The following is a 72,089-nucleotide window of genomic DNA, read 5'->3' on the forward strand; positions in this document are numbered from 1 at the left end:
TTCAGTCGAATGCAGCAGCAAGAGCAAACCGCTTTCCAAATAGCTTTCCATCTGCTAGATGGAGGTACAGGATCAGCTGATGATGGGTTGTGATCAGTCGGCTCTTCACTTGGAAATATAATTCCATCGTATTCTTCTTCTGGGATAGAATCAAGATCCTCATCCAAGTTTGATGGTACTTGTGGAGCAGAAGACGAAGATGGAATTGAAGATGGATCGGGATCGCCTTCGTTGATGGTGGATGATGATTCTACCACGTCTTCGCATGTGTTTGATTCCGAGTCATTAATTCCAACGGAGGAGCTTTCATACAACTGATCACTAGGTGGGTCTGAGTAATAAATAATATTTTCTAGCTCTGGATCTTCAATGCTCCCAATATCGCTTTCAGACGAGCTTTCATATATATAATCATTAAGAAGGTCTACCTCATCCTGTGAATCTGTTAAGATATCATTCAAGTCGAACTCTGATATACTTTCACATGAGCTTTCGTAGATATATTGACCTTCATTTAGTTCCTCTTCTGACTCATAGATGACATCAAGATCTGACTCGGCTACACTTTCCTCATCACTATCTGAACTTTCGTATACATCAGCGCTAAAGTCAAAGTCCAAAGGAGTTTCCTCATCGTAATAAAAAATGATACGACCCTGCATTCTTCCAATCGATTGACACCATATAAACTCAACTATGCAGTAAGACATGAAGATGGTCCCAGATGTTACAATTCTCTCTTTCAATAGAAAAATCCAAAATGGACTGTTGTTTGCGATCCCAATTATTTCCGTACATTCTCTTTCGGTTGCTGTTATACTTGAGTCCCAAGAACCACAGCGTGGCCTAATGTTATAGTCCCTTAGAAAGGAAGCCATTTGTGAACTTTTTATTCGCTTTATATTTTAAATGTCTCGCGCTTAGAAAAATTTCGTTCCTCTTTGATTAATTCACCTCGCTACACTGAAGATTTCTATCTTTTCCAGGAAACGCAAAACAATATTCAACAATAATGTGATTTTTAATATATAATCTACCCATAGCAACAAATATGAATAAAATGCCAAATATTATAATTATTAATTAATTATTCATTATATATGTACATATATAATTGAAGAAAACGAACAAAAATTATATAAATATTATAAGGTACAAATTCACGTTTTAAAGATGGTTTAACACTTTAAGTCATATTATTATTACTCTTCAGTAATGAAATATGTTAACTAAGCTAAAATACTCGAATCGAAATAGGAGCTTCCTCGAGGGTAACGTACGCGCCTTTAGCTTGGGAGACCTGGGTTCAATTTCCGGCTGGAGTTCACGTGGTTCAGATCCCATATAGCCTCACTGTTGAAAGAAAAGCTAAAATCGAATTAATCAAATAAACAAAAAAAAAAAATCGAAATGAAATGATAAGAACACAGCTCGACACAAATGCTAACCTTATTAACAGTCCTTTCATACACACGTTCTTTGTAAGTGTATCGCATGCGTGGAAATTTAGAATCTACCATTCTTTTCAAGTTTCCAGTGATTACAATTTCCTTTTATATTTTCACTTGTAATGACAATTGAGGTACAATATTGAACATTTAAGGGCTGCCAGACGAACGGAAACAATTTACAAGTCCACTAAAACTTTATTTTTGGTTAGTGAAGTGTCAATACGCTGCGTAGCTATCTATATAAATGGGGTCTACTAGTCCTCGTTTATAGGTAATGCACTCTTATAACACGGAGGGAAGTTCGGAATAATTTAGGGTAGGTTGTATCATGCATTTATAAGATGTATTATACACCACTTTGTAATAAGTAAATAGACATTCGTAGGCAACACGGTTTCTTGGAAACACCGAACGATTGCGAACAACTGTGCAGTTTGATGTTATGTGGTTGTCTGAGCATTCAGCACAACAAGCTGTAATTTGACGCACGGACATGGCTGTGGGTAGCAGCAGAAGGAGTTTAACCGACGTCGTATAATTGGGCATTGAGATGGTAGTACAAGTTAGCACATCATCCATGTTGCGATATGTACTATTAGTAAGTATTAACACGATCGTAGCAGGCTTAAAAGGAGATGAAAAGATATGAGTAGACCCAAGACCCAAGAACAAAGCGGCATTTCGTATGTGCGGTCTTCTAAAGGACAAGGTATAAAAACATCCAAATCTCCCACTGACATCCCAGCCGAAATTGACAAATCCGCACGAACCGGGCAGCGGTATTTGCATTGCGCCTGAATGTAGTCAATACGTCACTAGAAAATAAGTCTTTGTTTACAAAGACCAGAAATGACACGGAGATGCAATTTGACCAGTACCACATGAAATAAGCCACAATTTTGGAATCCGATTTTCCGATGGTAGTAGATTTTGGTAATTCCTGGATAGCCGCCCGACAGTGTTTGTGGAATGGACAGACTGCAATTCACTAAAATTCCATAATCCTATGTAGAATTTAGGTTGCGTAAGTGTCAGGTATTGAGTACCTTTTCGAAAAGTGATGGTAATAACATAATAATAATAATAATAATAATAATAATAATAATTATTATTATTATTATTATTATTATTATTATTATTATCATTATTATTATTATTATTATTATTATTATTATTATTATTATTATTATTATTATTATTATTATTATTATTATTATTATTATGTAATGGACACAGTGCTGCAAAATGTTTCAAGGTATTGCAAGATGAATTGCTGCCCTTCTTTGAAATACAATGTGCTGCGTGGTGTCATACAATTCATGGATAACTGGGTATCAAACCATGAGACAAAATTGATTACCTAGTGCAAGAGATAAAATGGATTCTGCCGTGCCTCGTAAAATCTATAGAGAATGATTAGCGTCCGCTAAAAGTAAAATACAAACCCACGAACGAACGATATATTACTTGAGAGACGCTCTGTGATGAATAATATCATCTGATCCAGAATGCCATTAAGAACTTTTCTGTATAATTCTGGGTTGAATCTTACGCGCTTCCAAAAGGGAGCTACACGCAGTATCTGCAATGGTTCTTTCTGCGTACTTCGTAGCAAAATGGCTACAGGGTTATTTTTCAGGTCTATTTACTTGCATCTCGGTAGTGTATTTTAAGTATTAAGTATGAAGTTGTAAAATGGAAGCAACGTACGTACAATATATTGTAAGCTACATTAAAGATGTATATGGGGAAAATTGCGTTGTGATATGTACGGTACATTAGTAATAAAGTAATACATAGTTGGTTAAGGTATGTTTTATTTATCTTCCAAGGACGACGAAATAACGTACTGGAATAGTAAAGATAAGAACAGATAATTTAACTAGTATATTTCGATATTCTACATACTGTACATACCAATAGTAAAGAAACAAAAATGTTTTTAAGACTACATAATATTGTCCTAATTCTTGTTATGCAGTATTTTAAACGCAAGTTGTTCCACTTTTAGTAGTACTAAACTCCCTGAAGCAGTCCATGAAAGGACAGGCTGGCCAGACGGCGCACATTCAACAGGTGATATGTGTTCAGAATATTGGTTCCCAATCTCAATATATCTGGCTTTTCATTCTTAGGTCACCGTGTCTCTGTATTCATGTCTTCCCTATCACCTTAACAACGCTGGGTCAACACTCAAACCTCTGAGTCAATAACTAGAACCACTCATAAACTAAAAATACCAATTGCCGGTTAACTAGCTCCTTGAGAGGATCTGCATCACTTGTAACTAATTTCTTATATTATTATCCTTTTTTGTTAGAAAGTTTACTTGCACTTTTTACACTACACTGTTAGACAAAATACAAGTAGCTTTATTAATCAACCAATAGACTTTCAAAATTTTCATGATACATTGTTGCTATTTCATGGCGCTGAGTACCTACGCTATCTCTACTTTTTCAAGTTCATTTAAGTATGAGAAAATATTCACTTTAGTTTATTTAAGTATGAGGAAATATTCACTTTAGTTTATTTAAGTATGAGAAAATATTCACTTCAGTTCATTTAAGTACAAGGAAATATTCACCAGTTTATTTATGAGGAAATATTCATTTCAGTTCATTTAAGTATAAGGAAATATTCATTTCTGTTCATTTAAATATAAGGAAATATTCACTTCAGTTCATATAAGTATGAGGAAATATTCACTTCAGTTCATTTAGGTGTGAAGAAATATTAACTTAAGTTCATTTATGTGTAACTTTTTAAATGTGAGGAAATATATTTTTCTGTTTTCTTTGAAATGAGCTGGAATTTAACTGATGTGATGTACTACCATATTGTGTTTAAATTTTAGTGCTCTTCCACCGATAATCGAACCTGAGAGTTCCGTGCCTCAAATGCGTCTGCGGTAGCTACTAGATCAACGGGTAGGGCTTTCACGAAGTAAGGGGACATTTGTTAATAAGTAAATTTGTAGAAGATATCAGTAAAATCTAACTATTAAAATTCCAGCTTTTTAAAAAAAAAATAAAACAGAAAAAAATCCCTATGTACGAATGAACTGGGAGAAAAAAAAGAGAAGTATTCAAAATTATTACAAAAAGCAAAATTATCTGAAAGAGATAACTTTAGGTACAGAAAAAAAAATCCATAGAACTATTTCACAAAATTCATACTTCTTTGGTAAATGTGGCAAAAGTACTTTTATAACAATATCACTAATTACACCTTTTTTCCCCCCTTTTGTTTCACCATGCACGTAAAGACTGATGATGGTGTATCTGTTGCGCCACCGTTACTGGCTGCTGAGCAGCAACGTCAATTCCTGAAGACGCCACTGAATAGTTCTGTCCAGATGCAACCATCTGTTGTGGCGTTGTTGTACTCTCCTGAGGTCTTGCGTAACCATTTTGGTGATGATATTGCGCTGGATACGCTGGCGGAGGCATGTTGTAGTGGTTTGGCGTTGTGTACGTCGTCGGCGTGAGTGGTTGCGACGTAGAACAAGGTTTGCCATCACGCACTAGCACTGGCACTGACACACGACGTGGAGTTTGTAGTCCTGATGCACTCAGTTGCAGTGTTTTGTCCTGGCGCTGGCGTTTACATTTGTATCGGCGATTTTGAAACCAGATTTTTACTTGTGTTGACGTCAATTTCAGCATTTGTGCAAGATGTTCTCTTTCTGGTGCCGACAGATAGCGCTGCTGTTTGAATCTTCGTTCGAGTTCGTATACTTGAGCCTTAATAGACAAAAAAAAAAAAAAATAAATAAATAAATAAATAAATAAATGTTAATACAGAAATTGTAGGAAAAAATAATTAACGTTATAATGTGAACAAAAACACGTATAAAAATACGAGGGCAAGTCAAGAAAGACTTGGACTGATTTTTTTCCCGGCAGTTCTGTTAACGCTGGAGCTTCATAGTTTGGCATACAAGTAGGGTGGGTCTTGCTGTGCATATATATAAAATGTTGTTAAGGAATCATTGCATGTTTGGTAACCACGACTTTTTATTGCAGGTGATGTTCTGCGCCGCCTCTAGAAGTCGCCTGTAGAAGAAATGGAGTCATTACGAGATGAACAATTTGCAGCTATACGGTTCTGCTATCGCCTGGGGAAAAGTGCAACAGAAACTCTAGGAATGTTGAGAGCAGCCTACAAAGATGACGCTCTGCCACGAAGTACCGTGTTCTGGTGCTTCAAAGAGTTTAAAGAGGGCCGAATGACAATCACGAAAGCTGGTGGACCAGGTGTATCAGCGTCAGCTGTTACTGAGGTGAACATTAACACGGCAGCAGTCATTGTTAGAGAAGATCGCCGCATCAGTATCGACGATCTGGCAGCCGCACTACGCATATCTCATGGCAGTGCCTTCAAAATTTTGCATGACCACCTCCACATGAGCCGAGTGTGTGCGCGATGGATTCCGCGACTCCTGACACCAGAGCAGAAGGCCGTTTGAGTGGAGACTTGCAGGGAGCTGTTGCAAAGGTTTGAGGATGGTGGAGACGCCTACCGCACCGTGCGACTTTTTTCTATTCCTTGCCCTAAAATCCAGACTGCGTGGACGCCGCTTCTCCGATAATTCCGAGGTTCTGAAGGCATCGGAGGCGGTTTTGAAGGACCTCTCAAAGAATGGCCTGCGACACGTGTTTGAGGACTGGAAGACTCGAATGAAAAAGTGCATTCAAATGGGCGGGGACTACTTTGAAAAGGATCATGTGCCTGTTGCTGAGTAATAATAAATTGCCTAAAAAAAAAATCAGTCCAAGTCTTTCTTGACTAGCCCTCGTACTTAAGTTTACAAATAATGACTGAGACTGAACATGACACTAAATTTTTAATGAACGTTCTAATTCTTACATCACTGGCTAAGAAGTCGGTATAATTTATTGAACGTCTATATCTGATGGGAATTGAAGTACAAAAGCAAAATAAGTATAATAATAATAATAATAATAATAATAATAATAATAATCACTAATCAGACCCTGGACAACTTAACACTTCTCACTGACGAATCCACGGAGAGGGCAGTGAGAACAAACGTCCCCGCAAAGGCTACCTTGTTATTGGTTTATATAGAGGGTGGCTCAAAAGTAGATATACACCCGTGCATTGATCAAGTATAACATTCTAGTTTATGGGTTTATTTGCTTCGACTCTTCCGAGCTTAGAACGTAAGTAAAAATACATTAAGAACAAGTAATAAAGAAACTAAGTCTACCTGATGGATAATAATAAATAATGATATAAAATGCAACGCGCTGATCAGTATGGTACTGTACACCTACTTTTGGGCCACCCTGTATAAATTATTGCACTATTCTATCTTGATTAGCAGTAAAACTCTATTCCAGGCCTATTATCTTCCAAAAGGAGATCTGCCTCTTCAAGCGACTCTACTGGATCCGCCATTTCTAAAGATCCCTCTACCGACGATAGAGCTACGTTGTGAACCGATAATCCTTTCTCTATTTCACTCCCAAAAATATTGTCCATATCTATTTTCATATACATTTATGATATTACTGTTTGACATTCAAAAACAACAACCTGCAGACTAAAAAGTGGCGAATTTCTGTCAGATTTTGGGCTGTCGACAACGTTTGGGAGGTGATTTCTGACACCAAGATACAACAAAAAGTATAGACCACCATGGGTGCACAAATGCTTATTTTTGGAGTTATAGGCTGCCGAAAACATGAAAAAATGAACTTTAAAAATCCATAGCTCCAAAACTATGGGGCATACCATAGTCCAGTCAAGCCCTCACTTAGGAACTAGTATGTGCCCTATCCAAATATCCGTGTTTCAGAATCTTGCGATACTTCCGTAACAATGTTTATAGCGGTAGTTGGTGAGTACTTCTTATTATATGCAAATAGCAAAGCTACCTCTATTTAAAAAATGCTCAGTGAGTACCTTAGGACTCTGAAACATATATTTTTTGGATAGCGTACGTATTAGTTCGTAAGTGAAGTATTGACCCGACTACGGTAGGGCCCATAGTTTTGAAGTTATGGACCTTTAAAGTTCAATTTTTCATGTTCTCGGACGCCTATAACTCCGGAAGGAAGCATTTGTGCACACAAGTTGGTCTATACTTTTCGTCTTATCTTGGTGTCAGGAATCACTTCTCAAACGTTGTCGGTATTATTTTGAAACACGCTGTATATTTAAGAGAAAATGACTTCGTCTACAGTTCTTTAATAAAAGAAAATCCAACAAATAAATGATAAAATGAGAAGGAATATGTGTTAGCAAGTGCAACCAAGACTCAACTGATTATTGACTACAGTACCGCCGTCAAAACAGAAGTGACGCACCCAGAAAACAATTGTGACAAGCGTGGCAAATTTGAAAATGTGTTCCGAAAGCTATGCCGAAAATCTGAAAGAACCGGATTATCGATAGAAAGATTTTTGAAGGACAACCTGTACTACTTTCGCTGCTGTCAGGCCAATTTATATCAATGATATCTTAAGATAATTTATTATCATGACAGACGTCAGAATGGGAGAAAATGACTATTCTCAGACTGACACGAGACAGGTATTAATGAAATAAAACTGGGAAAAAGACAGCTGTCACAACCATCAAATCAAATCTCGCTTTAAACTTGAGATTGTAATCTATTTCCAGTTTTTCAGATTGTAATCTACTTCCAGTTTTGTAATACCGCATAGTAGCATACATGTGTAAAATGTCGTCCAATTCCGAATAATTATTGTTTCTATTTGTAAAGATATTAAGACAAATTGTTTTAAAACTTAATGATTACATTTAAGAAGGCGAATACTCATCTTTATATGAAATGAATTAGCTAGGGTCGTTCAAGGTTGACCTGGACTTTTATTTCTTCAGAGGAAACAGATAGCACAAGAAGCACCAAACTGTCAGCTTTTCAAAGTATTCTCCGTGCGCGTCGAGGCACCCTTGCCATCGTTGTGGCAGCTCCATGATTCCTTTGGCGTAGAAAGAACTCGCTGGTCGTCGTAGCCACTGGAGAACATTGTTCCGCATTGCTTCATATGGCTTGAATTTCTTCCCTCCCAGATGGTCATTAAGGGGTACAAACAAATGATAATCACTGAGGGCTAAATCTGGACTGTAGGGGGATGGGGCAGAACTTCCCAGCGCATTTCGGCCAGAGTGTTTGTTGTCACATTGGCCGTGTGAGGGCGGGCATTGTCATGGAGAAGAATGACATTTCCAGACAACATCTCAGGTCTTTTCTTGCGAATAGACTTTCGTACAGCACCACTCAACAATGTGGAGTAATACTGGGCATTAATTGTGCTCCCCTTAACCAGAAAATCCACATGGATAACACCCTTCATGACCCAGAAGACACTTGCCATGATCTTTCCAGCGGAAGGCTGCGTTTTGCTTTTCTTGGGCGGTGGGGAACCTTTATGCCGTTTGTTCACCATACAGTGCTTACAATCCTCTGAAAATCTCAGCTGGTTTAACTTTCTCCTTCAAAAGAAATTTGATTACACACCGATGCTCCACAGCCACAGACACACTGCTTGCCACCATATTCGCTGCAATTGCTGCGCATGCGCCAAATACGTCATATCGGGCGCTAGTTACTCGGGAAGGAATACATTACGTCACCCGCAAGTTTCATCATGATCCGGCTATTCATCGATTATTTACGTACGAAAATCCCCGTCAACCTTGAACGACCCTTGTATTAGTATTACAGTTCAATGTCAATATAACAATGCTGTCATATCAGCATATTTTTTGATTACTTGTATAAGTCTTTTTTTCTCCTTGAAATATGTTTAAATACAATAAACTTCATATTATGAACTGTTCCTTATTATTTGAGCGGAGTTACTAATTACTATATATATTTATTTTGAAATACAGTAGAGTACCGAAAACTCAGTCTAATGTGGACCGAAGGGTGGCTGAGTTACGGGGAATGAAGTTTAAAAAAAAATAAAGAATAAGTACGAGTGTTTTCTCAGAAAATACAGTACTGTATTTGTATGTATTGGTTGCTTGAGAGTACAACAAAGAATAATTAGCTCAAATACCCTTAAACAAATTAAAAGTACGTACTTTATGAAGGCGTAGAGCCTTTACTATACACGAAAATGAAAATTAATGAATACACACTGCACAGTAATTTACCTAATAAGACAGATCTCAGAAAAATATCCGGCAATAACCTTGAACGGATCTGTGCGCGGGTTTTATTCGCCTTGCCAGTGTGTAGCCGAGATATCTGCACTGCCGGGCTTTAGGGACTCTATTACCAATTTAGGTACATACTATGTGAATCTTTTCATCTGTTTACCACGTGGGTGGTATGATGCCACAAAAAACATGAGTGTGTGAGAGTTTTATTTTCACTTAAATCCCTGTGAACGAACGGCCTTTCGTTTTCAAACATCCTGAGTTCGATTTCTGATGCAGGTATTATTTCTTTTGGCGTTTATTTGGTGTTACCTAAATTCCATCACGCTCTTGTTGATTTAATGTAGTTAATGAATATCTCCAGATTGTTTCTGAAGTATTTTATCATCATTATAACTTGGTTGATATAATCTGTGTCGTAATTATGTTGTAGTGGTACACATTTTATTTACTTACGTATAATATACGCAAAATTTAAAATCACTAATTTTTACCTTCATCTGCAATTAAAATTTGAAATAGCATTGTGTTAATTTTGTGTTTAGATTCTACGTTACTTAACAGCATTTCGTATTCTAGCATCATAAATATACTGTAGATAAGATGTTATATAGATAAATATAGCAAATTCATTCAAAATAAATTTGCTATATTGCGGAAAGTGAATTTTAAGTCAACTCCAAAACATGAGTCAATAATCCTGTAATTCTGATTCGATAGCCACAAATAGTACCACCTTTTCTTTCAAATTTGAGATCTTAGCATAAAAGATTATTGGGTATTCTCCTTGCATTATAGTATTCAATAGTCTACAACACTAAGTGTCAATTACACGAGGAGAAAATTAGAAACATATTTCGTAACAGGCAAATCAAAAATAAAACGGTAGACCTTAATAAAACTGAACATTCAATTATGGCAGTTCGTAAGATGAAAGGTAAGGGGAAAAAACAAGAAATGTCCATGTATGTGCTTTTTTGGATGCTTTGACCTATCTGTTGGTGACTCTTGATACTATTTGACTGTATATGCCATGCATGCGTAGATGCAGAAATGCCCATGTAAAAATGGGCAAACGATTTAACTAACCCTATTCTTTTTACGTGGTTTTCAATATTAAAACGCCGCTTTCTTGAAAATGCAATTTTGTGACATTCCTTCTTTTTTCCCCTTACCCTTTCTATGTTGTTATTATTCAAATATTAAAACAAAAGTGTTCAGGACGTGGTAAAAGATTAGCAATTGGTTTTAATAAGAACAATGAAGTTAAGACACTTTTTTTTAAAAGAGTTTGAAGGAAATAATACATACTAAATGTTTATTTTCGGGCCACACGAAACTACTCGTGAGTCATATACAACCTGTGGGCCATTGTTTGGTAATCATAACTCTCACTCTATATTTAATAGGTTTTACTTGTTAAAGTGGCATACTTTTGCCAACTTGTAACTATGTTACTGACTATAGTAGTGAAAGCATGGAAGGACCCGGGACATATCCCTAGTCAAATCGAGCAATTATTCGAAATTTTAACTGAGATTCAAACATAAATTCAAAAAGTCCTATCTATGAAATAGACTTCATAGAATACAAATACTTATTAATTGGATGGAAACTCCTGAAAAGAAAAGTGCAACTTACCAGATTAATATGGTGATGGATCACCTTTCGCTCTCAAGACAACTCTGATGCGACGTGGAATGGAGTGATGGAGATCGTGAATAGTAGGAAGTGGAATATTACATCATTGAATCGCTCAATTCTGTGAGAGAGAAGATGGAGGCGAAAATCTGCGCAAGATCCGTGTGTGCAAGCTGTTCAAATATGTTCTACTCTGTTTAGACCTGGAGATTGAGCAGGCCAATGGAGGTGTTCAATTTCATCCCAATTTTCCGTAAGTTACGTCATCATAAATCGAGACGTGTGAATGGGTGCATTGTCATCCTGGAATACTACGTTAATACCCGGAAAGACCTCGACCATGAAATGCATATGCCCACCCCTAAAATAGCAACATAATCATGAGCAGTGATGCAACCGGTAAGTATCAGCACATAATCCACTGAAAACTAAGATTGTGGCCTACAGCATCACAGAGCCGCTGCCATATCTTCCAGTTGAGTAGAAACGTTGCACTACTTTGCGCTCTGTCAAACATAAACACGGTCCGTGGTTTCAAATAAAGCGAACGATGATTTATCCTACTATATCGTACGTTTTCAGTCACCAGTGGTCCATGTTGCACTATTGGCGTCGTGCTAAAGTCTTACAGTTCCTTCTCAATGCGGCATACAGGCATCTAACCTCACATGTCCTTATCATGTAACTCGTGGTGGACTGTGAAGTCGATACAGGCTGTGAGATGTGTTGCATGATTTCTTACATCACTTGCACCACAGTCACACGAAGGTTCAGAGAGACAATCAGTTTTAATGCTTGGGGGTACTGATCTGTCCCTTTTACAGTGAGTTTATTCGCCGTCATCAAATGGCGTTACACAACACAGTTGTCACGTTTGTCATGCTTGCATCACATAACTGAGCGCTAACGATTTCCTCTCTTTCGAAATCAGAGATATTTCCCGTTTTACACCATCACCGTCTGCTCAGTTCACTAGTCACTGCCGTTCTACTGCTCCTCGCGTAGTACGAAGTTTGCCTTAACACACCACTACAAACGGCCCGGCGCTGCCAACCCAGACATTTGACGTGTTTCCAACTCCAGATATTTCCATCAAATTAATAAGTTACTAATAAATTAATTATACAAGCTTATTCAATAACTTCAGGAGTCAATTATAAGAGACGAAACGAACTTACTTGTGAAAACAGAACTCTTGGCTTTCTCTTGGTTCTCTGCCGCTGTCCGTCTTGTTGACCCTTTTTACTAGCGTCTGTCTTCCCGGAAGGCGGACTCCCTATTATGAAAATAGAACATGTCACATCCTATTAGTGCAACAGAATGAGCAACACAAACTACAAATATATATAAATTCTAATAAAAAATATCTAAATTACTGATTTCATAATTCTATTTTTTTTAACCGAAAATTTAGTTACTGTTTTATCTACTGTGTGTTCAAGGTGAAAAAATCCATCAGAGCTGTTAAAACTATACTAAAAACATAAGTGGTCTCTAGCCCACAAAGCATTATACCTTTAAAAAAAAATCAATAACGTGAAGCTTAAAGAGAATGTATTGCCAGTAGATCTGAATTCAGAATATTTAACCATTAAATCTCAATCTCATCATAATGTATATCTGAAGTATGTAAGTATTTAGTGTATCTCAACGAATATATTTTAAATGTGGATGTACTAGTTTATTTCAGGGGTTGTCCACCTTCTCCACTGACGTAGTATTATTTATAATAATTATGGAAAATATTAATGTACCAGAAGTCAGTGTTATTGTGGATAAGCATGATATATTTGCTGGATAGGTAAAATTAGTCACCTATTGACTTATTTTGTAACTAAAAACTAAATTTTAGTTTTCTAATGTATATTTGCCAACACGAGAACATTTTACAATACGCAGACGACTTTTGCGTCATCCTATATATATATATATATCCTATATATATATATATATATATATATCCTATATATATAGGATGGCACAAAAGTCGTCACCGTATTGTAAAATGCACTCATGTGGGCAACACATTAATTTATTTTTATTCTTCACAGACCTACGATACACATGGATGAACCATGGGTCGCTATACTCCCTAGGTCTGGGGAATAATAGTGTCAATGTTTGTGAGAAGCAATTTTGGCTCAGCGTGAATTTCTTCGCCGATTTCATGGGCTTTGGGCACCAATTGGCCAAACGCTGCGACATCTATCTGCTCACCTCTTGGAAACTGGCTTAACGCGGGACAGTAGGAGAAATAGCCGGCTCTGTCTGTAGCATCCGCACGGTCGACAACATCGCTGCTATGTTTGTTAATGTGCAACAGGATACTCAAACATCATCCAGACTTCGGGCCATGCAATCAACAGAAGACCATTACAGCAAATTTTGGTACAATGTTTCTACACAAAGTGCAAACAACAAACTAGTTATTGCGTGCAGACCTCCAGGCACGTGTGCAGTTTAGCGAAGCCGTCCTAAACCTCGGTCGCGAAAATGAGAATGAGATTGTATATAAACACTGAGTGTGGTCACTTGGGTATTATTATCTTTTCGACTTAATGACTTAAAATGTAAACGTCTTAACAGATGTTATAGAGAGAGAAAAAAAAAGAACTGAGTTATCTTTTTTCATTTTCGAACAAATTTACAAACTTCGGATATTGAAAAATTAGTTTTTCTTTGTATCTACTGAGTGGATAGTTCATTAAAATATCATTTTTAACATAATTAAAATAAAGTTAAGTAAAGAATCATATTTCTGATTATGGTCCTTTAGTTCCGAAATAAATTTACAGTCGAGATAAACTATGAATGAACATGTTTCTAATTGACTTAATTAAGTTGTTAAGTCAACTTAATTAAGTGTTAAGTTCGGTTCAATACTCAACTTGTTCTGTGATATATAAATGAAAGAAAAAAATCATATTCTCGAAGATAAATAGTAGCAAACATCAATGGAAATATTACAGCTTTTTCTGAGATCGTTGAATATTCCTTCCTCTTTACTAACCAGAAAACTGTTCTATTCATCCAGTTTTGTACTTTCGCTGCAGACTTTGTTCTCATGAAATCTCAAATCGCTCATATTTCTCAGGAAGGATAAGCGTTTCTGGTAAAATATCTTCAATAGGTTCTGAAGCAAAAATTTTCAAGGAAGTTATTCTCCACATTGTGTGATTACACCACCAAGATGGTCCTTTATGTTCACTGTCAGCTCAATGCGAAAAATAATTTAATTCTCGGTTAAGAAAGTACTTACGTATACCGCACAACTTTGCAGAAATCATGCGTGCCACAGGTTGAGAAACCATGGTTTATTAGAGTGGTTCCCAACCAGTGTGACGAAATTTTAGAATTTAGAAATCGTAAGGCATTTAAAGATTAAGTTAAAATCAATTTTGAGACTTACTGTACTAGTGAACGCCTCATGTTAGAGCAATAATGCTTATTACTGCATAGACACTTACTTCACAAAAACTTACAGTCTCGCGTTATAATTTATTTTATAATTAATTTTAAAAAAATCAAGAAAATGTGTAGCGATATCGTAAGCGTTCAGAAATATGTGTCAATAGTCAAAAGAAGTTGGAAATCATTGGTTTATTCTATACTGTTGCTGTATTAGGCTTAAAGCAGTGGCGCATTTTGTGGGCTACCGGGCCTACCGGCGCTAGGCTTAGAATATTACAAAATAAAGTTATTATAATTTACTAAATTATATTGACAATTTTATACTTTAGTATCTTCTTTCAATGATACAAGTTTCTGAGAATTGTATGTATTTAGAAAGATCCACTAAATTTTTTGTACGCAGTCTGTCTCGCTAACTTAACAGGTCCTCGATATGACAACGCAGCAGTAACCACTCTCTAGCTACTACAGCAAGAATCGTATGAACGCATTCCTTTTTGCTCCACCTCTGCCCACAGCGTAGAACGGGCTGTCATTAACAGCAGTTGCCTCTAGAAAAATCGGTTTCTTGGGCCTGAGCGAAGAGAAAAGGGAAATTACACGAGCAATAACAAGGCATTTTGGAGGACTCTGGGAGTTGTGTTGGACATCTTGAGCTTCGTTCCGTAATGGTTTGCGTCAACGCATCGAAAATTTTGTTTTATAGTATTTTACAATAGTTGGCGTCGCCGTTATAAATACTTGTTTCATTATTTGCGTTTCGTTGCGAAGGCTCTTACAGACTGAGACTCCTTCGTTGGCTAATCGTCTATTTCATTGTTTTTCAGTATTTGGACAGCTTCGATTCACTCTGGTGAGTAGGGTTACGTCCTATCCAAAGCAAAATGTAGGGTTACTTCATGGAACAAATAAAGGCACAAATGTACGATCGGTTTTCCCTAATACTAAGAAGATAAGTCTTGCTAGTGAAGAAAAAAAATCATATTTATCTACTTGATAAAAGGAAAGTGTTTTGTAAGTTTTTCTTATTTTGAAGAATGTATAATGACGGGGAAACTAAACTCTAATAATAATAATAATAATAATAATAATAATAATAATAATAATAATAATAATAATAATAATAATAATGTACAGGTGCCATAAAGGTTAGTGGTAGCCCAAGCCATCAAACCAGTATACGCCACTGGCTTAAAGCGAGGTGCATAGAGTAAGGAGTCCTGACTAGCCATTTGAACTTTAAATAACAGTCACCTAACTGTATTTCGATCTACTCTTACGACCTTCCTCACACACAGAGCCATGTTATATTTACAAGTAGATAAGTATGCGCGTCACTGATAGGAGTATGTAAGCCTATGTCGCTATTATGAGTATGTTTGTCACTGTTAGTAGTATATAAGTCCCTGTTAGGATGTTTGTCACTGTTAGAATTATGTGTCTTACTATTAGGAGCATGTGTATCACTATTAGAAGTACATGTCTCACTATTAGAAGTATGTGTATCACTATTAGGAGTGATTGTCACTGTTAGAAGTCTATCATTATTAGGAGTATGTGTATGCCACTATTAGGAGTATGTATATCGCTATTGGGCGTATTTGTACCACTGTTAGGAGCATATGTGTTACTGTTAGGGATATGTATATCGCTATATGGAGTATGTGTCACTGTTAATAGTATGTGTATCACTATCAGGAGTGTGTGTCACTATTAGAAGTACGTATGTCGCTATTAGGAGTAAGTGTGTCATCTGTTAGTAGCATCTGTATAACTGTTAGGAGTATGTGCATCACTATTAAGAGTGTATGTGTCACTAATATGTAATGTGTGTCATCGTCAGAAGACAAACAATAATATACGCAATCTGCTACTTAATAGTTTACGTAAACAAATGGAAATCTGTTCAAGGAAAATGAAAATTACCAAAGTTTCTCGATCTCTCGATCAGTATTCTCCTTGAATCATTTTATTATTTTTTTTTTTTCAGTTAGACGTGACCTATTGATCGGCATAAATGTCTTTTCTCCGTACGGTACTATAGACTTAATGATAATAATCAAAAACTTAATAATAATTTTGAGGCATATCTCATTAACCACATACTCTATATTGTCATCTTGTTTGGGTTATAATGAGAAAGCATGATAAGGGTTTTCTTTAGAATAAGGCTGTCAAATGACCCGTATTTTACCGGTTGACCGTTATTTTGGTCAGGCTTAACTATATATTTCAAGGTTCAAAACATAATTAGTTTCCATCTATTCTGATTGTGAGGGTTATGAGCGGTTGCTGGTAATGTTATTTTTCCGTGTTATTGTAGAGGATCAATTTTTTAAGCTTTTTTTTTTTTTCCACGGAAACCACTTGTTTGGATTTACATTCACCGATATCATATTGTTCAGTTCAGCTTGGTAAAATGTATCAATTGCTATGTGTCTCATGTTTGGATATATTTTTTTCTTCATTAAACGTGTAATATCCTCTCTTTCTGGAGTGCTTATATTTATTGGCTGATGATATGTTAGATCACCACAAAGTGATTGGCTTCATCATCAGTAAGCATCGGACTGTAGATTGCAGATACGTTGCAACACACAGGAAAGCCACACCAGGAGAAGAAACATTGTAACACATCAGGAATACTTGTAGTTGCAATTATATTAAAGATGGAAATAAAATAGTTAAACCAATTTACAATAAAAACAAATTACTCTTTATTTAGCTCCAATTAAGTTAAGGAAGAAAGCAGTTTCTGATGCGACTTATGATTAAATAATAACAGGTGAGGCACTTAACATACACTTAAGAAAATACATGACGTACAGTCCGCAGCAAAAAACCTTCAACATGAGCATGTAAGTTTATTGTGAAACTACGCCTAACAGCGCAGGAAATCAACATAACGTCTAAGTGGCATGAATCACGCCAGGAGAAACCTCGGAGTCCCCCCCCCCCTGCACACTTATTTTGGAGCAAAAGATTTCGTCTTTTCACAATAAACTTACATACTCACGTTGCAGATTTTTTGCTGCGGACTGTACAACTCATGTTTACATTCGTCATTAGCCATCAAGTGCTAAGGAGAATCATCTTGTTACATACTCATTAATTATCATAACTATATCATTCCATATCTTTATTCACTGATTCACTTCATTAAATATTTATATCAATTATAATTAATACTATTCGTCGTGGAATATATATATATATCACAGATTATATCCGTTAACATGAAACACATCAGACTATGAGATACGAAATGACATCAATTTAAAGCCAACACATTAAACAACAGAATCAGTACCTGAACATCAACATTAAAACTGCATCTACTATCGCTATATGTTTGAGCTAATATAGAATTAAATAACAAGTTGTCTGATATGACATGCATCAAATGTTAGAATAAGACGAAAGGGATATATTCCGTTCACGGGATCCTTATTCCGGACGTTTAAATTTAGCTGGACCTTATTTATGCTATTTCACATCCAGAAACAATATACAAAATTACCACTTCACAAGAAAATGTGTATATCACAAACACATTTAACACATTTCAATCACCTATCTTTATATACAGGGTATATATATATAAAATATATAAAATATAGAGAATCTGTCCATATATATCTTCATCCTATTAAATCAATGAAGCCAAAAAAAAAAAAAAAAAACAACTGAGCATCAGCACGTCTGATTGTCTATTTTCGTTTCCGCCATGATTGTTGCCTCAAAACATTGCGATCTTGTTGGGCGGAGTAGGCAGAGTACGGGTGGCGAAACTGTGACGTATGGCTTTAAGATTTTGTTGTAAAGGCAGATCCTATATTTTATAACATCCTTGTTTTCTTCTAACATACAAAGATCAAACATTAACTGTGATGCAAAGAAGAAGAATAAAGACAGGCATTAATTTCACTATCAATTTCGCCAGCATTTCAATGGTGCAGATAAATTTTATGTCATCTTTTACTGTGAAGGTTAGATTGGTATAACTGATTGCTCAACCTGAACATTAACAATAATCAATAACATATAAAATTGGTTAATATGAAGAATAATTGCGCACACAGATGAAATCTCATAAAATGCTGTAATGGGTCAAACAGGTCCATTACAAACGCTAATTAATATTGTAGAATTTATTTACTAAAATAAAATTTAAGCTGTTGGGAATGAGGCTTGTGTGTGGAATGAGGCTACACGGATACGGACTCGTATTGTTAAGGAATTGTGGCACATACCTATATTTTGATTATGTGTTCCTAGGTCAGATTCTGTGCAAACAGTTCATGTTACCTTGCAGTCGGATCAAGATGGTTTGTTAAATTTGGAATATATTATCTTCTCTCATAATTTGAAATCCATATGTCAAATTAGGTTAATATTACTTATATGAGGATTAGTTTCTAGCACTATTTGGTATTGGGACTCGGATCTTCTTCTTGTTCACCCCAACCATAGGCTGGTGGGCAACAAGAAAATTTTAAAACTTTTCTCTCCCTTGGGAGAGCTGTTTTATACTGTACGTCGATAAGGTCTCTTCTTCATAACTGCATCTAAATATTCTATCCTTGATATTCCTCTTCCTGGTTTCCCTTCTGTCTTTCCTTCTATCAACACAGTGGTCCAATCAGAGTGCCAAATAAGATGGCCAAGCATGCTGTTTCTTCTTTTCCCTATTATCTTCATGATTGTTTTCCTTCATTAGTTTCCTATTGGTACGTCTTCATTCCTCTTTCTTTCGGTCCACGATATACGTAGAATTCTACGATAACACCACATTTTAAATGCTTCCAGCTTGGATATTTCAGGTTTTTCAATGTCTACGTCTCTGGCCCGTAAATAGCCACGCTCCATAAATCGTTTACGAACATCCAACGACACATTTCTTGATGTTAGCACAACTTTTTTCTTATTGAATGCTTGTTGCTTGTTTAGCCGGTGCTATTCTGGAACTTACGTTTTCTTCACTTCTTCCATTCGAGGATATTATACTTCCTATATAGAGGAACATCTTAACTTTTTCGATATTCTCTCCCTTTAGCCATACGTTTGCTCCATCCTGTCCTGCTCTTGTGCCACTTTGGTTTCCTTCTTATTGATCACTAGCAGCGTTCACCCCGCTTCGCTGCGGTCACCCCGGAACGCAATAAACTTTGTTACTTAGATAATTTTTACTTTTTCGCTTTCAAATTGCAGTAAATGTTAAAATTATAGCGCCTGTCATTTATGTTAACCCGCCGAGTCACATGGTCATGCGGGTTGCATATAAATACGTTTATTTTTACCTATGATGAACTAATAACAAAGGATTTGTACGTATGGACACTTGAATGGTCAATTATCTCAAGACACTGGTAATTAAAAATTAAAGTGATATGATAAAAACCATCTAGGGTCCAAATCCTAACAACCCCCCAAAAATGAAAGAAATTGGTTCAGCCGTATTAGCGTGATGAGTTCACAAAGGATTTGTGCGTTCTCTTTTATATATATAGATTTTGCATGTTTTTTTCCAGTTGGTCGTTCAAGTTTAAAAGTGCTTCCTGCAAGTCCTTTTCGTTCTCCGCTATCAGTGCTGAAAACTTAGCATCAGCAAACCTTATTGAGCTGAAAACTAGGCCATTTACGTTTACGCCTTTCTCGTTTTTATCAAAGAATTCTTTCATAGCCTCTTCTATATAGACGTTGAACAGGAGATGTGAGATGATTATGTTGGATTTGTACAGAGGCTTAAGCCTAATTAAGAGCAATGGTACGTTTTCAAATAAATGTGGAGTTATTTAGTTGTTGATAATAGTTATGGATGGTTCTCGGCATAGATTTGGTTTAAGCGTACCACATTCACTCACTCAATAAACAATAAATCAAAAAGAAATACCTCTATTATATTATTATTATTATTATTATTATTATTATTATTATTATTATTATTATTATTATTATTATTATTATTATTATTATTATTATTATTATTATTATTATTATTATATTTTCTTATAAAACCATTTTGTTTCACATTGGAGACAGTGAAGAATCGAAATTTTGGAAGGAGAAAGTCAGCCACGGAAGTACAGTTAAAGCCATTCCTCCTTGAAATAACCTGGTGATACTGAGGATATACGTAAGTCAGAATTTGGAACTAATAGTGACCATATGAAAGCAGCTGAGCTTCGTATGTAACCCAGTGTTCGAAGTGGAAAAAAAGCAGAGACGGTATGTTTTATTACGATTTTGACTCGACATACCGGCTATCTAAATGTTGAAATGCAGTGAATATATGATGCCTAAATGATTGTATTTATATTTACATAATGAGTGAAAACCATTGGAAAACTTCTTTGTAGTAATGGGGGGGGGGGGTATGTAGAGACTTTGATCGTCCGCCAACAACTTTCTGGGGAAAAAAAATAAAAATATGACCTTATGTTGTGTTATAGAAAATTACACACGAAAATGCTCAAGAACCGAATGAGGATATTAACAATTTGCTTTGGGAAAACTCCACGTCCAATCGACTGTTGGGTATTCCAAACCTGACAACTAATAAATTTGCCCTGCTCAAAACACGGCATTTATATGCATTAAGACAAGAATACACACACATTCATAAGAAAGAAATAATTCAATATGGCGCATCAAAATATAAACTATGGAACTTCTTTGAAAATACCTTATTTTAAAAACAAAAGGCAGGGAAAAAACAAAAATGTCGGTGTTGTCAACTTAGAAATTATTTCTACATAATAAGTAAAATATTTTTACGTGCAAAGCTAATTACGTGTATAATTACTGTGTATAAAAATCGTGGCTAAGCGGTTAGCATACGCGCCTATGGCGTGGGAGACCCGGGTTCGATTCCCGGCGGGAGCTCATGTGGTTCGGATTCCACGTTAATCAGTAGGTCCACGTCTCATATAGCCTCGCTGCTGAACGGGACGTTAAACTCAAAATCAACTCAACTCAACTCAAGATTTATTAAAGGTGTTTAGCATCTACTTTCCAGTGACGGTATGTTTTGATCATTAAAAAAAAAAACAGACGGTATGCCTTCATCACTGAAAAAACAGAGGCGGTATGGCATACCACCGCATACCGTCTCACTTCGACCACTGGTATAACTGCTACATAAAGAATTGTCGACAGCAATTAACACTCTGCCACTGACAAATTGACTGTCGACAGTTCTTTATAAAAATACAATGATTTGTAACATGAAAAATGTAGTTATTGTATTCAAACTTGAGATCTCCGTATTATAAAGCAGTTACGCTAATGCATTACCTACGAAGCTCGGCTGCTTTCATATGGTCACAGTTAGTTCCAAATTGGTTGGTTTATTAATTTAAGATTTCACGTTGTTTCAACATCGGGGACATAATGGAGATCAAATTTGGATTACAGCTTAACATGCGATCCAAACCACATGATCTCCACCGGGAATCGAACGCGGGTCTCCAGCGCCAAAGGCAAGAATATTTGGTTATTTATCCAATGCATATTACATATGCTACTATTAAATGTGTGACGTAAGTTTTGCCGCTAGAACAGTTCCTAGTTATAGAGTTCTACACTCTGGGGTCTAGGCTTCGATAACAAACTGAGGCGGAGGAGAAATGAAATTATCAACAGTCCCAAACTTTGATCTACCTTATAGAGGCCCGATGTGTGCATAAATTACAATCTCGTGTTGTAGATCTACATCTTGCATATATGTCTACATACGGGGGAGGGTCCAAATTTGTGACAGTCACCATGCATGACTGAATGAAGCATTCAGTTTCCTTGAGTTTGGTGTACCATGCACGAGTGGTTTTATCCATAAACGCTTGTGCTTAAAATTTGTTACAAAATCTGGATTTCATTGTCACAACACATGCTCATTTAGCAAATTTGAACACACAGAAACTATTTGTCTCGGTAAGGACGTACGCAATGGGTGGGCTCTCAAGGTCTGGACTCCCTTTCCCGAAATCCCAACTTTTCTGTAAATTTAGTCTAATTTTTGGAGAGGTTTTACAAATGTTAGTATACTTTATCGTCATATTAAACTTGAACCCTCCCCCTCCCATGAAATTAATTAGAGCAGTTCCAAAAATATATTCCTACGTACATGCTTGCTTCTTACCATTCAAGTCCATGGTTGCTGACTATCCTCTGGCTGTAAACTCACCAAACGCTTCGGTTTTTATTACGCACTAAAAATTGGAGAGTTTTTCTAGTATTTGCTGATATTTCATTTCTATTCTGTCTTCCTGTGAGTGAATTGCGAATAACCCTGCATATTTCAATATGAGGAATAGAACCTAAGTTACATACTCAAGTTTTTCAGTAAAAATTACTACAAAACGCGCTACCAAGGATTTCATTTCAGAATACAACCTTTCATAGTACAAATAAAAATTGGTTTAGAATCAAAATAATGATGAAAAATATTTAAATATGAATTATGTAATATTAATAGTAAAATTTAACACCTTTCTGCATGACTTTTTTTCTTTTAGCGAAAAAAATAATCAGTATTGGAAATCCTCATATGGGAACTTAAAAAATGAATTAAAACTTGAATTTTAGATTTTTCACTTAATTTCGACGAGAAATAAGTAAGTGCCAAATATGACACACTTACAGCTTACAAAGAACACGCCGGATGACAACCAAAATCTCTTATTCGTACACGTCAACATCTCACGCAGCAGACAAAACAGTCATTTGGTGCCTTTGATAATTTACGCAAAAGCTAAAGTGAAAAAAGGGTATGTGCCATATATGACACGGCATGCGGTAAGGGGTTAATTTCATGTCGACCGTATTCCTAGTGTAGCTCCAAAGTTTGCCAGTTCTTATCCGTAATGTTACTGAATTTTTTTTATATTATACAAACGAATGTCGAAAATTGAAACTCGATATCTTCCCATTATTAGGAAGGAAGAACATTCACCGTTAAATTTTTCCTGCTTTGTTAAATGCAAAGAAATTAATAATGCATTTTCTGTAATATGTATTATTGAAACTCTTCCTTTGAGAATAAAGAATAACAATTCATAAGAAAAGGCACAAAATGATTTAGCCGAAATACGATGTTATAAAGAGACATACATTTTTATCCGAATATGGGATCTGCTTCTTTTATATATATATATATATATATATATATATATATATATATATATATATATATATATATATATATATATATTCTCCTTTTTTATTTAGCTCTAAGAATTCATTCTTTCTTCATGGACGGTTGTTGCTGACCACGTGTATATGTAAACATTTCTTACAACGAAAGATATACATATACACACATAGGCATATACATACTAAAAAACAAAAAAACAACAAAAAAAGTTTTTAAAGTCTGGAAGTGTGCTATCTATCGCCTGCATCTTTATGACCAACCAAATTCGATCTGAGAGGAAATGATGTCATATATGTTTACACTTTCCCTTTAAAGTTCGGTTTCTATTTTTTTTTTTTTTTTTTTTTGCTTTCTTTCTTGTTAAAAAAAGAATCTACATTTACTATGTAAACTTCAATTCAACTAGTAATAAAAGAACTTAATACGGTTAGCATCAGGACAAGGCGTATTCAGATTTTGAGATTTAGAAAATTAACTTCGCTAGTTTTATTACAAATTTTGGTGTAAAATTAATACTCTCTTACTGACAAATTTACTGTAGACAGCTCTTTATAAAAATACAATAATCTGTAACATGAGGGATATAGTTGTTATTGATTATTTATTATAAAATTACAATTAGTAATAATAGCTGCAAAGCATTATTTATTTGAATAATAATAATGTGTTTTATTTAGAGATGGTTATCAAAATAATGGGTACAGCAAAAGACCTTTGAACTTGCCTACTTAACCTTTACGGTCCCCGTGTTCTCAATTGAGTACATATTTCTATTTTCATTAGTTCTAATTTATAAAAGCTTATATTGAAACCCAAAGTACTCAAATGAGCACTAACCAATAAAATCCATCCGAAAGCAAATTTTTCACTAGTAATATGTTTCTCTTTTTTTTTCTATTCCAGAACACACGAATAATTAAAGAAAAATTCATAGTTTGAAAAAAAAAAATCAGGATTGTAGAGGTTAATACATTGGGAACTATCGTTATGCTGCAGAACACGTATGATTCGTCGTGAAACGGAGGCATTATAAATCAAATCGTACCCATAGGAATTGTGTCTAATCTTTGTGGAGTGCAACACTCAGCTCCGTTACCGAAGACGAAAGAAGATGTGTGGCCTTTAGAATACCTAGGTAGAAACATCGTATGCGCCAACATGTTGTATTTTTACATTTTTTGTGTTCTATGAAACTTCCTCTGTAATCACTGAGAGTGTTACTGGTTCATACATCGCGGATATAAAGTCGTCGATGCAATGTCTCACTGCATTTCACTTACGTGATTAGCTATTCTTGGAGATTTGTAAATGAAATAAAATTAAATCTGTAATTTTGCGTATCACGATTGCACGTTTATGGCTATAGGAGACAGATGATTAGTGTGAAAGTGAATGAGTTTGAAGAAACTGGGGAAATGGGGATGTAGGATGAAACGGGAAAATTCACCTGAAACTCACATAACCTAAGATCGAACCAAGGAGCTTTACATCGAAAGTGAGCGTTCTATTACTGAGCCATTTTACCCGCTTAAAAATTTGAGCAGGGTCTAAGTTTTTTTTAATGATTTATGACAACTATATGTTATGATTTTTGTAATTTTTTATAAGTTTATTACAGCCAAATGTAAGGCCTATTTTTAGTCATATAATTGCGCTTAGACTACCTTGATATGCACTTTAAAAATACTTTAATAAATATAAGTTTTTTTGTTCATTCCTTGTCAGTACTACCAATATAATTTCACATTAGATGAATCTTAAACGGAGAATCTTGTATTCAAGATTCACCTACAGTTTCTCCTGAGATATCACATGAAGATTTCATTGCCAGAGGTTATTAGAAGAATCTTAAATAAGCGAAATTGATATCACCTTTAGGAACCGGACCGCTGCAAAAAACTGAAGAATCACGGATACCAAAATTGTAAAATACATAATAATCGAAGAAAGAAAGAAAGAAAAAAGAAGAAAATCAGACCATTTTATTTATTAAGGTGTGTACAGACATATAGCATAGCTACTTCGTCTACGACTGCTACAAAAACGAGACAATGGGGCGCGAAATTCGCAAAAAAAGAAAATCTTACAAGGACATGTTGACAAAATCCCATACAGTCCTACATTAATGGTGTTATTTCTAAAGCCTATTCTATCCTAACGGAAACTGAATACACTACAATCGTGACTACCTTCGTGGTCTACCACTAACCTTATAAGACCTGTACATTGGTAATAATAGGAGATTAGCCAACGAAGGAGCCTCAGTCTGTAAGAGCCTTTGCAACGTAACGTAAATATGAAAAAAAAATCATGCAATGAGTTATCCGCTCTACAGCAAATGCTGGAAGGGACCCCTGTTTTGATTCAAACACTGGTTCACACGTTTCATCATATTGGCAGGAACTTTACGAAGAGTACAAGTGTTAATGTTCTCAATGGCACTGCGAATGTTCGTTTTCAGGTTTTATATAGTTCGAGGGTCGTTCTTGTATACCTCTTGCTTTAAGTAGCCCCACAGAAATGAATAGCAGTGTTGTGGGGTGCATGTAAGTAAAAGTTTTATCATGATAATCGCAAAGTTTCTTTTTCGTTGTTTTGAGGAATTGAATAATGTTGACAGATCCTTAACAACCCTTTTGATGCACTGAAACATCAGCAGTGTTGCCAATTCAGAATGTTAATTTATGAAAACTATGATTCCCGAGTTCCCACTTACAAAGGCCTCATCCGATTAGTTATAGGTGGAAATGAAAAATTATTTTTTCTGCTTCATAATTTCTAAGCTACTCCAACTAAACAAACTAAAAATTAACGACAGAACATCCATAGGTATGAGTTATGAGTCAATTTACGTGTTTTGCGAAAAAATTGATTTAACCTTCGGTTACATCTGGCAACACTGTGTGGTTCGTAGTGCACTTCAATCTTTGGTTCCTAGTTTACAAATATATGCATGAACAAGGTTTCATTTTGGGATTACCATTATTTGTGTATCGCTTCAGGTTCAAAAGTTCTACTATCCCAAACTCCGGGTTGCAATGTATATTGGACACCCTGTATAACAGCTATGATGACTATCACAAAATATTATAAAACACAAAATTTGCGTTGCGTTGACGCAAACAGCTACAGAGCGAGGCTCAAGATGTCCGAGACAATTCCCAGAGACGTTCAAATTCCGCTTTCATTAATCGTATTACCAGTGTTGGGTAAGTTACTTGTAAAAATGTAACGCGTACTTTACTTTTCTTTCTCTTAAAATGTAACGCGTTAGTAACACGTTACTTGCCCCAAAAAGTAATTGTTACTTTACTTCGAGAGTAACGCGTTACTTTTGGTCCGAAACTTTAAATATGTGAAAAAATATTTCTTTAATTTTCCGTACTACTATTACTACCGCTATTAGGGCCTATTATTATTATTATTATTATTATTATTATTATTATTATTATTATTATTATTATTATTATTATTATTATTATTATTATTATTATTATTATTATTATTGAACTTCAAAAACGCTTTATGTAAATGCAAGGACAAATTTTTACTTGTTATATGAACATTTTCATATAATGAAACATTGATAAAATGCCATACTGCGTTACTCGTAGGAATGAGCACGAGCTAGTTCGAGCGAGTTTTCTTTGAAACTCGATTCGACTAGAAACATACATCTTTGAGCTTGACCCGAGAACTCGGCTCGAAAAATTTCCTCCACCCTCGACTCGAATTGGGTCGAGTTTCGAGTCGAGTCGAGCCAAATCCGGTGTGTAGTTTCGAGTACTCTCTTCAAGTATATTACATAGACAATATAATTATTATCAATGACACTACTACTATAACAACTTATATTATTATTATTATAACAACACTGTATATAAACATGAAAGATAGGCGGTTTGTAATTGAATACTAAAAAACTAGTTGATTGCCAACCTCGGTAGTCGTGAAGTCTAGAAGTCAAGAACATTGTTCACGAGATTCTGAATTTGGGTTGAGGGTCTAGGTTGAGTATTCGAGCTCGAGTCAAACACTGTTAAAAGTTATAGGGCACTGGCCAAATATCTTCAAAACTGGTCGGCCCGGGTTTAGAATTGTCAAAGACTCGAGCAGCTCGGCTCACAGCTCATTCACTATCAACCCGAACCGAGAAGTGAGCCGAGCCAACACCTCACCCAACCAACTCGGCTCCAGCCATCTTCTCAGTTGAGCTGAGCTTGTTATAAAAAATCTCTTGTGGTCTCGCTATGGAGACGTGACGAGATGCGAGCAGTGTCCCCTCTCGTGAGCAACACTAAAAGTATTCCATATTACTGCTTGTTTACATTTCTTATGGCTTTCGCTTTACAGTGTAATTAGGCCATGATTTCAAGACGAGTTAAAACGAACGAGCAATTTATCAAACTCGAATGGACTCGAAACTCGACGCGAAAAACTGAATCGGCTCGGAACTCGACTCGAGGTTATTACCTTTGACTTGACTCGACTCTCAATTTGAATTCGAGTCTTGTAGAGTTTTAACTTGACTCGTGCTCATCCCTATGCGTTAGAAAAAATGGTTGCTTATTATTATTCTGCTAAACTAATTATATAATAATAATAATGTTGCTATGCAAAATTAAAAATACAGAATATAGAGAAACATTACACTACAACTAATAAAATGAATACATGAACTGGGAGTGAATCAAAACTTGCCAGTAACTCTAAAATCGATACGTGCTTTTTAAAGCTAGTTTCAAACTCTATAATCAACGGGACTGGTAGATAAGCAAACTGATCTGAAAGAACTCCAATATTACATACCATCAGCAAACTATTTTCTAGTAATAAAGTGGGCCTGCTCATCAGAACAGTTTATTCATATTAACCCCTTACTGTATATCGTTAATTATGGCACCCTAGTTGTTGATATTTTCCGCCAGGGCACTTCAGACACTTTACTTTTAAATTCTGTCCACCATCATCCTCAGTTCTTAAGAAAAAAGTATTCTTTTAAATGTTCGAACGATAAAATATTTTCGTTCTCCATCTTTATAAAAACAACACCAATCAAAGTAAAATAGACTATAGGTATCATTGCACTCCTAGTTCCCTAACTGAATGTATTCGGAGCTGTCAAAATCTACGACAAAATCTTCCAGGTGCTTGCAATTAGTACACGTGATTTCACTGAGGCTGTTCTTATCTTCCAAAAACAGCAAGTGGCACTACGAACTTATCTGTTTCTCTGTGTGCCGGTGATGTCGGTCACTGACATACGTAGTTCACGCTCGATTGTTTCATTCTGAGAAATTCACTTACAAGAAAGAAACGTTTCCGAAAAAAAATACATATATTGTAGTTACCCATCCGAAATGTAAGGCGAAAAACGTAACCCAAACTAGGTACGTTACTTAAAAATTTGTAACGCGTTACCGTTACAGTTACTTTGGAAAAAATGTAACGCGTTACTAGGAAACGTTACTTAAAAAGTAATGCGTTACTTGCGTTACGTTACTTCCCAAGACTGCATATTACTTCGTTTTACCCTTAGCTCAAGTCCAAGAAACCGATAATTCTAGATGCAACTAATGTTACCAGCAAACCAGTTTTTACACTGTGAGTGGGGTTGGAACGAAAGGAAATGCGCTGATAAGTGCAAGATTCTTACTCCAGTAACTACAGAAATGGTTTCTGCTTCGTTGCCATATCGAAGATCTCTTAAGAAAGCAACGGAGACTGTGTGCAAAGAAACTAGTGAATGTTTCTAAATACGTAAAGTTCTCAGAAACTTGTGTTATTGAAAGAAGATACTGAAGTATAAAATTTTCAATATAAATTAGTTTATATTAGTATATAATAACTTTATTTTGTAATATTCTAGAGCTACAGCCGGTAGCCCACAAAATAAGCCACTGTTAACTACTTTCAGTAAAAATCCAAACATCTTTGGAGGAAAACGGGAAATGGTTTCGGTGAAAAACCGAACTGGCTTTTGGAGAAAACCGATTTTAAAAAACCGATTCCAGCTTTTATGGAAACAAGTTTCGTTCATCCCCAGTAGGTAAGGGCCTTACCCACCATGGCTCTAGAATCCTGTGGTGTTATTCTTAGATGACTTATTTATTTGTTTATTTAAGAAGAACACAACAGGTAATTCTACCCAATTACAATGTTCATAGAGTTACAGAGAATTGCTGTAATATTATATATTTGTGAAATCTACCCTGACTCATACCGTGGATATTCAGAACATGTTTACATTTACCCAGTTTGTTGTACACTGCACCTACTCTCCACGTTGGTGACTGTTTTATTGTATTTGTTCGAGATTTCTTACAATGAAATAAATTTCTATTGCCCACACGTATGTTACTATTGGGTGCTCTGAGATGAAAAGCAGAGACCAAATCCTTACTATTTAATTTGTTATTTAATATTTTATACAAAAATATCATGTCATTTAACAGTCTTCTGTGATTGAGAGACACTGCGTTAAAATTTTCATTCAGAGAAGTACTATTTTAATATCTGGGGAAGATGCCTGTTCTCTTGTATACCAGAAACTGCAGAAATTTATTTTGAACTATTTCAATTCTAATAGAGTCTAATTCTAATAGAGACTCTAAGTTCTATTCTAATGGACTTGCTTTCGAAGTTTCATTCACAGTGTCCAATGTTCCGTAAAATAGTTCCACCGATTGTATTTAAAGATTTCTTTAATAAATAAATAAATAAATATTATTTGCATTTCTTTTCCTTCAAAGAATTAACAGGTTCAATAAAGGATTACCAGCTAAAATGGAAACTCTCAGTCTCCACGTCCTTTCGTAAGTAACTTCTAAACGAATTAATAAATTGGAAGTGATAAAGTGCTCAATTCTGGAGCACAGGGTTCCTACTTTAATTCCGGTTCTTGCGAAGTATGATTTGTGGTGGACAAATACCATTTTCCTCGAAGTTCTCCCTTTTCTCCCCACTTTCTCCATTCCACTGTTTCGTTTATTATCATTACCGTTCCCTTAACTTAATCGTGAAACATTAAACTAATAATAGTAATGAGTTGGAAGACAGTTCTTAGAGAGAAATAAGTCCTCTGGAAATTAAATTAATGGCGTTGAATACCAACGATATCTTCAGTTTTCAGCACATTGATTTATAAGAAGTATTTCGTTATTTTTCTTAGGGATGGCACGAGACGAGTCGAGACAGGATTTTCCTGACAAAATTCGGGTCGAGACACAGCTCTTCCAATAGAAACATATACATTTTTCGAGTCGAGACATCACTTTTATAGCACATTTTCGAGACGAGACAGCCACAAATCTTGTCTCGTGCGCATTCCTAATTTTTCTTGAAATGAACAGGAATTTGAACGCTTTGATACTACTAATTTCTTCTTCGGACTTACTTAGATGACCCTACTTTTATAAAATAATAATAATAGTTACAGAGTTTTGTTTACCAACTACTTCTTTATGTATTTATTTATTTTGTCTGTTCATTACATCCGGAAGAAAAAGATCAAGAATGTATTGATGAATCAGCATGAATTATGGCCAAAATGTAGAGTCGAAAGTTAGGAAAAAATTAAATCTTTGAGTTTAACGTCCCACGTTTATGCCGGCTAGGCTAAAGGAGACGGTGATGATGGGAAGTGAATGAAATGGTGGAATGAAGAAAGTAGAAGGAAATAGGAGAACCTCGAGAAAACCCACGCACACGGTGTTTGTCCACCACAAAGTTCCCTTGGCGGGAGGAGGGTTTGAACCAAGGACCCACGCACAAGAGGTGAACGCTCTACCACTTTTTTGTAAGTTAACTGACTCACCGAACGTGTCTCAGTAACTTACTTTAACTACTTATTACTAACTTTACTTGCTTTACTCGTTTAACTGACTTTTCCAATCACCCAGAACGACAGGAACACGAGCACAGAAACATAGAGAACAGTTAAAATCACAAAAGCTCTCCCACCGGGAATGGAACCAGGAACTCTGTACACCAAAGGCGCACGTACTAGCCACTACATTGTAAAAAAATTCATAGGTAAATTTACAAAAAGCGGTGGCAATCTGTTTGCCAATCCTCTATGTAAATCAATTTACACCTATAAAGTAAAACTACTAATATGAAATGGTGTAAAATTACATTTTTATCAATATAAATGTCATACTTTCTTATAAATTTACTGTAAATTTGTAAAATAACCCAGCAAATTTTGTAATTTAATCTAAGGAAAAGTATATATCAACTTACAAAATAAGGGGTAAATGATTTTACATTGATGTTTGGCAATTTAATTACAAAATTTTTTTTCAGTGTAGACTAGCGAGGAAGGCTATTACTGAGCCACCGCGGCCCTCGAAAGTTAGGAATCGTGTTCTTTAATGGAAGTAATATTTAAACCGGAAGTAGTAGAAATCAAACCGTTTCCAGCTTTTATCTCTGATCACTATAGGGCAAAAATCGGTAGACTAATAAATAGCGAGCCGTGGTTTAATGTATACGATTAAATGTCCCAAGAATACATTTCACCTTTATTCTCAACTCTCTTCTAAAACGACTAGTAATAGTAATCCCCTACAACTTCCGGTTTTAAATGTTGATATGCTTAAAGCGAAAACGATAACAGATAGATAGAACCATTTTTTTTCATTGATAAGAAAGAGAAAAAAATGTGAAAATGAAATGAAATGAAATCTTTGAGTTTTACGTCCCACGATTATGCCGGTTAGGCTAAAGGAGACGGTGATGATGAGTAATGAATGAAATGGTGGAATGAAGAAAGTGGGAGGAAACGGGAGAACCCCGAGAAAACCCACGCACACGGTGTTTGTCCACCACAAAGTTCACTTGACGGGGGCTGGGGTCGAACCCGGGACCCCAAGCACTAGAGGTGAAATCTCTACCACTGAGCCACCGCGGCCCCCACCCCAAAAAAAATGTGAACTTTATATATAGAGTATACGTAATTGGAGCTGAACCGCTCGAAGTTTCATGGAGCATATTGACACAAGACGAAGCGAGACGATAAATAAGGCTTTCTAATGTCGTCGTGTAAATTTTCTAAAAGTTTCGTCTCGATTCTTAAAAAAAAAAAAAAAAAAAAAAAAAAAAAAAAAAAAGCTCTTCTTGTCTCGTCTCAAATTTCTTTTCGCCGCGTCTTGGGGTTGGTAAAACTTTGTTGGTTAATTGTGTACATATCTTGCTGTCAGGTAGATTAGCCTGTGATGGAAATTGATGCACATAATGTAGGATTCCGATTCTCCAGAATGTTAGATGGATGTTTACAATATTTAAGGTAATTATGGTTTTGTAATGTAATACATATACTACGACTGGCAAGATTCATGTGTGAATATAATTATGAATTGACGGTAGAGTTAATAAAATGAAAGCAATGTGAATGGATTGAATTTCTATTTGTAGAAGTGATTCTTTTTAGGGTTTTTTAATTGCTAATCATATTCTTGATAGAAGTGTAATTAAGGAAGTCAGAAGACGAGCGGTATCCTGTGTGCTAAGTTATATCATACAGGCACAGATTGTATTTGAGAGTGTACAATCTTTTTATCATCACAGTAGTATAAGAAGTAACATAAACAATCAAGTAAGCAAGCATGCCTACAGTAAGTCTAAATTTGCACTTAATTTCCCTTGACAGACCTAACCTTACAGATTTTTCTCTATATATGGTTTTGGCAAGTGTAAATTTGAAGACATGCTTCGTGTCCAGATCAGAGGTGACCACTTTGACCTAACCTCACTCAACCTCACGCTCACAAACTCATTTCCACCTCATGCTCACTCGACCTCACGCTCACACCACCAGTCTGACCTCACGCTCACTGGACCTCACGCTCACATAACCAGTCTGATCTCACGCTCACTCAACCTCATGAGGTTGAGGTGGAGTGAGCGTGGGTTCCGAACTCGTGAGCGCCGACCTCATGAATTTGGACACCTTTGGTCTAGATAGCCTTGGCGTATAAATCTACGTACGGTTAGACCAGGACTAAGACAGAACCCTGTGCTAAAACGTGTGCGCGTTAGACTTAGCTTTAGATATTCTCTGTGTGTATAGCTTTTTTAAGGGCAAATTTTAAATCAAGCTTGACAGATGTGTCAATTTAAAGAAATTTACAGGTTAGCTTTATATTACATATTATTGGCAAGTCTGAAGTAAACTTGCAACCGAGGAACTAGCAACTTTGTTATAGCATTGCTTAAACTTAGGTCTGCAACCGAACAATACAAACTTGTTCAAGCATATAGACTTAGTTTTGAGGATTTGAATAAGGCTATAGGGAACTACAAACAGAGGCGACTCTAGAGGTAAAATCTGGGGGGTCAACCAGAACCCAGCATGAATATACTATAAACTATCAAAAATATATAAATAATAGCTTTAATTATTTTTGTCACTCAAAACACTGGGGCTTAGGTCCCCCGGCTCCGGGCTAGATCCGCCAATGCCTACAAAATTTACGCCTCGAATTTTTCCTTAATTTCATTTAGAAATTATCAGAATCCTTCTGCGATAGAAGATGTCAACGATAGATGTGATATAACATTTAAGCCATATTTATTATTGGAGAATACTGTGTATTGACTTGCATATCTTAAATAAATGTACCTTTTGTGTTCATACAATCACTAAATCTATTTATAGTTTTTATCCTATGAATCGCGAAACACTGAAACAGTGTTTGCAGCATAAGATTTGGGTGAACGAGTGTTCAGTGGCGTATTTACGATTTTGTTTCGGGAGGGGCTTTGCTAACTTTCGGGGGGGGCTTTACCTGGAAATGTGAAAATTCTGCAAGATATTTCATTTACTTTACTATACTAAGTAAGATTTCGGGGGGGGGCTTAAGCCCGGAAGCCACCCCCTAAATGCCCCACTGCTAGTGCTACTCACGCGTGAAATTTCTTGTCTCTTCTCGAATTTAAGAAGATACATCTCGTCTCGACTCGTGCCTCGTTTCTGAGACGAGACGAGAAATATTTAGTCTCGTGGGCCATGTATTTATTCCGGTATAAAATGTTCAATTAGACCCGAATAATATAATAAATTACAACTTTAATATCGGCATGAAGCTTCTAGCGGGACAGCTGTATTCAAACATTTAACTATTGTGAGATTTAAAAAAAAAATCATGGACCCAAGAAACAAAATGAAAAGAATTTATAGTTCAAGTTAAACCAAAGCTCATAGTTCAAACAAGCTGTATAAACTCCTGCTTATTCTTAAACTGAACAAATTACATAATTTGCTTCGAAGCGAAAGTATTTTTTTTAATGCAGCTTTATTACGATGAATAGATGGGCGAGCCAGGAGGTAACGCCTTCTCTTGGGCCAGTGATATTAATTTAAGTGTGGTAAGCAAGTATTATTGATTTATTGTCACTAATAGGGCCTAATAGGGGCTACATAAGAATGCGATGAGAGAATGAAGTGCTGTTTACGTAACATAAGGTCATGATGATAGGTGAAGTAAAATTATTTTTGTTTATCTATTGACATATCAGAAACGTACAAGTTCATGTAAGAAAACAAGTTCATGTATGCTAATACGAAGAAAATCACAATTCAAATAATATCAGAGATACATAATTTGAAGTGAACACTCTGAACTAACGAAATAAATAATAATAATAATAATAATATACGATGATGATGATGATGTGTATATGTGTGTTTGTCTGTCTTTACCAGCTTTTCGCATAGAAAAGAAAGCGACTCAAAGCTACCTAATTTGGTACACAGATTAGAAGTGTGCACTGGCTCGGCGAGCGGGCTTAAGCCCAATCTGGCCCGTGGCCCGGACTCGGACCTACAAAGCATATAGGACTTCGGGCCAGGCCAGGCTTGGGCCGTAATTTTTAAATATACAACCATCTTTCTCGAACCTTTTCGTGCCTACTTTGTAAATCTAGTAAACAACGATATTTATTGGACCATTCTTTCTGAAAAACTTTTAAAGTACATCTGCAAGTACAATTTTGTGTTAATTAAGTTTCTGTAATTCGGACTTATTTCAGGCTTGTTTGATTATCACACGAGCTCGGTTGGGCTCGGGCCTAAATGCTAAAACATATTTCGGACTCGGGTTGGACCTCACATCATAAACTCACGGGCCGGGCCGGGCCCGGGCAAAAAATTCCGGCCCGTGCAGACCTCTAACACAGATACAGAATAGATTTTTCCAGATCTAATCATCTACGAATCTTTTTTTTTTTTTTTTTTAACGATTTTCGGTTCAGGTTAATTTTTACCTAGGTTTAAAATTTATCCACACTTTTGGCTGTTTTGTAAGAATGACTGCCCCCGCTACGCAACCAACATTACGTTTAAGTATCTGAATAATAAATGGTTGTTGAAACATTCCTTCTAGGCTCTGAATTAAGATTAAGAAACAACGGACCCTTACAGTTAGCTTTATAAATAACTAGTGGAATATACCCATGCTTCGGACGGGGGCTGTATTTGGAAGTCAACGACTGTAGGAGTATTACCATTGATCTCAGCGACTACGAAAACTATGGATTTGATACTAATATCGGTCATTTTGGGCTATTTTTTCCATATCTCGGTATCTCCCCCCCCCCCCCGCTGACTCCCGGTCCGCATACAATTGTAACTAAATTTGCAAGTCATCGCTAATCGAAGTGTCATCATTGATTTCAGCGACCGCGAAAACTATGGATTTGACACCAATATCGGTCAGTTTGGTTTGCTTTTATATTGCACTATTGGATTGCCTCGGTATCTTATCCCCCCTACTCCGGTGACCCCCGGCCCGGAGCCGTATATCGTGAATTTGGAAGTTAATGCGATCGGAGTTCCACCATTGATTTCAGCGACCGCGAAAACTATGAATTCGACACTAATATCGGTCATTTTCTACTACTTTTACATGTATCGGTAAACGCCCCCCTGAGACCCCAATGGTTCGAATTTTAACAAAAACGTTTAACTCTGATCTGGAGCCTGGACCAAGGTATTCGTGACTAAAATTTCGTAACTCTCGGTCAATTTGTATGGTTCCCAACCCGGTTCCGGTAAACGCCCCCCTGAAACCCCTTGGTTCGAAATTTGAAAAAAGGGCTTCGTCTTGATCTGGGGCCTGGGCCAAGGTATCCCTGACCAAAATTTGATAACTCTCGGTGCACTCGCCTGGTCCCCAGGACGCACACAGACAGACAAACACATAAACAAACTCTTTATTTGATTTATATTAGATAATAATAATAATAATAATAATAATAATAATAATAATAATAATAATAATAATAATAATAATAATAATAATAATAATAATAATAATAATAATAATAATAATGCGTATTTGCCATCAGTTTTTCACACAGGAGATGTCACCAATAGCCGCCAAATCTAATCGCGTAAATAGGCCTATCCGTTGGTTTCCAATTTTTGGCTTACGCGCTGTTAGCAAAGGATTCAAAATTTATAGACGTTTGTGGTTGTTTCTAATAAGAACAGCTTGGCTGTATACAAGTAACAACATTAAAACTTTGTTATGAGGGTTTACATAACAGCTGAGGATAAATACATGGGTATTGAAATGGTTATGAGAATACAATATTTTAAGGAAATTATTCTCCTTATCTTTTTATCCAGGTTCTGAATTAAAGTTCGGCAACGGCAGGTTGCTAACAGTTAGTAAATTGAATAAAGTTGAAAAAAATAATCAATTGCATTATAAAATACTTCGCTGAATAACGTCAAAGTGCTTACCGTTTTGACTTCTCTAAAAAAAAAAAAAAAAAAAAAAAACCGATATTCAAATAACGATTGATAATAACAACTAAATTCTCTATTTCATTTGATAAGAGCTTAAACACTTTTTTTAAAAAAAAATGTGAAATATGTAATAGTATTGATTGCAAACTGTACATTCCCCCAAAAAGTAACTTCAAAATGTTATTTATAGCATTTGAAAAATTTATTTAAAGGTCTCTAAACATGTCAATACTACTACTACTACTACAACTAATAATAATAATAATAATAATAATAATAATAATAATAATAATAATAATAATAATAATAATAATAATAATAATAAATTATTTGCTTCAGATGAACACATTTTTGTATACTTAATTTCATACTGAACATGCAATTTCTTTTCTGTTCCCGATTCTCGAAGGACAAAATTGATGGTGCTTCCACATTTTGTTCTGATAGATTTTACTTTCTCTCTGTCACTACAGTGTTCTACTCCGAGAAAAATTTTCCAGAGTCTACATTCGAGGGTAAGCTTGCTTGATAGCATAAGCAGTAAACTCTTAGTGTATAATTTTAAGTGCGTACAGATTTTCAACAAGGTTCATATGATTTTGTTCTCACAAGAACTCTCTTTACAAGGAATTTTAAAGAAAGATAGTCATTAGCTCTTTAGGCTGGATCCTCCTTATCTTCTTTACATTTTTCAATCGATCCAGCATTTCTGCTATTCAATGATTTTGCAATTTTATTATGCAATAGCTGAAACATTTATTTACAAGAATCTGTTTCCATCATAAGACTATCCAATTTCTGCAGTAATATCGTAGCTGTATGTTAGAAGTTATCCAGCTCTTGGTGCACTACATTTTTAGCAGAATAATGATAGTTTGCAATTTTATTCATGTATTTGTTAAAATTTGGTGTTATTCTCACGAATTGCCCAAAGTCGCGTTATTTCGCGATTCAAATACAGCAAAAAAAAAAAAAAAATGCTCTTTGAGTGTTTTTAGAAAGATTCGTAAGAGTTGAACACAAATAAATGCAAAACTCTTTCTTTTACCCGCAAAGAAAACACCATTAAATATGACTATTCTATTGAAGGAACTATTTTAGAGACACCTACTTTAATTAAAGATCTACGAGTGCTATTTGATCCGAAATTAAGTTTTACTCATCATATTGAAACAATTGTTAATAATTCATACAGAAATCTTGGCTTTGTTATGAGAATAGGTAAGGAGTTTCAAAATGATGCTACGTTAATGAAACTATTTTTGTTTTGTGAGATCGCAGTTAGAATATGCGACTCTGTCTTGGTCACCAAAAGCACAAAAACACATAGATATGATTGAAAGAATACAATTAAAATTTTTTGATATTACTTGCTTATAGAAAAACTGGTATGTATCCAAAATATGAGTCGTATTCAGAAATAATACAAAACTTCAATATTAACACGTTGAAACAACGGAGAGAACATACGGATCTTTTATTTTTATACAAATTACTACATGGTAAAATTGACTGTCCCAGTCTTACTCCGAAGGTCCAATTGCATGTCCCATCAGGTAAAACCCGCGTAGGAAATAGCAGTACATTTTACTACAGAAAGGCAAGAACAAATATCCTCGCTAAGTCTCCTATATGGAGAATGAGTGCTTCCTACAATGCAATTGAAAGGATAACTTAAAACGAAAAGTTCAAGTCCCTAGTCATAGGAAAAATATCTGTGCATTCGTCTATTTGATGTAGCAGAGAATAGGAAGCCAAAACACAATTTTTGCCCAAATCTACTTCGGCGTAACTATTTAAATTTGGTCGCAGAGAGCCCAAACAATTCAAAAGATTAGTGAAAGTGAGAGTTAGATTAAGGTACTCTAAGCGAACATAGCCTATAAATACGACGGAAAATTGATTCCTAAAATTCTGTCGTGGTGACTTACACTTGGAGGATAAGAAATATCAGTAACATGGTTCGGTTGTTGGAGACTACGAATTTGCAACGAATTTCTTCTTATGTAACGTTTTACTTCCTTTTACTGACTTCTTTCATTACATTTATAGCCCACAGTTCGAATACTAGATATTAGTCACCACTAAGAACTAGTTATTGCACAAACATGAAATTAAAATCATCACCTACACATCACAATTACCTTTTTATTTTTCAAAATCTCCATTAATTTATTTTCAGTTGTCATAGCAACTCGAAACAAACAGTTATTCGTAATTACTGCTCCTACGTTTACCCATTAATTTTATATATATATATATATATATATATATATATATAAACATATTATATATATTTTTCTTCTTCTTCTTAACAACAGATTGTGTACTATTAAACACCTTTGCCCACAATAGCTACAAGAAAAATGGAAGTTATTCACATGAAAATAATGCATAGATATACAATATCGTTGTAAATTGAAACTGATCCCCAAAGCAGACCTGCGCGAAACGATATGAGAGGTTACAGAGAAACTAAGTGTTGATCATTCAGCAATAGCATGGCATTTGGAGAAGCTACAAAAGATGAAAAGACTGGCAAACTGACCGAGAACCCAAGAAATCGACGCTTTGAATCTGTTCTACGCTACTGCTACTCTTACACTACAAAGGCGATACATTTTGCAAACATATTCACATAGACAAGGAATCTCGTAGGTCTACAGCAACATATATTGTATCAATCTTCGAATGAAGTTATACATGACCAGTCGATCTTCATGTAGAGTTACCACATTTTCAATACGAAAAATGGAAGAACTTGAACAAATGATTTCTGTGACATTTTTCACAATCTTTAACATTTTTTTCTGTCTTAGATATGATACAACATAGTAATCTATATATAGATTATTTCAATGTGTTCCAAGTTATATAAGCGTATTTATATAACTTTTACAATGGTCTTATTCAAGTTAGTTTACTGAACATTTAACCAACTTCCACATGTATTTCGGAGCCTGCATTTACAATTCAGGTATAGTTATCATCAATGTTCAGAAACTTTTCTTCTAACCTAGTTGCCAGTTCTGAAAACCACACGTAATAATACGAATGTTATTTGATGCTACGTTGATTTACATGTTGTGACCGTAATTGAGAAAGGTGCTAGGCTCATACTTCCGGTTGCCATGGCGACCTGGCCTGGACGTTTCTGAGTGCTGCTTATTAGCTTTAATATTCCAACACAAACGCTAAGAACATTTTGTTAATATGCAAGCTACAAAATTTAATTCTATACCCACTAAAAAATCATATATAGACCTATACTCGTGGTTCAGACGTAATGTATTTCACGTAACGACTACAATCGTATTTTACAGCACATTTTCGAGACGAGAAAGCCAAAAATCTTGTATTGTGCGCATTCCTACTCTTGCCAGCGACCCCTTTAGAATTTTAGGTTTGTGATAAGCTTGTGTGGAATTTTTAATATACTTATTGCGGAGATCTCACGATATCCAACTATTTCTCTAAGAATAGAATCCGTCTTTTGTTTATAGTGGATACAGTAACTTTCCTAAAAGGAAATGGATTAAAACCAATTTTGGTTAGTTCATTCATGTTAGCTACAAATATTGAGTCCGATACGTCATACTGTTTCAAGATGGATTCCGTTTGAAAATGTTAAAACTTCATAACTCCCTTAATTTTGGGTCATATGATAAAAAAAATAAAGTGATTTCTAATTTTGGTTTTAAAAAACTTGGACAGTTGTTAAAAAAGTTATTGAATATTTCAAATTACTTGATAATGTGAGTTACGAAGATTAAAAACAGACATTGCCGCACTAGTAAAATCACACCATGCTCAGATATCTCATTAGCTTTCAATTTTAATTGTATTTCCATATGCAGGTGTTGTTGCATTTGTGTTTTTCTGGTATTTTAATATGCAGTTCTCATTAGTTTCATATCGTACGTCTTCCGTTAAAATTGATGTTTAAACACTCTGCATCTTTTGAAAATGTTTAGTAGACCCTTTTTCTTTGTTCTTAATAGTATGTAAAGAAATAAAAATATGCCTATGAGAATAAAATTCAAAATAATATTTAAAAATATTTCCGGGTATTAGAGTCTAATTATATTTATCTCTTCCGCTTAACTTCGCGACCCCCAGGTTGAGAAACCCTGCCTTCGACCAAAGTTTCCGTCGATTTACATTCTTTTTACAATTTGGAAAAATAATTGAATTCGGGATGAACAATATCAAAATATATATGGATTTTCTAGTGTACGCAGCTCCGAAGTACTGTTGATATCAAACAATTTTATAGGTATAGGGACATTCTTTAAGCCCTTCCAAAAATCAAGTTAGCCATCCCCATATTCGCTTATGGACTAAAAACTTTGATAAGCTTAGCTCATGTACATTGCATTTTTTTAAAGATGCTTTTCTTTGATATTACCCATGGCTTATTCTTAATTAGCTGTTACCTTTTTTAAATCTTATAGCATACTTTCTTCGTCTTATAAATGACAAAAAAACTCCTCACGGAATACTGTGATGCCCCAGAAAATCAATTTCGATTTTTTTAATATTATTATTGTTTCAACCATTTTATTTGTAAACATAAACGTGCCACTTATTAACATGAAATATAAAGTCATTAAGCTTTTCATTATGAAATGAATAAGATGACACAGTACATATCATGATTAATAAAAATATATATTCTGAAACTGTCAATTAGTCTTAAATTTTATTTTTCGTTTAACTAAAATATTGTCCAAATGTAAGACACACAATCATTGGATAGATCACATTGTGCTGACAGAATAACATTCACATGAGTAGTTTTCGAGAAAATAAAAAAAAATGATCTTGTGTGGCGATAAAAAAAAAAGTTTCGTTCGTAGTAGCAAAAAATAATAATTGACCGTTTTTATTTTTCAGAAAGACATTTATATTTGTATTTATGTACTGTATAATGTAGCAAAATACAGTGTCAACTATAACAGATCGTATCTATTGTTGTTTATCTCTTTTCTGAAGGTGATACATCTACTCTTCACGCACATACTACTTTTAATTGAAAGTGAGGTTCCATGTGCCTGAAAGCATTTAACTTTCAGAAAAATAGGGGAAAAAATAATACTTTGAGGCCCTCTTGCTGACTACGTTGAAAGAAGTAAGATTATTAGTTACTCACTAACAAAAGATTTTAACCTAAGTATACTATCGCAATATAGCGTAGTTTGACTGGCGGTCTACACTGTTAAAATATTTCTATAAAGTTACAATTAAGTACTGGCAAATAGACTGCTATATCGTGATTATAATATTACGATAAAATAAGGATAACTGTTAATATTAATATAAGCATTGGTCCTTACTTTAATATTTATAGCTTGTTATTAATTTATTTCTCTATTTCTGAACGTATTCTTTGTTTACAATTAAATTATAACTTTAAAACAAAATACTGTGGCAACACTGTTCGTCATTGTGCCACTGCGTTTTATATTTTGCAGATAATCGCAATAAGCTGTAAATTTTATAATGTATTACAGGTAGTCAAAATCAGCTGTTGTATATCTAAACATCACAACGTTTTCTAACACAAATACTTCTTGTATTTCTCAAATATTGACTTTGTTGCACTGTACGTTATTATCATGATAATTGCAAATAAAATAAAATAAAAAATCTAGTGTGAACTTCCCCCAATGCTAGAGGTAAATCATTTTCATTTCACGATTTGAAATGTTCTGTCATACTAAACGTCATTTGACATATTATGTCATGAAATTTTTAGTGCACTTTTTAACTATCAATTAGAGTTTTAACAATAGATTTGTTTTTATTAAATGTATATTTTAAATAACTTACTGTTATTTGACATATCTGCCGTAGGACCTTGACTGCCGAAGTTCCCTGCTTCTTCTGGAAACGGCGGACAAAGATGACTTAGTTGTTGGACGTGTGGGGAAGTCAACGGCGGTAGCGCCGAGGGTTGAACCGGTGGCACAGTAGTAGGTTGTTGAGAAACTGTAGTTGTTGACACTTGGCACTGTTGATAAGCAGATGTACACAGGTCACTGAGCGAGATATATTCTTTGTGGTTCATATAAAGGTCATGTTCTGTCATACCAGCTAACGGATCACTTCCAGAGTTCTCCAATACCATAGAACCATCTTCGAGGAAAAATGCATGAGGGTCCAAGGGACCTTGTTCCGCCAAATTTAGAATGTCTTTCACAGAAAACGGCGTGGCTAACGCTGAATATCCGTTATGACTTGATAACATTTTTGTAGATTGGATTCTCAGCTTATATTCTTAATGCTTAAAAATCATATAAAATTATGAATAATCTTATCGCTGTTAACGCTGCTTTCTTACAAATATGAAACTTCGTAAGCTACAACCAAAATTCATATTCCAAAGTTAGCGTGAAAAATACAAAAATAAATATTTGTTATTATCCAGCAATGTTTGGTGGATAGAAATGTATACGAAGTTCCGGTTTCAAAAAGATATCACTTGAACACTATTTTATCACTAGCACAACACAACATTGTATTTTGAAAATTCGTAATTAGCAAGAAAAGGAAACTACTATAGTGCATAATCAAGACGTTAGCTTCAATTAGCACTCAGGGTCTAAAGTCATTATACCCATCTTGTAAAATAAATAAATAAAAAGAATAATATAACTGTTGGAAAACACTTATTCGGAACTTAGAAGTTTATTCAATTGCTCAAAAACCCATAAGGTAGTAATTTGTTAATCTGTCAAATAAAATTAATGCAAATAATGTACGTTGAAATGGTTAAATATGTTACGGATTACTGTAAGAGAAAAAAATACTTATTGTTTTATTATTGCGAATGGTCGAATGTTGTTTGAATGTCCTCCACAAATTCAAATAACCACACAATTTCACCTCAAATGAAGCAGAAGCAAAACGTTACTTAAAAAGATATTTGTCTCACAAAAAACATGAAACAGAATCGTTATTACGTTACCGAAATATCTTTTGCACTATTCATAATGCAGAAAACTAATACGAAGATGCGTTAGCTAAAGTCCTTTGTGCTGTTCAAAGAGTCACAAAGTTTGCATTATCTGTGTACTGCTCAAAGTTTCATTGAATGTAGAAAACAAAGTAAACACAAAATTCCCGTACTCAGTATAATATGCACTGTTCAAAGTTTCACAAAGTAACAAAGACAAAATTTGCGTTATCTAAATATATGTGTACTGCTCAAAGTTTCATTGAATGTAGAAAACAAAGTAAACACAAAATTCCCGTACTCAGTATAATATGCACTGTTCAAAGTTTCACAAAGTAAGAAAGACAAAGTTTGCGTTATCTAAATATCTTTGTACTGTTCAAAGTTTCATTGAATGTAGAAAACAAAGTAAACACAAAATTCCCGTACTCAGTATAATATGCACTGTTCAAAGTTTCACAAAGTAAGAAAGACAAAGTTTGCGTTATCTAAATATCTTTGTACTGTTCAAATTTCCACAAAATACACTGAGTTTGCGTTGTCGAAGTATCCTTGCACTTTTGAAAATTGGAAATATAAAATGCTGTTAAATGCAATATTGAAAAGATAAACAATACGTCACAGTCAAACACAATAAGCACTTGTCACTAATATAACTTCTGTTCATTAAATAATAAAATATTTAATTTCAAATTCTTCTTCGCAGAAATAAAAGAAGAACGCAAAATAAAGAAAAAAAATTTAAAAAATAATAAATCAACACCAACATTAAATAAGGAGGGAAAAAAATGACTGACGGGAAGAAAACAAATTACTGTCACTTCCAATGGGAAAGTCCAAGTGGTGGCACTCAGCGAAGTATACGCTTCCACTTGATTGCAATCGTGGTAAAGAGAGTGCAAGATGACCTGAAAGATCAATTTGTGACAAAGGCTGGTCAAGTGGTGAAGAAGTGGCAAAGAAGTCCCTGACTCTTCGCTCCTCTCTTTAGCTTTCAAGTGCCTCCACTTTTGGCGCTGCTGTTGTTGTTAGAGTTGGTCGTAGGGAAATGTGGAACCTCGGGACGAAAATTGAGATGGCCACACGAATCAACAACTAGAAGATGACGAGATTTTCTCTCTCTCTCTCTCTCTCTTTCTCCTTTTCTTCTTTGCTTCCCACAGAACGAGAAGGGAGTCAGATGATTGAAGAGAAGGGAGCAGGGAGTTATCGCAAACATTGACACGCCCTCATTGAGCAGTTGTTGGCCAATAAGGGTTCAGAAACTGTTGAGGAAGATGTGTTTTCATTGGATAATTTTCTGATGGGATCAAAACAATAAGGAGGAGGGTCTTTTTCCACTTTGTATTCTCTGTAACGTACACCTTGTGTGGAATGACTCATGCTGCAAAATACGTTGACTTATCTTGTTTGTATTTATTGAAGCAAATCCAAATATGAAGAAACCATTTTACATTAAAATAAAGAAGACCAGGGTTTAAACCAGGTACAGTTCCAGGATTCGTCTACCTCGACTAGCAGGCACACCTTTAGTGTATTGTCCTAGGTTCGATTCCCGTTAGGAGAGCATCCGCCGTTGTTCAGATCCCACTTAGGTCCGTAGCTTGCAGGTGGCCAGGGGGAATGAACTTCTCTGAAAGTTTTAATTGTATGTTGGTATCATGTATGAATACATAATTGGAAAAAATAATGAACATTTTAATTGAACATTAAAATTAAAAATTATGGTAAAGAAAATATTATTAAATTACAAATTAATGTTGAAAAAACTAAAGGTTGAAATTTCAATTAACTTAAAAATTAACAATTTTCACAATTCTGCAATGAGAATTGCCCTAGATTGTAAAAGTTAGTGTAAAGTTCAACGAATAAAATTATGTACACTCGTGTTCAAAATTATTGTCGCATGTCTATAAATATGTTGTTGTAGGAATATAATTTGATAACAAATTCGCTTGGCATTTTTTATAATGTTAATAATATGTATAATCGGCAAAGACATGTATGTGGCAAATTGCATATCAAAAGAGAAGTAAATAAGGACAATAAAACGAAAATAAACTTTCTTCTCCATTTAGCAACATTTTGTTTTACTCATTCTAATTTTCGTATTTATATTTTTTTTCCTATGAAATTTACCACAAATATACATTTCTCGATTATACACATAGTATCAGTATTAAAAGTGCCCTGCAACATCATTATTTAATTACATTCTTACAAGAAAACAGCTATAGATATGCGACAATCATTTTGGACATGAGTGTACCTGAGAATATTAATCGAATATGAAAATATATTGTTTTCAAACGTAACTGATAGGCCTAAGTAATAAAAAAAATACAAAAGTCATACAATCAACAGAAGTAATGATAATCTTTTGTGCATATACTAGTTCTATGAGGAACACTGTTTTTTTAGAATTATCCATTAAAAACTTCTTGCAGAATATCCATTTCACATTACGATTATTTTTTAATCGTTACGAATTTTTAACGATTATCAGTAAAGTATTAATTGCTGCACAATTTATTTGATTAAATTGAAATTTAGCAAAACTTTTAACTGATTAATTGTTAATTTTTAATGAATTTATTACAGACATGTAAATGTTAGGCCTATGTGAACTCACATTAGCTCCACAAAAAGTAATCTCGCCCACTCTTCTTCTTCTCCTGTTTCAGTGTTCTATAGCTACATGGTTGATTGCACTTTAAATTGTAGCATCACGTCTCCATGTCTCACATAGGCTCTTTGCTAAAAAAGGCTGCTAAATTTCAACTAATAACAACAACATTTACCTACTGAGAATCATATAAGAACGAAACTGATATTTGAAGCATCGTTTTGCTTCTGTTAGTATGATGTATTCCACAGAGATGAGTGAGGGGGTCTGTCTTAATTAGACTACTGTTGTCCACAAAACGAGATATAAGGTTTTCTCATCTCGTTTTGTAAATCTCGTCTCATTTCGTCTCATTTCGTCTCGATGCTCTGAGAATTCTTTGTTGTCTCATCTCGATTATCGGGTAGTTTTCTCCTCTTGATTACTCTTGTAAATTTATATTAACAAAATTCCATGCCCTGTTTTCCCCCTTAATTTCATTCAGAGAGATCATTTCGACGTCACGAGAAGTCCACGGAGGATATTATGTAACAACAATAAATCGTATTTATTATTAGAATCAGAGGCTCACCCACGCAGGGGGCCACCGGGTCCGAACCCTTTCCCCAAAACTTTGTAACTTTACATAGATTTATACAATATCTTAAGAAAACCGTACTTATTTAGCAATGAAATTAATGGTGTACTGTCTGTACTTTATCTTTTCTTATAAAAAATATCAAATTGTATTTTTTTTTTTTTTTGAAAATATAAGTGATGTTTTCTGGCACTACTTATTGTGTCTTCATGTATAGAACAACACCTGTTCAATACTATTATACATAGACATAGTTTCTTGGAGGATCTAGTATTGAATCCCTCACACACAAAACTTTAGACCCCTCCCAACAAAAATTTCGGGTACGCTCCTGATTGGAGTGTATTATGTAATGACTTGCTTATCTTTAAACGTTGATAATTGCCCTTCATTGTGTTCGTACAATCAATATATCAATTTATAGTTTTTATACTATGAATGATGTAACACTGAGAAACAGTGTAGGAGATCTAAGACTTCGGGTGGATTAGTGTTGACCGCGAAACTCGAAAGAATTTCTCTTCTCGTTTTCGAAACTAGAACAATCGTGTTTCGCGTCTCGTCTCGAAGTTGAAAATGCACTTCTCGTCAAGACGAGACTATAAATGTCTTCTTGGTAATACCAGTCTTAATAAATGTTCTCAATCTCCTTACATAGAATGTAAAAACAAACTCGCAAATGTGAAGTTTTACGAGGTAGACAGAATTTTATGCATATTTTACTGACTGAAATCACTGCATAGCGATGAGTTACCCTTGTTTCCCAAAACTCGAAAACTCAGTATATAGTACAATGTATAACAGACTGATTATACCCCGTGTGAGCTGTCCTGGGTTTGATTCCCGATGGGAACACTCGATCGAAAATGTGTAACAGCTTTTTCATGCCAGCCATCCTGAGTGAGGATTTTCCTGTTTTTTTTCTCGTTCACACCAGGCAAATACTGGGATAGTACCTGAAATAATAATTCCAGGCCGTTTCCTTTTTTCCACATTCCTTTCTCCTTCCCAAATTCCTCGGGTAGTGCGATCACCGAGGGACGTCATCCCTCATAATGTAATGGGTTCATATGGCCATAGATGTCGAAAGCCCAGAAATCCAATTCCTAACTTTAATCCCCTGATTATACCCCCTTCCTCTGACACATACATATAAAGTTATAGATACTGTTTTTGCTCTTTGGTTTAGTTTTATGTTGCAACCAAAAGGACCAATGTCACTTTTAATTCTTAATCTGTATAGAAACGAGCGCTAAACACTTAAATAGGGTTGTTCAAGAGACAACAAGTATACAATACTAAAATTCGAGACGAGGCTAGGAACGAGACGAGAAAATTGACGAATATCGTTGGTAACACTAGTTCATTCACATCTTTTAAATAAACAGAGCAACCGGGCCTCGGGGCGATCACCCCCAGAAGAGGAAACTTTCTTATTTTATATCTAAATAAAACTTATCCCAGAGTTTGGAATTCTTAAAAGTAGCTCTAAGTAGCAGTATTACAACCCACCGCTTCCCCCCAAGAAGTCCGTTCTGGATCCGCCTCTGTCTCCGTCCACGAAGAGAACAAGTACCAATAAATTACAATAACTCAGTCAGTGCAGTCTTGGCAGCATTGTGGACAAACTAATATGTTGGAACCCCTGCGACTAAATTTTTACACGTAATATATGTAATTTAGCTTGTGGGGCACCTGAGCAGATTTGGATCGGGCCTATGTATTAGGATGGCTCTGCACTTAATAGCTAGTCCATATGCAGCGTATATATTTTTAAAAAAAATACAATTAGAAAGAATATAAAGGGATTCATTCATTCTTCCACAATCATCTTTATTTGTGTTAAATATATATATATGCACCAGACATGAAGTTCCTCTGTGCTAAAAATATAAATTAAATACAAATGTATATATATATTTAATGTCTTATGTTGAAAAACGAAATGAAATGAAATCTTTAAGTGTTATGTAACACGGTTATGCCGGCTAGGCTAAAGGAGACTATGATGGTGAGAAATGAATGAAATGATGGATGAAGAAAGTGGAAGGAAACGGGAGAACCCCAAGAAAACCCACGCACACAGCGATTGTCCACCACAAAGTTCACTTCGTGCGAACTGGGATCGAACCAAGGACTCCATACACCAGAAGTGAACGCTCTACCACTGAGTCACCGTGGTCCCCAGTCTTAAGTTGAAATTGTTTTAAAATATATAAGTAAAATTTAATATTTCCATGGCGCCAGTAATGAAAGTTTATTAATCTCAAAATTACTATATGTATACTGTAATTGTTTCATGTGTTATTATATTGTCTTTCTATGATATTTGATGTATTGACGGCCGCCATTTGCATGAAAATGTTCATCCACCTCTTGAAAATTAACTCTGAATTGTAATTATATCATTTCTTTGATCCTACATTATGTTAAGCATTGGCACGAACAAAATGTCGTACTGCCTGAACTATTAACGAGTCATTGAATAATAATAAGCTAAATTGAATTGACTATAAATTGTAAAATATTTAGTTTTGAACATGATAATGAGTAGTCGTCAATTGTTTATCTAAACATATTGAAATATATGCACATTCAGGCCCGCAACTAGAGCCGCTCTAAACTTTTCGTGGTCCCTCCAGACCTCAACACAAAAGACACAATTTAGATATGTGCAAGGGAATTTTTAATGACTTGGCCCCCCTAACATATCCATGTCTCCCCCAAACCTCTGTTGCTGGTTGCGGGCCTGTGCACATTTTAAACTGTTCACAGTAAACTTAAATGTTTTTCAGAAATAATTGAATTTATATTATCATTTGACCAAGTGTGAGAAATATGGACTCCTGAAGGTGGGGGCAGGGTGGAACCTGGGCCCCCTCTGGCTCAGGAAAACAACTTAAACTTCTTAAGATTTTCTTAATACAAATAAAAAAATACCGAACATAATATAACAACAAGGGAGATGCCCTCTAGAAAATTTTCTTCGGGCGCCCATGGCGAGAAATAAAGAACTATACAACAGTTGTAAAATATTCCAAAAAACAGACACACTAAACAAACACACTTATGCATATATAAAAATATACACACCACTCTAATTCCATTGAGGGATACCACAATTATACTGGTTATTATTGTTTCGAAAAATATCACAATATTCATATCCGCAATTTAGGATAAATAATGCGAGTAAAATGGTATGTAATTGTCTAGCATTTTACAAATCTATTAATTATATAGGTCTATTAAACACTTTAAGTAAAACAATGAAAGAACATTATAAAAGCAACATTAACCTTTATTATGTAAGTAGTACATAATGCAAATTTATAGCTAACAGAATATAACAGTCAATCAAGCAAAACGTAATTTTATCTTACAGGTTCAGCATACTATAATATAATATTTTTCCTAGTACTTTCAAAAAAAATATTTCATTTGTACCCGATATTTAAAATATTTATATTACGCTCTTGTTGCGCCATTTGATGAAGTTCTACAAATACCTTCATTTCTTTTCTTCGTTTCCAATGTTTGTGGTAACGTTAGACACATATCGGTAGCTCAACAGTTCTAGCAAAACTAAAAGTTCACCGTCCATGTCAAATATAAATCAAAATTCTCATTCCGAAAGTAATTACGTGTTGAAATTATCAGGTCGTGCAAGTAAGCGAGAATGATAAATAAGATACCTAAAATAGATTAGTCCTATTTTGTGGCAATATAAGTATTAAATGAACCAGAATATTTCAAAATAGCAAATAATATTATATTTTATTTTTATTATTAATTCTACAGAAGTTTTGTTTGGCAAAGGTATTCAATTACCGCCAAGTACAGTACAAATAGCTAAAAATTGACAACTGTGAACGCAGATTTTGAGAAATTTATTGTTAATAGCTAAAGTATGCTTTTTAACTAGCTAAACACTATGTGAAATTAGTTAAATGTAATCATAAAATCTGCTACAAGAGTGCTATCTGGAGATAGGAGACTCCAACCAAATGTAATTATGATTGTAAATAGATATACCTATAGTGGGCGCGATAATTCGAAATTCGGTAACAAATTACACACGATAGTCGAGGTATTGCAGTAGTTAAATTTGCTGGTATGAGATCGTTCTTAAATTGCAGTTCTATGGTATATGTAAATTTATAATTTAAATTGCAGTTCTATGGTATGCTTGAAATTAAAATTTAAATTGGAGTTCTATGGTAAACGTGAACTTAAAATTTAAATTGGAGTTCTATGCTATACATGAAATTAGAATTTAAATTGCAGTTCTAAAGTATACTTGAAATTAGAATTTAAATTGCAGTTCTGTAATACACATGAAATTAGAATTTAAATTGTAGTTCTAACGTATACGTGAAATTAAAATTTGCTGGCTTGAGATCGTTCTTAAGTTGCAGTTCTATGGTATATGTGAAATTAGAATTTAACGAAAAAAATATCCAATCTACAAAAGATGAGACATGTACCAATCTATAGAATCTCATCGACCTAAATTGAATGAATAAATTCTCATACGTGGTGTTCAAGAAAATCGAGAAACACTTTTATTTTTTTGTAAACCTAAAAATTTAGATCTATATAAGTAGTGTACAATAGCTTCGCCAGTTGAAATGAAACTGATACTAAAATAAACTCTCGTTAAATCTTTCATAATGATACCATCAAAGATGATAGTTCACATACTATGATTAAAGACATATATAGCCCAGAATTATCATTAACTCTTTAGCTTAAATATCATCATCATCATCATAAGTATTCTGTCATTATTGGTAGATCACTTGCAGCAACTGAGAAAGTTTCATGCTCTAAGATCTTCCGATCATCTCTCCGTCTTCACGTACGATTTTTCTGTTTTGATATCGTCCATTTTAGTCTTCGTAGGGAAATGATTAGTTGAAAGGATGGAAAGTGCTATTTAAGTTTATACTATACAGGAAGAAGAAGAAAATTCGGATTGTGTATATGAAAAATTGAAGTATGGTTAGTTTGTTTTTATTCTTAATGCAGAAGTATCTTCTATTAATTAGTTACGATGGAAGGAAATTATCTTACAAATCACATATGGATTATGAGTGTTACAATGTAGACTAATGAACATGGTTTAGAATATAAGTTATTATTTGTTCTAATACCACTGAACTGATCCAGTTACATAGCAATTGTGTAATATCAGGCATAGTGTCTTGATTGCTTACATTCATATTGCCTGGATCAGTGTGTGTGTAATAATGGAACTAAACCTTGTCGATTAAACCTGTAATTCCTTATTGTGTTCTTATAATTAAATATTGATAATTTTATGGTATTACGTTTCCGAACGAAAATATCTACTACTTGTAACGTATTTCTCCTTCCCCTCCCTCTCTTTCCTGCCACCATATCCTCTACCACGTCCCTCTTAAATACAATATCGTCCAAAGGTGAGACATACGTCGATCGATAGCTTACAGCAAACCAAAGAAAATTAAGTACATTAAGGTAAATTCTCATGAGGCGTTTTTGGAAAAATCGAAGAAAACAAATGTTTGTGGAGGTAAAGAAAAAAGTCTGTTGTGTTATCTGTTGCCAATAATATACCTAATAACTAACAGAATTTAACACTAAATTAAGCAAAAAAATAATTTTACATGCTCTGCTGGAGCATAGGTCTAGCTACTATTTAACTATTTATGAACTGTAAATGTAGAAAAAGGCAGGGGCGGATCCAGGACGGATTTCTATGGGGAGACGGTGGTTGTAATACTGCTACTTAGAGCTCCAAACTCTTGGATGGATTTTATTTATATATAAAATAAGAAAGTTTCCTCTTCTGGGAGGGCGATCGTCTCGATCGCCCAACTGAATCCGCTCCTGGAAAAAGGTACAGTTGTTAAGCAGAAGATTATATATGTGATTTAGTATTCGTCTTCATCTAACAATAAGCATAGTCTTAACACAGATACACACACACTTAAGAGTGACATAGGCCTACATAGTGAATGTAAAGCTTGAATTAAAATAATCAGTGACCAATCAGTGCAATTCTTGACAATAGTTGTTGTAATAGTAATCATTGTAATACTAATCAGATTGTTCGTGCTTACACTATTGCAATGACATTTGTTAGTATTTCCATAAACTGAAACAAGAATTTTATGAATGATAAAAAAAAGGCATCAAAAGATTGAGATCTTGGCCAATAATTAGTTTTTAGATTGGATCAGAGACCACTCAATTTTTAAACGGACCTTAAATCGAGTTTTCGTATCTTTTACGGGATAAGCACATCATACTGAGTTAAGTGATAGTTTGGGTTTGACTACACTGTATGTAGTTCTCCAGATATTATATAAGGCCTACAAGAAAATTTTTGATTGAAAGATAATTGATCTTCTGATCCAAAACTGAATCAGGAGCCACAAATTTTTTGAATGACCCCTATATATATATATATATATATATATATATATATATATTAACAGAATAAAGACATCATATTGAGTTAAGTGATAGTTTGGGTTTGACTACATTATATGTAGGTCTCCAGATATAAAGCCTACAAGAAAAATTTTGACTGAAATATGTTGGATCTTTTAATTAAAAAAAAAATAATTTTCTTTCAAAAGAAATCTTTCAGTTTCTCATGCCCTTTAGGCTGAGAGAAATGAATGATTAAGGCAAGTGAATGATGATGGAAGAATTGATGGAATGAGAGTGAGGGAGGAAACGGGAGTACCCCGATAAAACCCACAGACACGATAGTGTCCACCAGAAATTGACTTGACTGGGAATCGAACCAGAAGTCGCACGCACTAGAGGTAAGAGTTCTACCACTGAAGCACCGTTCCCCCTCATTCGATTTTCTTTTCCGTTCTTTTTGATTATATGGGTGAATGAATTCTGTCTCTATGTAATGCAGTGGAGTGTGTTGCGTAGTTCTGTAACACAACGATGTTCTTGATTCTTTGTTAGTGCACCGCACCGTCTTCCGCAGTCACTGTAAGAGAACAGATGGTGTAGGAGATCAGTTACTTATATCCTTTACAAGCACTGACACCTCTACAAAGGACCTTCGATCAGATAACGGCCTCAGGAGTGCCTCCAACATCGTTTGCACTGATGCTCCTGCTACACTAAAAAAAAAAGGAAATGCTAATTCATACTGAAATGGAAAAACTGTTCTTGTAATAAAACGTATTTATATACTTAATACACTTAATAACCTCGAAACTCTACACAGTAAACACAAGATATCAAATAGTTTGTTTTGTTACTATTTCATTTGATTTAATAGGGTGGCAGCGGGTCAGTGATAAGACAGTTACCTCTAGTGTTTGGGGTTCCTGGTTTGATCACACCTCCTACCAAATAAGGTTTGTTGCGGACAAACACCATGGTGTAAGATTTCTTAGTGTTCTTCCAATTTCTACCACTTTCTTCATTTCTATACTATCATCCCTCTCATCATTACCGTCTCCCTTAACGTCAGAGCATAATTGTGGAACGTTAAACTGAAATAAAATCGTTTAATTCTGTCAACTGATAATTACAATGAAACATTGACAAATATAATGTCATAATATAATTTTATTAGTTGATTTATAACAAAGTAATGTTAAAAAGTTGATATTATATCGCAACAAACATTTTACAGAGAATCATTGGCAACAATGCTACTTGCATTAGACAAGGAACATGATTGATACTAAAGTCAACAGATATCAATCGTTATTATTTCCCCATAGCACCAAGACGCAAGGGCGCCCATGTTGTAGTTTCCAAGGGGGGCAAGTACAAGCGACGTTTCAAATATAGTTTCAAATTTTGCTGTAACTAATGTAAAAATTCTATTGGGTTTTCGATATTCTGAAGTACAATTTCTTCTAGGGGGGGCAAGTACCCCACCTTGCCTCCCTTGATGGGCGCCCTTGCCGAGACGTTTAAGAGACATCATTACCTGGATGTCGAAATGCCCACGGGACATTCTATTTTTGCTAGTGAACATGATGGTGAAGTACAGATAGCCGCTTTTGTATATATATCCGCTTGCACTGGAAGATATTTTTAGTATGGAAAGACGAATAAACAGAGTCTTATATTTGATCGTAGACTAAGTACCATGATTAAAAAAATGTCACTCAAGGAATCAAACACATCAATGTTCAACATCATTGATCAACTATAACATTCTGCAATAACGCTGCAGTGATGCTATTTTGCCTGCGTCCAGGTTGCTGGTTCTTTCCGGGTCTGAAAAGAGAGACCTAGTCTGGTATGAACGGAGTAAACTCGTGACCCAGGTGACAAGGTGACCTATGAATCATTCCATCACTGATCCTGTAGGACGTCCTGTGGAAGTAACTTGTGACTTAAGTGATCCGGAGACGCATGACTCATTCCATCACTGATCCTGTAGGACAGCCAATAGAAATAAGTCGTGACCCTGTGACCCAATGACCCGGTAACCCATAAGTTATTCCATCACTGATCCTGTAGGACGTCCCGTGGACATAAGTCGTGACCCAGGTGACCCTGTAACCCATGACTCACTCTATCACTGGTCCTGTAGAATGTCCCGTGAACGTAAGTCGAGACCCAGTTGACTTGGTGACCCATGATTAATTCCATCAATTCCATCACTGATCCTATAGGACGTCCTGTATGCATAAATTGTGACCGAGGTGACCCACTGTCTCATGACTCATTCCATTACTGATCCTCTAGGACGTCCCGAGAATATAAGTCGTGACCCAGGTGACTGGGTGTTCCATGACTCATTCCATCACTGATCCTGTAGAACGTCTCGTAAGTATAAATTGTGATCAAGGTGACCCAGTGATCCATGACTCGTTCTATTACTGATCCTGTGGAAGTCCCTTAAACATATTGTACTATTTGGAATATAATTTTACCGTCATCTTTTACTATGTTATTTGGTTTAATAACCAGCAGGTGATTCAGTCGAAAATCTGCTTACACAGTCGAATGAGCCGAAAGTGCCGTTAGTTCAACAGAATTGACCACAAATTGACTGAGTGAAAACACAGTTTTGCAGGAGCCCTAAAATAAAGCATATCCGTTAAAAATATACATACATCTTGAATACTAATATGGTCACATCCAACTATAGGTACAGCCTTAAGAGGCAAACTTGTACATCTTACAATTCAAAGGGGGAAAATATGTAACATTGTAAAAAGTAGGCAGTGTCTTCTGATCTTTCCTGTCCCTTACGATATTTCAGTCCAGAAACGAACACAATATTTTTTTTAGGATTTAGAAATATCTTTTCACTACGATACTAAGTATGTTTAGCCATGTTAGAGCACGTGAACAGATAATTGATTCACTGTTTTCAATCAAAGCAATAGTAAAACAGCATTATCTGTACCAGTTGAATACTGGCTACTGTAATGATTAGATATAACCTGACGCTAAGCATTGATGGCTTATTCTGTTCTTGCAAGCAATAAAAGATTTTATTGCTGAAAAACAGATATATATTTATACAAACTATAACCAAGTAAATAAGAAACGGTAGATAGCTAGAAGGTGCCTGTAAACTAAGAAAAGATGCAGAAACCTCTTTTTTCTTTATCATTGAATCCGTAGCCTGTCCTTAGACTATAAACTGTAATCTTTGTGTGTATTTTTGACCAGAAATTTCAAATTTACGGCTTAACCAGGAACCAGGAAATGACCTTCCTGGCACTTAAAGAAATATTGCATTTTTGTTTTAAGAAAGAAAAAGAAACCCAGTAAAGTGTCAGCTACATTAAAACATCCATTTTTAACAACATAGTCAGTGTTGCTAGTTAAGGAATATAAAGAACACTAGAACCCTTTCATGGGTAAATGTATGGCCATCCGCAGCGGGGACGTTGGAGGGGACGGGAGGAGGGGACGTTGCCCTCTAAGAGTGTTCAGTTCTTTGAAACACATGTCAAAACACACTAATTTACTCTCATACTATAGTATTTAAAATTTTTATATTAAATACTATAGTTTGTTTACTATAGTTTGTTTACTGTAGTTAATAAAAACGTGCGTAAATAATTAATTCTTGTTTTACATTATGTATTTGCACGCGTACATCAAAGAATGTACATGTAGATTTTGCCTCTCCTTGGAATCAATATTTTGCACCCCTTGCAAGAGCGCCGATCCTGGGGGGCCGGGGGGAGCCGCCCCCCACAAAGCTCATGTTGGCCCCCTATTGTATTTATGAATATACAATATTTGGCATAATTTGAATGCAATTTGTCTTAAATTCTCATATATATACCTTTTGCATCTGATTGGGTCCACCAAAATTTAGAGAGAAATTGGCGCCCTTGACCCCTGGAATCGGTCTTTCGCTCCCTTCGGATCGGTCTTTTATCCTCCTTGGAACTGATACATTGGGTTTTGCCCATTTTGGGAAAAATCATGCAGGCGTCCCTCTCTAAATGGCTAAACATTTTTTCTTTGGTTTGAGAAATAGTTGATACATTACTATGTAGATTTTAAACTTGTACTTCTTATTTACTTTCTGAAGTGAGCACAAGGCAAGCAAATACGTATGTTGTAAATACCGACTACTAATAGCAATAAATCCATAATTACATTTCCTTCAATAAAACATAATTTCTAACATTTCTAGTTTAGAGTTTCTACCAACGACGTGTTAGGTGCTCTTCACACACACCGACAAAACTGTCGGTTCTTAAAATATCCAGTTTCCCAAGACTTCTATAAACTAAAACGTAGGTTTCATCAGGGTTACCAGGTAATCTTTTTCTTAAATTGTCACATGTGATTCTCTTTTGCGAGAGTGAGCAACCACCGTCAATAATTCGAACGTCATTTTAAGTGGGGTGTCATATGAGAAGGAAGGGGGCAAATGCCCCCTCCCCAAGTCTGAAAAATACATGATTTTTAAAAATCTATGTTAATATACTAATAAGAAAGTGAAATTCTTTGTTGGTGGGCAATCTTGCTCCTCCCTTGCAAATTCTGAAATGATGCTACTGGTTTCAAGACAGCCTACTCTAAACGAGGTGACTTGTTTGATTAAATTTTTATCATTATAGAGTTTGCCAGTGGAGAGCATGATGCTCCACCCACGTAAAAAAATGAAATCTTTGAGTTTTACGTCCCACGGTAATGCCGGTTAGGCTAAAGGAGACGGTGATGATGAGTAATGAATGAAATGGTGGAATGAAGAAAGTGGGAGGAAACGGGAGAACCCCGAGAAAACCCACGCACACGGTGTTTGTCCACCACAAAGTTCACTTGGCTGGGGCTGGGATCGAACCCGGGACCCCAATCCACCCACGTAAGAGTTTCAGTATATTATTACTACATTCATAGGCGTTTTCACAAATTTGTTTGGCTTCTTTCTTTGACTTTTGGGTAGGTCATGTATATATATATATATATATATATATATATATATATATATATATATATATATATATATATATATATATGTGTGTGTGTGTGTGTGTGTGTGTGTGTGTGTGTTTGTCTGGGTATAACAAACTGTTCTGCGAACTCTAAACATTTTAACAACCGGTTCTAGCGAACTGGCTGAATAGCACCACTGACTATGTTAGTATACAATCGATTAAAAAGTATGGACTTCTGAAACTCAAGGAGGTAATTGCCCCCGTACTCTCCCTAAATGACGCCCCTGGGTCATATACAGTCTATTAGATAACAAGAATTTTACTAAAGAACAAAAAAATGGATCAAAAGGCTGCAATCTTGGCCAAGAATTTTAAGAATGATTCAAAAATGCATCAAAAAAGATTGCGATCTTGGCCAATATTTAATTTTTGGATCGGTAACCACAAAATTTTTGAACAACCCTTAAATCGAGTTTTTTTTTTTTTTTTTTTTTTTTTTTTTAAGGAATAAGCACATCATACTGAGTTAAGTGATAGTTTGGATTTTTCTACAATATATGTAGCTCTCCAGATATAAGTTGTACACAAATTTTTTTGCATGAAATATATTGGATCCTTTGATCCTAAAATAGAATTCTCAAATATTAAAATGTGTGTACAATCCACAACCATACAGAAGCTTGTTGGTGGGCAGAAAATATTTTTTAGAATAATAACTAATTATCTGCAGTTATTATCATTATTATCATCATTAATATTAGCATGTAGAAGTTGTAGTTTGCAGTTGGGATTCTCAAAGAGAACGGTCTACCATGGGATTTGAGCCCAATTGCGAATCAGGAACGCTAACCAGTAGCATACTTCTGATTAAAGTTATTGCGAACGGAGGTGGAATTAAATTTGCTAAAAGTTATTCAAAAATTGAAAAACATATTCTCTTTCCATTTCCTCAAAGGAAGGTTTGACCTACACAGCATAATCGTGAGACGTAAAACTGAAAGAGTTAATTTCATTAATGCGACCGAAAATTCTTGAAATAATGGAGATAAACACTATTATAATAGATTACTCTACTAATATTTATATGTGTGCAAGTAGTTCTAAGGAAATGATACACTTAATAAGCTTGAGTGAAAGCAAACTGTTCACCCTTTCCGGATCTTGGGTTTTTGGGGTATTTTTTAGACTTTCAGTCAAGCAGCTACTGCATCGTCTCTATTTATCGTAGGATCATGGTTCATACCTCATTCTCTTCAGAATGGAGCTGCTTTCAAATGGTACCACTTGCATGCCTATACCATATACCAAGAGAGGGAAAAGTGATGTCAAAGGGAAAATTTCGGGGATTTTTTCACACTTTGGGCCCCTCTGGAACGGCTATGTATGAACGTAGAGATCTTTAAAGAAATCTGATAAATAGTACTTGGTAGACTGAATATGTGTACCAAATTTCAAGTTTCTATTTTGAATACTAAGGGCGGGAGAAATTTTATCAAGAATCCCCACAATGCCCCAAATTACCGCAAAAGACCAGGATCTCAGGTAAAAAAAAAAAAATCCTGAGACATCTCTATTTACCCTAGGACTATAATCCGCCAATCATTCTCTTCAGAATAGAACTGCCTTTCAGGCAGTACCATTCACATGTCTCCATCATGTATCTAAGGCGGGAAAATCCCAAAAAAAGGGATTTTTTGGTCAAAATACCTGAAAAAAATCTGTTAAATACTACTCGGTGGACTGAATGTTTGTGCACAATTTCAATCTTCTAGGTGCAAAAATAAGCCCGCAAATATATATATATATATATATATATATATATATATATATATATATATATATATATATATATATATATATATATATATATATATATATATATATATATATATATATATATATATATGTAGATATAGATATAGATATACCGAAAATGTACAGTATTCCCCTATACAGAAGTATATTTTGATAAAAATTCCCTGAAACATCCCTAATTACCCTAGGGTCATGTTTCGCCCATCATTCTCTTCAGAATAGAACGCCTTTCAGACGGTATGACTCACGTGCAGAGCGCCATAATGCATTGTTGCCAAATTTGTACGTTTACTGTAGTAGTCACAATAAGAAAATTCCTGGATTCTAGCGTTGCAGTTCTTGAAGCAAGATTGCGGTAAGGGTCGAAAACGAATTTCTCTAGTAAGTATCCATGCGTAATTCCATGATTACTTCCTTTATTATCTGGCACCAGTAAACACTCGACACTATCTGGCAACGCCACACTATTCAAGCAGCTTTTTGCATAGCACTGGGAACACCTAGTGATCCACCTTATACTTTGATATACAAGTATTTGAATAAACCTTATGTATGATAATAATGTTAGCTGGCAGTCTTAAATCTTGTCCTATCTATTGCCAGATTTTTATCTTTTAGTAGCTTATTACAGTAATCTCTGTGCAACAACATATTATAGCGACATTCTTCAGTGTGTACTACGTTTATCAACTTCTCTTTATTCATTGTGGTTACTCAACAAAAAGTTACGAACAAGAACTGAACGGAACATTCAGCATTGGTCACAGGCCGGAAACTGGAAAAACTTTGTTTCCAAGTGCTACCCAATCCCCTGCACTCACGGATCTTGCTCCCAGTGACTTGCACCTGTTCTCAAACTTTAAAGAATTCTTGGTTGGTAAGAAATTTCAGTCCAATGAAGAGATCATTTCTACAGTAACAACCTATTTTCCACCCCTGTACAAATCGACATATTCTGCTGGTGTTAAGGTGTTGGAAGGCCATTAGCAGAAGTGTACGGTATTAACCTTTGAGGAGATTAGGGATGCGCACGAGACAAGATTTGTGTCTGTCTCGTCTCAAAAATGTGCTGTAAAAGTGAAGCATCGACTCGAAAAATGTATATTTCTCTACTGGAAGAACCGTGTCCCGACTCGAATTTTATCAGCAAAATCCTGTTTCGACTCGTCTCTTGCGCATCCCTAGAGGAGATTATGTAGAGAAATAAAACCTTAATCACCCTGATATGTTTCTCTCTATCCGAATCTTAGAACTTTCCGAACACCCCACGTATATCGTAAGAGTTTAACCAAACTAATCCGAACAGGATCAAACTTCACATGATAGTATACCTTAACCTGCTATAGAAGCGTGTAAAGTATGTTGTACAGGCTTGTGTATCTTTCTTTTTTAAAACAAAAAAGTATACACCTAACTCATCTGATTTGGGGCAACTCGGCATGGTAATAAACTTTGACCTGCTGTGAAATATTATGTTGTGCATGCTTTTGGTACCTAAATAATATTTCATCAAGTTTTGGATCGCATTACTAACAAAAGAAAACATACGCGCAACGATCATACCTGACCTTGGTCAAACTTGCCATGATTTTTCATACAAGTGTATAAAATGTGGTGTGGAGGCTTTTAGTCCCGAAGTTATGGGCTATCAAATTTGGACGGTGCACTTCCTGAACTTTCCCCAAAATAATTTTAACAAAGATTGAGCTTTTAAATGAGTGAAGGACGACTTGGAGAAAACCGAAACCAGTTTTTTGAACATTTTCAAAAACCGTTGTAGGTTTTTGTGCCCACCACTAGCATCAACTCATATGCTTATCGATGACACAGTACGGAGTATGCCTAACTCCTCTGAAATGGCGCGATCATTTTGCGAAACTCCACTTTCACGGTGTTCTTAAGGAGTTCAGCCGAACACGATGTTTTTCGGTGCCCACGGGGCTCATTTTGCAGTGCAGTGCCACCGAAACGAAATTTGACAAACAAACTAAAGATGAAGAGTGCGATCATTGGGCATTCCTGACTCAAATGGACTGTTAATGTATTTTACGGCTTCCTGTGTAAAATGTTCCAGTTTGAACATGTAAAAAAAAAAAAAAAAAAAAAAAATGCAATTGTGTGTTCTTCATGGTGCACTTCCATATAATCCTATTCCACAATGCAAAACGCACAATTGTCTAATTATCCAAGTCTGTTTACTGTGCTTATACAGAGTTGAGTGGGGTTAAACGTGTAACCTCAATCCATTTCTGTGTTGTGATGCTGAGGTGAATTTTCGGGCAGCCATCAAAGCGAACACTTCACTTGCACTAACCTAATAGAATAAGGAATCGATCGACACTTATTCCTTGAAATTCGAAACTTGAAATACTATTGAGAGTTACAAAACCTTAAGATTTAAATTGAGTATAAGAAACAAAATTCCTCACAGATCATAGACAACGAATGTATTAAAATTATAATGCGGAGGTTTATGTTCCGATGTTTCATATTATATTGTCTCCAGATATTTTATAACTAATATGTCAACAAAGTGATATATTTTTAGCTAGGTGCACATGAAACTTTAAGAATTATTAAGAAATTTGGATTAATTTCTTATGAAAATATATCGACTGTTATATTGACATTTCAGCAATATTTTAGTTGAACACAAATTAAAATTTAGAGTTAATGGTAATTTTAGCGAGTGTCTCTTAATAACCGCAATATATGCTGACATCTTGGTAGTTTCATAATAAATAGTTTAATAAGAATATATCTTAAATATCAGTTCAACTTAATAAATGGCATGTTTTTTTATAGTATCAATTTTTAGAATTACAAATTAATTGACTTCTCTCTAATTTCTCGAAAACTGCGCATGAGTTTTTGCACTCACGCATATCATCCTCTTATGTTTAATAAGGCCTATAGATTGGTTATAACAGTAGCGGACCTAGAAGGTAAAAACTGGGGAAGAGGTAGACAGAACCAAGGGCGCCGATTTCTCTGTAAATTTGGGGGGACCCATTCAGATGCAAAAGGCATATATGACGATTTTAAGACAAATTGCATTCAAATTATGCCAAATATGGTATATTCTTTAATACAATAAGAGGGGGCCACATCAGCTTTGGGGGGGCCCGGGCTCCCTCGTTCCCCCCCGGATCGGCGTCCTTGGACAGAACCCAGATTATGATAGGTATAATGTTATGAGTTTACTATGAATTTTAAAAAAATATATATATAAATAATAGTTTAAATTATTTTTGTCACTTAAAAAAACTGAAGGTCCTAAGGCAGTTGGCCTTGGTAGATTCGCCACTGGATATTAGATTCCAGTTTTGAACTTTTTTTTTTTTTTTTTTGTTTCGTTAAAAGATAATACTGTAGTATTTTCAATTTAAGAAACTTGCATGTATTAATATTCTGACAACGATCTTAACGTGTTCAGTTCCTAATTGTCTTATAATTCATTATTATTAATATTTTGTTTTGTAGCCTATTATCAATGGCATATTTAAGGGGGGGTTCCGGGCTTAACCCCTCCCCGAAATCTTACTTACTATAGTAAAGTATATGAAATATCTTCCAGAATTTTCACATTTTCAGGCAAAGCTCCCCCCCCCCGATCGTAAATACGCCACTGCCTATTATACTGAGTTATTCGTACATTTTGCAAGTGATATATTTTTGCCTCTGTGTTGTTCGCAGCGCAAAAATAAAGTTATTATTATTATTATTATTATTATTATTATTATTATTATTATTATTATTATTATTATTATTATTATTATTATTATTATTATTATTATTATTATTATTATTACATTTACTCTGGTGTTCCGCAAGGATCAACTCTAAGACCACTTCTATTCCTTATGTTTATTAGTGATATAACTGAAAATTTAGATTGTAAATGTTTAATATATACAGATGACCTCGAAATCTACAAAACCATTGTAAATTTGGATGATAGTTTGGTGGTCCAAAACAATGTTAATAAAATATTACATTGGTCTAAAAACAACGTATTACTTTTAAATTGTAATAAAACCTATTCAATGAGTTTTGCGAATAAAACAAATCCAATTTACTTTACTTATAATATGAAAATGATACTCCAATCAGAACTGAAGATACTATTAGAAATTTAGGCATTGTTCTTGAGAGTAAATTAATTTCCAAACATCGCTTTGAGAATATAACTTCTAAAACGAGAAGAAAACTTGGCATTCTGAAATGGATGTCCAAAGACTTTAATTCTGTCAAAACCTGAATTATTCTCTATTACTCTAATATCAGAAATCATCTGGAATATTGTTCAAATATATAGAATAGAAGTACATGTTAACGTATCAAATACTTTGGAGACGATTCAAAATCTTTTTCTTCCCTGGCTACGTCGAAAATTCAAGTTCTATAAAGGTATTTCTTTGGATGAAGTTAGGTTATCGTTGGGTATGTTCAAGTTGTCTGAAAGAAGGATTATTGTGCGTCTTAAAATGTTGCATTCAATTCTTCATGGTAATTGGAATTTATTGTCAATGATAACTTTGCATGCAACTAGCTATCATATAAGAAATCCTAAAATTTTAAAACCTATTCACTTGCTTAATGATGTACTCTTTTATGGAACTTTGTAAATGGCCAATTATTTTGCTAATATTATTATTTTTGAATAGGCTATAATTTTAGTATTATTCAAAGGCAGCTGTGTTGTATAAAACAGTTCACTTTTATATAGGAGTATGTTAGTTTTATATATTCTTTTTCTATTGTGCTTTTTGTATCCTTTTTTGTGCATGTGATACTTGTACTCAATTTTGTACTATGTTTATTTTCATTATTTGCATATTTTTATTCCTATTTTATGGAAATTATAATTGGACAGATTAGTCTGTAATTCCCAGTATGCAATAAAAAATAAAAAAATTGGGGGCGCGGTGGCTCAGTGGTAGAGCGTTCACCTCTGGTGCTTGGGATTCCTGGTTCGATCCCAGCTCGTGCCGTGTGGATTTTGTGGTGTTCAAACACCGTACTCGTGGGTTTTCTCGGGATTCACCCGTTTCCTCCCACTTTCTTCATTTCACACATCTCTCATCATCACCGTATCCTTTAGCCTAACCGGCATAACAGTGGGACGTAAGATTTCATTTAATTTTTTTAATAAAAAAATATTATTATTATTGGATCAACTTGCTACTCTGAAAGCTTATTCGTATAGATGGCAACTGTGCAATTGTTGCCTTGCCGGCGCTAGTTTATGTTGTATCGCTACTCTTTCTGTCTTTAAGTCAAAAACAGTGATTCCATCACCATAGCATGGTTTATTGTAGCAGTAGGCCAGTCTGCAGCAAAATAACAGTCTGTTATTGTGCTCAGGCGCCTAGGAGCATGCAAGAAACGTCAAAAGATCTTTTCTTAATGTCTGGGTGAATATGAGGCACCAAAAAAGCCGTTTACCTCATCCCTTCGGCTCGCTACACGGCCAGTCGCGATAAGCGGGACTATATATATATATATATATATATACACAACATGCGGATTACTTTTCTTATGGTTTGCTTTTAACTCATGGAGTTTTCTCTTAGCTTCTAAAGAACGAGAATGAATGTGATGAATCGTCTAGCTGGAACATTTTTTTTAAAATCTTGTTGAAGTTGGAAGTATTTCTGTTTATCTTCAATCCAGCATATTTCTCTTAATATTGAAAACAATAGTAAGCTGCACCCTAAAAACCTTTTTTTTTAATCAAGATGATGTGTGGTCAGCACATCGATTCCCAGTCCTTTTAGACTTGATTTCGCTACCTAATTACGGATATTTCCGTTACAGGACAATATATCAAGATCATCATCATAAGTATTTTGCCATTACTAGCAGGTCACTTGCCGCAACTGAGAAGCTTCCACACACGATAGTTCACTATGCTGTAGTAATTTTCTGTTTTAATCAACTGCAGCTTCTTTCACCGCTTTTTATTTTTATTTATTTATTTTTTTTGTGCCACTGTACCTTCTACTGTCACAGTATCCCCTCATAATACTATAGTTTCTCCCCATACAACACTCCAACCAGTTTCATTTACTTTTTCTAATTACACTTAAAATTATTATTTTCTTCCCCATTATTTATAAAACTTCCTGATTTGTTTTCCGTTCGACCCAGCTAATTCTTTATATTCTTCTCCATATTCAGAGTTTGAAAGCCTTCACTCTTTAATCATGGTTTATACATAATGTCCCTTAAAATGCAATACTTCACACTCAACATTTCTTTTTAGTATTTTTGCAAACTGTTAATGCTAATGGTAGTGCTTTTTTTTTTTAAATGAACATTTATTAACTAATGTTTGTTATTTTTGTGTTGCAAGTAACCCAAAACAAATTAATTATGCTAACCTGCTGAATATATATGGAAAATTAATTAGGTTAGTTTAGGCGTTACGTTAGGTTTAATTTGAAGGTAAGACTTATGAGCTAACTGTCAGTTTCCATATTATACACGAACTGCATATATCGTTCTATCGTAGGCTAGTGGGGGGAAGGGGCTCATTGGTGCGTGCCTACCTCTGGTGCGTGGGGTCACTGGTTCGATTCTCAGCTAAATAAGTTTGAGGTGGATAACATCGTATCCGTGAGATTTCTTTGTGTACTTCCGTTTCCTCCCAAATTACCATTCCACCATGCTTCCATAATCATTCACTTATCGTATCATCGTCTCCTTTAGCTTAAAGAGCATGAACGTGAGACGTTAAATTTAAAGAGCTTATTTCTATCGTAGTTCGTCTGGAGTGTGTTGTTCAATAATGCAAGAAGTGCCCTAGCTGTCTCATAATGCACTGTACTCCCAATAGGAATAGAACTCGGATACGCCTATGAAAGGCATGATCTCTAGTCATTGGTATATATGAGATCATATCATTGAAGCAAACGAACCTAGCTTCTATGATTCTAAATAACATGCGTTTATCTGTATTTCTATTCTACTATAAATCTCGTAAAACTCACCCATTTTTTAATGAAACTTGATACATGCTCTCTTTTAAGCTTATTTAATAATCCTACTGTTCGGAGTTGGAAACCCTCAAGAATAAAGGTCTCAAGATGTAACTGAATCCCTACACAGTTGATTGAAAGTCTCCTACACAGAAAATGGTTGTTTGTTGAGATTTACTATCCTTTTTCATCACCGAGGCTATATGCAAAGTGGACCTAGAGTTTAAAGTGCAATTCAGTCCACCGTGCTAAGCATAATGCTCTCCTATCGGAGAATTAGCCCAGGATCACGCGCACCGAAGGTGCAATATCCACTATAACCAGCGCCTATACATGATATGATGCAGGACTCCCATAACCTCAAATTTATAATTCTTTTCCCCAAATTTACTATGCTCTTCCCCAAAGTTATCACTTCTCCCACATTTAACATTCTTTCTCCAAAATTTACTATTCTCCTCCCCAAAGTTACCATTTCTCTCCACATTTATCCATTCTTTCCCCCAAATTTACTAGTCTCTTCCCCAAAGTTACCAGTTCTCTCCACATTTTTCCATACTTTCTCCCAAATTTACTATTCTCTTCCCCAAAGTTACCATTTCCCTCCTCGTTTACCATTCTTTTCCCAAAATTTACTATTCTTCAACAAAGTTAACTTCCTCTCCTACAATAACGATTCTATTCCCCTAAATTTAACATTCTGAGCCCTAAATTTACCGTTATCCAGTTTGTATTATTTGCAATTAAAAAACTGTGTTTCCCCAAAATATTTCCATGGGTGCAGAGGTTAGGAAGGGAGTGATATGAAAAATAATCGAAAACGACGAATAGTAGTATAAATCCATAGTTTTTCCGGGTCGCTATGATTAATAATAAGCATGGGGGTGTGAAGGGGTAGAAAATAAAACGTCTAAGATTACTGAGATTACTGTCGAATCCATCGGGGTCCATCGGCGATTACTATGTTTTCGGAATTGCTTATCTCTTAGTTGCCCATCTCGTTAAGCCCAAGCTTAGGGAAGAACGGGCATGCCAGCTTGCTCTCGAATTTGGTTATTCGTTCCTTGTTTTGTGACAGGGGCTACACCGAAGACTTGCTGACGCTATCTATTCTACTCAGTTCTTTATTTTCTGTATATACAAAGACCTGTGTGTGTATGTTCCACCATAACACTCAAATATATGGAGTTACTTCAACCAAACTTGGAACACGTAGATTTACAATCAGAAAAAAAAATGCTGTAAGGTAAGACATTCCTGGCTCTTCTAGGAGTGGGCGTAGATAGGGGTGACGTAAAAATAATGGAAAACGACATATATTAGTGTCGAATAAATAGTCTTCGGTGTCACTGATATGAACATTGACACCCCTGACGACGTTAAGTCCAAGTTCAACCACAAGTGTAGGTAAGACACGCCTATACTCCATGAGTGAGGTCAGAATGGAGTCATATGCACAAATAACCGAGAATTACACATATTAGTGACGAATCCATAGTTCTTGCGTTGAAAATTTGACGAACGAACTGGGTTAAAAAGTTTTCTGTTAGTTACAGAAGCTAATCGTATCATAATTATCTTGATTTCTTTCGCTAAATTTTAAGATTTTTAATATTGAAATTTGAAATATTGCAAAAACTGAAATCTGTTCAGCTAAGAAGATACGAATAATGAAAAATGAAATGAAATTTTTGAGTTTTACGTCCCACGCATATGCCGGCTAGACTAAAGGAGACGGTGATGATGAAGAATGAATGAAATGGTGGAATGAAGAAACGGGAGAACCCCGAGGAAACCCTCGCACACGGTGTTTGTCCACCACAAAGTTCACTTGTCGGGAGCAAGGTTTAATCCCGGGACCCCATACACCAGAGGGATACGAATAATAGTACTTGTGCATTATTAAGGGTGATAGAACCGTTTCCAATAATTATTGAGACCTCCCCAATGGCCTAGTAGCTAGCTAGTGCTCACGACTTTGGTTCACTGAGTGCTGAGTTCGATTCCCGATGGGAAAACCTTGAAATTTTAACTCATAGAGCCTCGATTTTGAAAATGAACTCCAACCAACCAAGTTATTATTAGGAGAAGAGATATGTAGGGTCTATAGATTCTTACCTCCACCGTTTAACTATCATTCGGTTTGCAGTTAGGGGAGAATGGGGTATTGGAGGTCACTTAAGAGCAATTCGATATACTGGAGAATTGGAAGCAGTTATTCGAACTTTTTAAAATGGAATAATTAAGCTGAAATGTACTCTTTGCAAAACAACAACTCTGAATATTCTGTGAAGCATCATCTATCACATACACCCGAAAAAGTGAAAGAAGAGCTTTGACCGGGATTTCCCTCACATGCGGATAATGGCGGTCAGTTCTTACACAATACAATTTTCATATAAAAATAATTTATTTCATAATAATTATGCTACTTAGCTTATGTATAACTGTATGGAAATGAGAGAAAGAACTAATTATGTCCACTGGAACAATATTTATTTTTATACACTTTTCTTACATAGAATTCATAGAGTAGAAAATATTTATATGGTTAAATATTAATAATATCATACACGTTATAACGTAGTTTTCATAATGTAATTTCAAAGTTTAGGTAAAAACGAAAGTCATAAAAGGTCTTTACAATAAGAATCATAAAAACTTAGCTGCTTTTACAGAGGAGTTGCTTCAGTAGGCCTACTTTCAGCGTACTAAACAATTTTAATTATTTAAATGTCTGCCTATCTTTCTTGACCAATCGAATTATTTGTTATATTATTAGTAATAACAGTAGGAACCTAACTATAGTATTTATAAACTGCATGGCGGTAGTAATATATACAGCATATTAGTACTAATATAGCCTTATAAGGTTTTTCAAAACGAAAAGTACAATTTTAATGAGTTTGAAGTTTCAGATAAAATATAATAAGTCATTTAGATATGTACAAAAACATGAGGTTACTACCTTAAAACAGTTTTCTTTTATCAGACAACCTTTTCAATTGCATCTATCACAAGTGTATCCTTCTGCAGTGTCCCAACCACTACACGCTTGATGTACCCACAATCCGCACCCTGTACAGCGAAACCACATCTCACCGTCTTTACCAAACTCTTCACAAATGAGGCAAAGATCTTTGCCTATGTTTGTTTCACAGTCATCATCAGAATCATCGTCACAGATTTGGCTTTCATTAAGCGAACAGCTTTCTGAAGAGCTATCAAAATTCTTCTGTAGGCCTCTATTTAGTAATTTCTTCTGCTTACGTTTATTTTTCTTCTTGCTCTGTACTTCACAGTTCTTGAATATTTCTTCTTCCTTTCTCTCCTTTATATTACTAGAGCTCTTAAGGCCTTTCTGAAGTCTCTTTGCTTTCTTCTTTTTAAGTCGGTCTTTCATTGGTGTGGATGTTAATATTTCAGAATGCGTTCTTTCCCGCTCTTTTCCCCGATAGCCCGTGCTCGTCGATGGGAGATTATAGATGTCTTCTATTGGAACTAACATTTCAGGTTAGGCTTACTTGGCTTACTAGGCTTACTTGGTGAACATCCTTGTTGCACTCGATCTTCAGGTTTGTTGTCTGTTTGTAGACGAGAAGATAACAGCGAACCTGGTTCTGGTGATCGCCTGCTGGAGATGCATCATCAGTACAAACAGGTGTACTAGAAGAATTCTGTAGTATTGTTTCGCAAAGGAAATCTTCTTCGGTAATGATATTTGGATTAAGTGGTTTGATACCTGTGGCTTGAAACCCAGAAATTGCTTTAGCAATAGTCGCTACGACTGCATATGCCTTATGAAAAAGTTCAGCTACATCATAAGGGGTTATCTTCTGAAAATTCCTGCTTTTCATGAACAAATCACATTCTCTGCGATATGCAGCCTTTAAAGGAGAAAAAAAAGTCACATCTAACGGCTGGAGACGATGGGAAGAGTGAGGTGGTAAGGAAACCATAACGATTCCACGATCTTTACAAAACTCATAAGCTTCTAATGTGCAGTGAGAAGTATGGTTGTCAAGGACTAATAAGACAGGGTTGTCTTTCGATACATTGGTGAAGTCCGCGAAATGCTTAAGCCACAACACGAATAGTTCTTCTGTTATCCATCCTGATTTACTGCAGTGATAAATAGAACCGGGTGGGCCATTCTTT

At 35.2% G+C, this 72,089-nt stretch overlaps 1 protein-coding gene across 1 annotated transcript; it reads right to left on the reverse strand.

Moving 5' to 3' along the window:
- Window positions 1–2,946: 2,946 nt before the first annotated feature.
- On the reverse strand, window positions 2,947–45,667 carry LOC145666838 (homeobox protein Nkx-2.5-like). Its single transcript, XM_081734414.1, has 3 exons — window positions 43,412–45,667; window positions 12,437–12,534; window positions 2,947–5,197 (listed from the first exon to the last, which is right to left on the reverse strand). The coding sequence occupies exons 1-3, from the start codon at window positions 43,827–43,829 to the stop codon at window positions 4,703–4,705; spliced, it is 1,011 nt and encodes a 336-aa protein (XP_081590540.1). The 5' UTR covers window positions 43,830–45,667; the 3' UTR covers window positions 2,947–4,702.
- Between the last annotated feature and the right edge of the window lie 26,422 nt (window positions 45,668–72,089).

Source organism: Thermobia domestica, chromosome 12 (assembly GCF_964235325.1).
Source record: "Thermobia domestica chromosome 12, izTheDome1.hap1.1, whole genome shotgun sequence".
Taxonomy (NCBI): domain Eukaryota; kingdom Metazoa; phylum Arthropoda; class Insecta; order Zygentoma; family Lepismatidae; genus Thermobia; species Thermobia domestica.

Excerpts from the sequence above, each read along its gene's own strand:
- LOC145666838 (XM_081734414.1), bottom strand. The coding sequence starts at position 43,829 with ATGTTATCAAGTCATAACGGATATTCAGCGTTAGCCACGCCGTTTTCT. Across the intron at positions 12,535-43,411 it reads GGCAGATATGTCAAATAACA|GGAGTCCGCCTTCCGGGAAG; the intron begins GTAAGTTATTTA and ends TTTTCATAATAG. Across the intron at positions 5,198-12,436 it reads CAAGAGTTCTGTTTTCACAA|GCTCAAGTATACGAACTCGA; the intron begins GTAAGTTCGTTT and ends TTGTCTATTAAG.